This window comes from Cupressus sempervirens, chromosome 5 (genome assembly GCF_028749045.1).
Source record: "Cupressus sempervirens isolate cs-2001-9-10 chromosome 5, ASM2874904v1, whole genome shotgun sequence".
NCBI lineage: Eukaryota > Viridiplantae > Streptophyta > Pinopsida > Cupressales > Cupressaceae > Cupressus > Cupressus sempervirens.
The window spans coordinates 423,350,393-423,422,481 of NC_143122.1; the positions used below are offsets into that span (position 1 = coordinate 423,350,393).

Consider the following 72,089-nt stretch of genomic DNA (forward strand, 5'->3'; position numbering starts at 1 on the left):
GAATAATGAAATGCACAGCAAGAACAACCTCATTGCAAATTGACAAGAGGTTCTCATCAAGGATGTCTGCCTAAAAAGGCCTTTTCTTCCTCTTCCAATGTGCATGTCAGGTTGATTGGAGTGTCCATCTTGATTCAAAATTTATGAAATAATTAACTATAGAAAAATGACTACAGACTAGTGACTACAGAGCAATGACTACAGACTACAGACTAGGTTCAAAATTGGTAATTAGGTAAACCCATTGTATCCATTAGTCAATATATTATATTTTCATCTTAATCATCATTCATTGATACTGTTTGTACAATAATTGTCTTATAATATTTACATTATGTCAAGCTCTACTAAGTGAGCCTTTTCTAAATTGATAACAATTTATGCCTATAATTATTATTAGTACTCACAAGGGCGGGTGTTAATTCAACTTTCCACAATGGACTCCTAAAACAACTACCCTAATAGATCATAACATACTATGAATCCATCGACATAGTTTTCCGATAAAATTTTGAATACGATACTTATGACAATAATGACTAAAATGTATATTAGTATAATAAGATCTCAGGTCCAATATTAATAAGAAGGATGCCAATCATGATATACCTAAATCCCAGAACCTTCTTATCATCATCCTATCATAAGGTATATGGTAATAGTCTACAATTTGCATTCTATGCATGAGAAACAAAGTCATGACATCTCACCTCCTTATGCTTCCTAGTTCTGACCATATTCATGTTATTTAGGGTTTATAATATAGTACTAAGGAAAGGGCCTTACAATGTCAATGTCATCGCCTAGGTATTATGCTTTAAAAGTCTTCCTCAGGAGCAACAAAATTTCAACCCTTTCTTCTCTGAGGTCGACTAGAGATGCTAGAAAATGGGACATAATGTCTGCATTGACACAGTACTTGTTCTCGTTCTCCACAAACTCATCCCCAAAACCATTTTCATAGCATGAATAATGAAATGCATAGTAGGAATAACCTCATTGCAAATTGACAAGAGGTTTTCATCAAGGATGTCTGCCTAAAAAGGCCTTTTTTTCCTCTTCCAATTTGCATGTCAAGTGGATTGGAGTGTCCATCTTGATTCAAAAGTTAATGAAATAATTAACTATAGAACAATGACTACAGACTAGTGACTACAAAGCAATGACTACTAGTCTACCACACCAAGTGAACCAGCCCAAAATTTAATGAGCACTAAAAGTACACCTATTACTAGACCATTGACTACTAAAATCAGCAATGACAAAGGAAGAAGCTCAATTTCCTATAAATAAGTTGAGTGGCTGAGTGATGGTCCCGATACATTTCTCTATCTGACTTCTAGTTCAATTGTTTTAAATGATTAAATATTTACAAATCTTCAACATAAATGTGAGTTTGTGTCAAAAAAACTATAATGGAAGAGGGAATGTCACCGACAGTGAGAAGACATCTATTTAATGTCCACTGCAAGTGGTATAGGGTGGATGGAAATGTGTCACCATTTTGGAGACTTGAACAAGGTTAAGGCTTCGTTTGAGATGTTTGGCCTCAAATAAACCTTCAACCATTGATATATTCTCATCAGACAATAGTTTGTAGAGGGATGTTACCGGTTATGCATGTATGTTGGAGATATGACATGTTATTTGAAACATTTCCCAAAAAGTCATCACTTCAGACATCAATTTCTTCTAGCGTACATCATGTGTAGTATGTACTATGTACTACTACTAACCAGTAAGTACTTACTAGAATATGAAATTACGATTCACACAAATTTGGAAAGTAATAATTAAATACATCATCTGGTTGGAGAAAAATTACTAGAATATGAAATTACGATTCACACCTCAATTTTATGAAATTTTGTAATGGTTGGAGAAAAATCGCATCTCAAATTAAACTTGTCCTAACATCAAAAAAAAATTGCCAATAGAAATTAATTTTTTCCCTCTGAAACTAATGTTGGATTCCCCACGAATTTATATATTTTTAGAGGAGGGGGTTTCTTAAAGTTATCCTTGCCTTGCATAAATCCTCATGGACAAGTGTAGAAACCTCTCATACCAATGAAAGTGCGTGAATATTATTTTGAAATCCAAAGGGTTAACCTTGGAATGTTATATATAATCAAGGATCTTGTCACAGATGTATAGATCTATGAATATCACTCATAGATATTAAATGTATATATGCTTGAAAATTGCTCGCAATGAAGTAAAGAGAATGCATATGAAGTATCTTCTTTCTTGATTGAGAATTATGTCACTCGGCCTTCATGGTAGAGAAATTTTTTTCAATTGGATTAGATTTCCTTTGACTTGAATAGACCTAAATAATTAGAGACTTCGAGATTGTGATCTTATATACTTGTCTTTAAATCTTGAATCCAATTGCTCAATTTCTCTTGATTGTTTTAAAACCTTGATAGTAAATGCTTGCACTTGATAATGGGTATAACAATGAGGAAGAGGGGGTTTTTATACTTACCAGGATTCAAAATTAATCAAGGACGATGACAAAATCAAATCTCCCACTAACACACCGAGAATAGGCCCATGACACTATTGGAAACATATCCCATGAGAATGTGCCAAAATTCAAATAAGATACTAGTATAGGTGAGAAGGTGTAGGAAAGGGGGAATTAGGATGTTAAGATCAAGAAAAATAGAAACCAGGTCTTGAAATGACCAAAATAAGATCTAGTAAGTCCTAATAAAGCATCCAATCATGGATGCTAACATTTTTGGATGTTATATTAACAATGTGTGTGTAAATAGCCCAGACTCTCGATGGCTTCTGCCCACTCTCTTGCCCAGGTGCGTTTTCAAAATGCGTTGTTTGCATTTGCGACCATGGTGGAAGGCGCCTGCGATGGTTCTTTTGCATCTCCCTGTTTTCCTTCCTATTCCAGCGTTCATCCAGTGGCTGCTGGAGATGCTCCTGTTCTCTCGGTTCCATGTGTGGGTGGGGCTTCTTTTTTAGATGGGGGTAGGGTTTTGTCTGCCCCTTGTCCAGCTTCTACTACGAGTGGCAGTAGGGTTCTACCTGCCCCTCGTTTGGCTTCTAGATCTCCTGCTCCTGGTTTAGGTTCTCTTGGTTCTGAGGGAAGGACTTTTGCCGATGTGGCTGCCTTTAAAGTCGGGTTACATGGTGCTTTCCCTCATGCCATCTTATCTGGGCCCTCTCAAGTTTTGCCTGTAAGTGCTTTAAAGCCTATTAGGGTTTCTCTTGATCCAGAATCAGTTGAAGACATTTTCCATACGGTAGAAGAGCTTTCTTCTTTTGCTACAATTTTTTGCTTCCATGGCTATTGGCCCTCTCTTGCTGATCTACATGATTGGATCTCCAAGAACTGGATGCCACTGATAGATAATAATGTCCACATCTTCCCATGTGAAAAAGGTTTTTTTATAGCTAAGTTTCAAAGTACCAATGACAGGAAGATTATTTTATGTCACAATAATTTCTCTTGGCAGGGCAGATGTCCACTTATGGCCAAACCGTGGCATATGGATTTTAATCCACTCTCGGAATCCTTTAATAAGTTCCCTATCTGGGTCCGGCTCCCTAATCTTCCGATACATCTTTGGCATGATTCAATTTTTGAAATTATTGGGAATGCTATTGGGGATTTCTTATATGTGGATGCTGACACTTCGGATATTCTCCACTCGACCTGTGCACACTTCCTTGTTGACTTGGATGTTTCTAAGGGCCTTCCTTAGGTGATTTGCTTGGATTCCCCGAGGGGTTCTTGGACAAAAATGTTGGATTTCAAGGGTATCCCTTTTCGTTGCAGGGTATCCCTTTTCGTTGCAGGAAATGCCACTTGACGGGTCACATTGCTGCTTGTTGTGTTGCTGGGAAATCCAAATCTACATGGTCACCTTCTTGGTGGTTAGGGGCCTCCTCTGAGCACTACATGGTGAAACAATCCTTGGAAGCTCCTGTAGATTCTAAGGCTAAGGCTAGCGATCATTCTGAGCTGATGGTTGAGGAGGTTGCTTTGGTGAATCATTCCTTGGATGCTCCTACAGTTTCTGTGGCTGAGGATAGCGATCGTTGCGAGCCGGTGGTTGAGGAGGATGCTTTGGTCTCTTCCCCTACTTCGGATGATCCTCCTAGGGGCCAGACGTCGTATGATTCTCACAAGGAGTTTGTTACAGCTTCTGCGTCCCCTGGGTTCCACGGGTCTTTGTCCTCTGAGGCTTGGGTGGCTGAGGTAGCGAAGATTGAGGATGGTTGGATTACATTTAAAAGGAAGAAGACTAAGCCTTTTTCTCTCCTTTTAGATATGATCCTTCGATCGCGTAAGGGAAACTTCAAATCAAAAGGAAAATCTTATGTTCCCTTATGCTGACTGGTTTTTTTGTGATGGTGAACTGGTTGCGTTACTGGTTTGCTAGATACTAGTTTGGGAGGCTTTTCAGGTTGCTTTGCTCCAGTTTGTTGTCTTTCCATGTTCCATTGTTTTTATGGTTAATTTTTCTGGTCACATCTGTTGGTCTCAGGTCCCTGTAAAACCTGGTTTAATTGTTTAGCTGGTTTCAAGTCCTTTTAAAACCTGGTTGTGCTTAATGGTTTATCTTTCTTTTTGATGTAAAGGGTTTTGAGGCCCCTTCAAAACCTGCTTTTACCTTAATCTAAAACATTTTTGGATGTTATATATGGATGATCACCAAAACTATGTTGACTTCAAATTTCATAAGTATTCGTAATCATTAATAAGTAAGATTTAAAAGCACCAATTTGAGCAATTGATAAATGTGGGTGCTTAAGTATGCAAGCACATCATCACCCATAGAGGGAGGGGATGATGATACAACAATAATTTGTTTGGAATGAGAATTGTATTAGAAATAATAAAGTGCTAAAACAAAGGGCCAACAATAACTTATGTCAACTTCTAATAATAAAAATTGGCATACTCATCATAAGTGATTCAAGTGATACAACTAAGTATCATCAATAGTTAGAGTGTTGAGGATATAAATAATTGTTGTAGTCATCACCTAAAATTGGTCTTGTAAATCAAGATCTCCTAATCTCAAAGAATCAACCCAAACATAATACTAGACTTGATTATGTGAGTAATTCAATCATAAGATTTGCATAATTAATTCAACCATTAAAGTTAAATACCAATCATGAAACAATGGCTAAACCAAGTTATTTAATTAAAGGTTCTATCACTTCTAATTAAACGAGTGCATTCAAATACATGTGAACCAATTTCTAATTAGATAGAGAATTAAAAGACAAATTTGCTAATTTGTCCCATCCTCCAACAACCAATAAAGTAAAAATGCAACCAATCAAGGTTAATTGTATTAATTGTCACACGTGGATCAAGAAAGAGAGAATCTCAACCCTTCATCAAGTTTGGATCCACACCATCCAATTCCCATAGAGTTCCTATAAAATGTAGCCTTCCATAGCTCATTTTATATCTAGAATTGCATAGTAATGTTATAATGCTCATCTTCATCTAGGGTGTATCTTTTGCATCTAAGATAGCCTAATTTGAATAGCATTTCTTTTCTTAAATTACTTGTATTTGATTTGGCTTCATGCAACTTATCTCTTAGTTTCATTTATAGCATAGAATCTTCATTTCTAGCTTAATATGCAGAGTTTGATCAAATACTTTTAGTAGAGAATGCGTGATTGCATCATACTCTTTAAATCTTTTATTTTAAGAGAGTCAAGTCACTTATCTCCATGTTTAATCTAAGAGAAAACTCTATAGATTATACTCACTTAAACTAGGAAGAACCAGTTAGATTTTAATGGGTTTTTCTTTTGTTAAATTTGATGAACTATATATGATAACCTGCTAATGCAATGACCTATTGACATGTTTGTGTTGTAGGTACATTAACCACATTTCATACACATAGTTGCATGATTGGTTGTATAGTGTTTACAACAAAAGGTTTTATAATGTTGACTATTTATTTTTTGTTGATTACTATGAAGTAATCGTAACCAAAGATATCACTATCTACAAAAAATGATAAGAGATATTTAAAGGATGGATAAGTACATTTCAGAGAATATCATTGTCAAGAAGACACAATAATAAATAATAGATTACAAACTCAAGCCTACGATCTGAATATGGATATTATATGGCACATACAATACATTAGAAATGTATTTGTAGTTATATTTATTGAATTATATATGTAGTTTTAAATTTCTCATTTATTGATTTATGTATAACGTTGATTTAATCTATATCTCTTTTTTATCCAAAAATATTTTATTATAAGTTTTGTTGTGTGAAGTATTGTATGTGTTTTTTACTGGTGTAAAAGGCCCTTATAAGGAAAATCAAAGGATCATATATTGGAGGTAATGGTGATAATGTCATCTTTTAAGTATGTCACTTCATGTTATGTGACTACGGAGTGTCGTGGGGCCAACAGAATTGTCTTTGGGCTTAGGAAGGGGGAACTCTGGGACACCTTGTGAATATTCTTCATAGCCCCTGTCATGGTGAATAAGTAGATGGAGATGCTCAATCATTGGAGATAAGGTAGAAGTAACAAGATTAAGGGTAATTATGATACTTACATATTTGAAAGAGCATCATAATGTCGTAGATGTTGCAAGTCCGTTCTAGCGGTAATTTAATCACCTAAAAACTCAACAACACTTTTCCAGAAAAATCTTTGCAAGATTTGAATGAATAAATTTCTAAAATGTGTCTCATATTAGCCAAAGGCTCACTCAAATAGCAATTTAAAGTGCCAAAAAAAAAACCTAAGTCACTCAACACATGCAACTTTTCTTGCTTTCTTATATGGATCTTGAATGGAACAAAGACAAATTCAAAAGTTTACATAATTGGATAATCAAAGGTCTCAATTTTACCTATTGTGGTTCCTACTTAGGAGGTGGTTCTCTTTCATAGGTTGTCCTTTTCTCCTTACCACATTTGAAAATATTGCTCTTTGTAAAATATAATCATGTCTAGCCTATGGTAAAATTAAAATTAAAAATATTATAATATTATAATGGAACAAGAAGAAGAATATATCAAGATATGTGGCAAACTTCATAATTTTTAATATGATAAACCTTTCAATTATTACCATCTAATTAGGTGTAGTTATCTATCACAAATATTGGATATAAAATATAAGAAGGAATAAATTTATTTATTTTAATTTGTATTTTCAAATGTTTGATAAAAATTTCAAGTTAATGTTGAGTTTGTTGTGATGTGGAGCCTAATCAAACTCAGAGGTTTATTTAGCGCAGTTTCCCCCTAGATTATTTCTATGGGGTCAAGGGCCAGCACCCCTTGCAAGGTCCTAGGGCAACGCCCTAGGTGTGCTCCCTATGGCAGCACAGGGTGGGGTCGAAGGGCAACGCCCCTACAAAGATTTTTGGGGACAATGCCCCCGAAGCCAAAAATGACCCTACTATTGTAAAGGGCGTTGCCTGCTATTTTTTCTATTGGACGACTTATTGTAGCCCTAATTTTGTAAGCGGCGAAAGCTTTTATAAAATGGCTTAGGGTTAGAGATTTTATAAGGTATGATGATATTATAGCTTCTTACGATCATATTGTGTTGTAAGGGATTGTGGATTGTAATCACTAGATAATAATAATATTGGACTTGTTGTTGGTGGACATAGCCGAGGGATTGAGTGAACCACATTAAATCTGTGTGTTGTGTTCTCATCTGTGTACTTTATTATTTTCTGATATTGGTTATATTTGCATGTGACTATTATTTCTATTTGTGGTTGATCCTAACATAGTTTTTCACAAGGTTTTATTGAGTCTTGATATTTTAAAAAAAATTAGGCCTACAAGCTTTCTAATGATTGAGTTTTTTCATGATAGATCATTACACTAGGTATGCTACACCACATAGATGGCATGGCTCACATAAGGTAAGAGGGACAATGTATCCACTCTTGGGCCTAGGGTTGGGAGTCATTGGACACCTCATCAAGTCAACCTATCTTATTAATCCTATGATTAAAATGTCTCAAATATGATTGGAGAAATTTATTGATTTAATCTACATTTCTAATAAATGTTTATTTCTAACTCAAATATGTCCAATTATGAATTATGTTTATAAATGGTTTTTGAGTTGCTTGTAAGATCTTGATAAAAGCAAAAAAAGTATCTCTAAAACCCTACTAACTATAAATAGTTATAATTTAAGGAAATTTGGGTACTCATATATTGGGGATAATAAGTAGCATCTTAAAGATTGTCAAAATGTCAAATTGTGGATAAATTCTTACATTTCAAGAAGCTTTTGTTTTTCTAATATTGTTGTAATGGGAGTTTCTTCCTTGAATGCACACACGCGCCTATCATTGTTTAGGCTTTTAAGTAAAAGGTTGGCTATGTATTTAAAGATGTGCATTTAAATGCATGAAGTGTGCATCTTTTTTATAATGCCTCTCAACATAATAATACTTATTGATAGGATTTTGTAAAAGTTGATCTGAGTGCTTAAAAATTGAGTGGAATATTTGAGTATCTAGAAAGCTTAAAACTTGAGGTGGATAGGAGAAAAAGTAAATTATTCATTTAAAAGCCATTTTGTTTATCTCATCTAACCTCGTCACTCACTATAACTTAGAAGAACACCGTCAATAACTAGAATTTCTCTTGCAACTACTCTAAGAGGAATTTTTCACCAAAACATCATTGTTCATGCCAAGGATATAGGCTTGTGTGTCATTTCAAGAGTGGATGAGATAGTTCTTTGATTCACCATGAATGTGATGAATTCCAAATGCCGCTAAGGGAAAGGACCCAATATCTAAACATGTTCTAGTGGTTGTGATAGCAATTGTTGATTTAATACTTAAATTTGTTGAGTTAATACCCACACTTGTTGGTTTAAAAATATTTTTGACAACATTGCACTGATAGTTGTGACTTCATAGTTGTTATTGCATTGATGACAACCTATTATTGAATGAAATGTACCCTCAGTTCTAAAAAAAAAATCAATCATGGTATGCCACGTGAGCTTCACAAGTATGGGCATCCTTTCTACGTAATGATTGGTCTCACCTTTTCTTGGAATGTTTTGGACAAATTGGCAAAAAGCATGCTTATTTAGCATTATATTTAACGATATAGCCCTAACACCCTAGTTATAAAGAGTAGACTTGCCAAGTAAGAAGTTATAAAAAAATCATAAATTCAAAATTTACAAGTAGGATTTTGAGGAGTGCAAAGTTATGGTGCTCAACTATTGGGTTCTCTCCCCTGGTAGTCACACAACCTTCAAATCAATGAATTTCAAAGCATTTCACTTGCCTTGCATTCCACATGTAATGACTGTTTGATTTTAAAATATTCACAAATAACTAGTTGATTGTGTTTGTGTATACACACATACACTTGTGAAGTGCAAGTGCATGTGTGTGCACACGTAAGTGTACATGTGTATACACGTCTATACACAAATATATACATTTTTTTTTCTACAAATGGTCAATCGTTTCTACATTTCCATGCAAATGCAAGTGTTGAGGATGCCTTTTGGTGAATTCAACTTATGTAAAGTCCAATTACCTAAAATGCAACACATCTGGTAAATCATAGGGAGGTCATTGTACTATAAATGGCACTTGTAACTAAATGTCTCCTTGGCCATTTGTAAATCTTCAAGATAACTTCTATTTGGCAAATAGTTACAAAATCTAGCTTAGGTTGCCCTCTTGACACATTTATTATCATGATTGTAATAAATATTTGATTAATGTCATCGCGGGTGTTGTTTATAATGATCTCTTCCCTACTTTGTATAAAGTTCTACAATTTGGAAAGTGGTTATTTGAGTATGGTTGTTTGAAGTCATACTTGTGGTGGTCCATATAAACAACTTATATTCCATCATGATTTCATTGTGTTGTTTCTCCTAGTAAATTGTGACTTTGCAACCTTGTGGATTAGGCACCAACTTTGGAAGTTCTAATCAACTATTTCTCAAAACCAAAACATCTTTCACCAATAGTTCAGGAGTAGATTAGTTGTTTGTATGCACATCATGATTGAATAATTTATCAAAGAAAGTATCAATTGCAAGTCATAACAGTGCTTAACCCAACGAATCATGTTTTGCAATCCTATATCCTTAATTTATACAATGATGTTTATATTGGTTTAAGAGAGGTTTTATGTATAGTAGTTAGTCTTTGGCCTAGTGACAAATTATTGAGGCCAAACATACACTAGATACTACTAATACTTTCAACTTTTTATCTTCAGATGTGATTAATCAATTTTAAAGATGCCTCTTAGAACACCTTCCTCAATCTCCTAGTCTAGTTGAGATCAAAGTAGAGGAGGGAATATCCATTCATGATTCACATTATGCTGATGAGCTGATCAATAATACCCTTCAAGATGACATTTCCCTAACCCTAAAGCAAATTCCTCCTTCGAGTGCGATGCTGGGACCCACCACTATAAAAAAAAACAACCATGAAATAATCCAATGAATATGAGTCTGGAAAAAATATATATATGAATGTCCCAACCTTGAAACATTAATTGTTTGCAATGTACATTCCAAATAGTTCGCACCGTACTCCTTATCCTATTTAAAGAATTATCAAGAACTGATGCATATCATCAAACACTGTCAAATATAATAATCTGCAATCAGTTACGAACAATCAGGATTCATCCATCGGGAAAAGGGTAACAATATACACGTGTACACCAAAGAGATCAAAACCACATACTGTAAACCAAAAGGTTTTACCTTATCTGTTTCAAAATAAACTAAAATTCTGTGTAGGCAAAACTTTGCAATCATTTTATGGTAACTAGATATGGCCAAATAAAGTTGGCTCAATCTAGAAGCTGCAAAAAAAACTAAAGAACGAAAGATCAATCAAAAGAATCCATTTAAAGGAAAAAAATATTAATATGCCTAAAGCAAACACCACGAGTTCTCTTTTGCTCTCTCTTACCATACCACTCCAACATTCATCAACCATTACTCAACTCTATATATTCAAGGTCTCTATGATACACAGTCAAGGTCCATTTTCTGTTATTTTCTTAGTCCCATACTCACCATTTTACCCAATTACCCAGAGATTGGGTCAAATTTGCCTCACAAGATCCTAACTCTTAAGGGCACGTGCATTGACACGCATGTGTAGATGGAAAATTCTGTAAACGGTATTCATAGTATATTTTTAAATATCAATGTGTTATTAGTAGGGAAGGGAAAGTATTGCAACTCTAATTTAGATAGAAAATTTATTTAAACAATATTGGCACGACATTGTAGAAATCTAAATAAAATTCAATTACCCAAGTTTGAATTTTAAAAACCCGGCTAAAAATCAAGAACTAAGAGTGAATATTAATTCATGTCAAGTATAGTGCTTACTGCTAGGGATGTAAACAGAAAATGCTGACAATAAAATATGGCATGGAACATTTAAAAATTAAATTTTACATTCATCTACGAGGGCTTATATAACAAGCGTATGAAAGATTGTAAATTAGTAGGTAATTTTCTTTTGAAGCATGACCTACTATTTTAGGGGCCCTACTATTTTAGGGGCCAGCCTATCTTTTTAACCCTTGCTTTGTAAATTTGTCTCTAATTGTAAAGGTGGAGCTAAAAGATATATAATTGTGTGTGTGTGTGTGTGTGTGTGAGAACTGCTGTTTAAAAAACTTGACCAAAAATGTGGCAATTGGTAACTGCTCAGGATTAATTGCAATTTTATCGTGTGTATTGCTACTTTGCAATTTGAAAAATTTGAGCAAAAAATGTAGGACAGGTTATAAGTACTTGGTGTTGTTTAGTGCACTACTTCTCCTCAAAACTCTCATCAACACCAATCCCCTGTCAACCAACTTGAAGACAAAAAGGGACAAGTATTTGCCACTGCCATGAACAACCACCAGCCCAACTTGGATCAAACAGCGTTCTCCGACAACAAACCCCAGCCACTCCATATACATGGTCTTCTGTTTGTGGAAAAACCCTCTGAGGAAGAACATGAGAAAGGAAAACTACAAGATTTGTTTCAGCTAAAAAGAAGAAAAAGCTCCAATGCTTTGGTGATCGAGCCATTTTTTGGTATTTTTGGTTAACTTTAATACCTTGTTTCTATGGTTTCTCATCTACTATTTGTAGGCTTTCTTCTGAGACTATTATTTTGCTGGCCTCTACACTCTATCCTGGCATGCTATGTTATTGTCATTAGCTACGTTGTCTTATCCTTAGGGTGGTGGTTGTGTTATGCTTAACCACTTGTCCCCTTTGCCTCTACTTTATTACTCTATAGAGAGATATTTTTGCCATTCTAGGCTCCCTCTTGTGTACTTTTGTATCTGGATCCACTAATAGAACGAACTTCTATTCAAAAACACAAGAAATGGTCATTCATAAACTGACTCTCTTATCTTTTCTTCTCGAATGTGATAAGAGCATTCAAAAAAGGAAAGACTGCTAATTTGACCCTATGAAGAACAATTACTTGCATAAAACATGGAACTTTCTAATAATAGAAGATCTCGTTTTCTGTTCAAATGGAAGACACTTATCAAAATACGCTTAATCAGGGCAGTGCCCACAAAAAAAGGACAGGGTTAAGAGATATGTCTTTCAAACCAAAAATCCTAGCAGACCCAAGCTAAGTGCATAATTTGAAGCTTCAATGTCAATCTAGCTTCACTACATAACAATACAGTGGATATATTGTAAACAGTTAAGGTAGCCGAGAAATGAACATTAACCCCTGTAGAAAATGTCAAAATAGGATATTGTAATTAATCATTTTACTGATTATACCAAGAAATAAAACAAAAGCAAACCAAAAATGCAGGAGACACTTGAACCTGATTATATGTAAGCAGATCCACAAGAAAACTGCATTAGACAACATTTTCCCAAAGTTAATTGAGGCTTTATTTCTGAAATCGCCAAAATTGGATAAAACAGCCAAAAAGCATCCATCTTCAGATGCCTCCAAATTAAAAAAAAATATTAAAAAATAAATGTATGAGAAAAAATAATCTAATTCTTCAAAGAAATTAAACAATTCATAGTTTTTGAAAATGAAGACATTTATTGAGATCTCCTAATAAATCAGATCTCTCCGCCAGAATCACAGGGCCTTATAAAGTATCTCTTCCTTCCTTCTCAATCTTTTCTATCTCTAGCTGCATCTTTCTCTCTTGTTCGACAAGCTCCTTTTGCTTATCCTCCTCCTCTTCTTTCTGGTCCTGATCTTCAAACTCCTTTTCTGCAGCCATGGCCTTCACTATTGGATCTCTAAGCTGAGAAATCAGCCCACCTCCCACTTTGTATTCATCCTCATCTCCAATCAAGAATAACCTTTGATCAGGCCCACTTGCCATGGGAACATCCACCGCAAGCAACTTGAAGTCATACTGCAAAGAGATTTCATCTCACTTATGCAGGATTCAAACAAAATCTATCTTTAGGGAATTATTATCCCTTTAGAATATCAATACACAAATGTCTACTTGTAATATTAGATCCATAGAGTTCCTTACAAACAAAATTAATTAAATTTTAACAGAAAATAAATATTCTCTCATAAAGATAATTCATACAAAATTCTAGAGAGAGATTGAAGCAAACCTGTCCTTTCTTTTTCTTGACTTCTACACTAACAAGACCTCTCCTTTCTGAGCCTTGTATAGGGAATATCAGGAAACAGCGCTTGCTGTGCAAGCTGGGCTTGAAGTTTTTAAGTCGGATCCGTCCTCCAGACATAACATATGCACGCACATCTGTTCCTGAAAGAGGAGCTCCCATAACTTCCAAAATTCCAGCAGATGTATTCAATTTGCGCATTGCAATCCTATAAACTTTATCAGGGTTGATTGTATATTTTGCACGTGCATAAAGGCCCTACAAACCATCAGCACTACTTAATAAAAAAACACAAATATGGTAATGGTCATATTCTTTTCTTACATGGCAAAGATTGAGAATGAACAAGAAAACATCAGGAAGAAGAGAATAAAAAGAAAAAGGAATAGAGGACAAATTTAGATTTGTTGGAATACACCATTTTTCCCAAACCCTCTTTGTACTAAACTGCAAAGTTCTGAATGAAATGGCTGTGCAGCAATCCTGTTATTAAATTGGCAAGTCTAAATCAACTATAGTCTTTAATATTAAATGCATATTACAGTTGGAAAACTGAAGTAGGAGAAAGTAATGCTGAGTAATATACCAGATGTGTGTCAAATACAACAAACAATGAATACTGCTAAAACTAAAATAAAATTTGTTGATCAAGTATATAGATACTTGGAGCTTGAAATGGCAGTGTATTTCTTAATTTTTCATGGCATAAGCATCTCTGTAGTGTTTTGGATCACACATAGTAAACTTGAGATATGGACAAACACATGAATCATAAGTTTTGATCAATTCACTTTAGGAACAGGAAAAAGGGACAAAAGTCAGCCTGTTCATTCAATGGCAGAAAAATATAGTTGGATGATTTCTCTGACAAAAACACTGAGGAAACTGCACTGCACTTATCAGATAATATAATATATATGCATAAAGGAATGAAATGCATTCAGGAAGAGAAGCTTTTAATAGCTTAGTTCCTTTTTTTTTTAAACACAATAACTTGGCCAGATTCTGGCAAATCAAAATCCAGCTTTTGTCAGGAAACCCGTAGCTATAGCTAAAATTGGGGAAAGCTTTATTGATTACCAAATCCGGATATAATTTTAAAAATGCTAAGATTTATGATATTGGACCAAACTTCAAAGCATTAATACTAAACCTTTGCATTATAATGACTGTATTTCTTATTTTGGAAATGGAAAAATGAAAGTTACCTAACTCATCTTCAGCAACAAAGTTACACCCATAGTTCACAGATTCAGACTCAGAGAGTACTTGGCAAGCCCAAAATTTTCAACAGCAAAAACTCAGCAACTTAGCAACTCAGCACGTACTAAAAATTAAAATCTCTTAAAAATAATTTTAAAAAATTTCTAAAATTCAATTACAAAATATTTTTAAAAAAATTGATGTCTGAAAAGAGAAAATGCATGATTTCATAGCAAAAACATGTGAAAAGGGGTATTTTAACCACATTTTACCTGCATCAACATTTTTACCCATGTTTTTTGTATCTATAAAAATGCAAAAATTTAAACTTGTGAGAAATCATGCAGCAAAATAATTGGAGAGTATTTAATTTGGAGAATACTTAGAGAGTGTGCAAACTATGATTACACCCATAAGTAAAGAAAGAAACCAGAATATATTTAACACTTTCACCAAGAGGATATCTCTCACTCCATGAAAACCCCACTAAATAGGCATCAAAATGAAAAAAAGAAATATTTGCTAAGGGAGAGGACCCGATTGTTGGGCACTTATGTTGGCAGGTGCAAGGGAGTAGGTTCATTGCACTCAAATGAGCCTACATCAATAAACCAATTTATTATGGTAGGGAATTGTGTGTGTGCCTAAAATTGACCATGCCCTTTCATCAGCTAGCAGACCAGTCTTCTAACACCACTTAATGTCCCTTGTAACATATTTCTCCTATCTATCAATAAATAAATAAATAAATTGTTTAATTAATTTAAATACATGTCTTTGTGCATATAATCTAGCGGTTTAAACACATCATTAGTGAAGTGGCCACCAAAGTTCAAACTCTTGCTGGGCAAATTTTCTCACAAGCCTTGTACCTTCATTGGGCCATTGAGCTAATGGGTTTGAACAATTGCATTGTGGGGATGAGGCCTGTTGTTTGTGACCTTGCTAATTCATAGTAAAGCATTTCATGTGAAGCTGAAGAGCATGTCATGCCAGCATCACCAGTCATGTTAGAAATTTACCAGGGATTAATTTGAAAAACAATTTAATTAAAACCCAATTTCTCCATCACCCTTATTTAATTAATTTGTCATCCCAAGTCACTCTTCTCTCATAATTAATTGAATAATTTTATTATTATTTATTTAATTAACGAGTCACGAGACTAAGACATTGAAATCCATTGGATCTAGACACTTGCCACAAAAGTCAAAATATTTTGCATCTTAACCATTTATTTCATACTACATCTCCAAATCGTAACCAAGTCTTTCACACTACATTTCCCTAATCAAATCTTACACCTAGCCCTTATCCATCATGTGACATTTTTCATATAACTAAAACTTATGATCTAGATCCTAAACCTCATTCAATCCAACCATCCATCAAGTATTCCATCTTGGTTCTTGATTTTCCTCTTGGAATTTTTTAAACTAGAGGCCTCTTACCCCATTTGAGCCATCACTTTCATCTTAGCTTTATGGCACTAATTATTTTATCAATCTTCTATCATCCTTTTGTTACACAGATGCTATTGCATTTTATATCTAATCTTCTGTTACAATATCCTTATGCTGTCCATTTGATCTTTCATCATCTCAATCATTACATCATGTAGTTGGTTTCAGTTGGTTTCACAAGAAACCACAATCAAACATCTAAAGTGTAAATCAAGTGAAGCTAGAGTGCACTCTGCTTCAGCTCTTTACCAGGAGAAAGAAAGGTTTCAGGTGAAGGTATTGTTGTGTGATGCATTATTTTCTGTGTTATTTATCTTAAATTTTTTCTTGACATCAAAAAGCATACAATGAAGCTACAATTCTCATTTCAGAAATTAAATTTATTTGAAAAAAAAAAACTACCATATTTGAAATAAAAATGAGAAAAAGCTGGTTTATAACTAAGCTGACTTGTTTGGAGGAGTATTTTTATTTAAATAATAGTCATGAGAGCAACAGCAAAAGGCCATTTGGTTTTAAAAAAATCCTTGTTTCATTTATGTGCAGTACTCTCACAATTCACAAACTTTGGGTACCTGATGCAGGAGCATCCCTGGACTAGACAATCTTTCCATCAATCAAAAACATATTCTTTTAACATTTATTTGTTCGGTGGGCAATTTCAATTTTTTTAGTTGTTTTGCAATAAAGTGCAACAGGTTTGGAACATAATATCGCATCTCATTGTGATTTGTTTCTTTTCTTTTAGACAGTTTCCATTTTTTCATCATGGGCACAACCAGCATTTATTAAGTTATACAGCAATGTATTTTTAACATCTTTGATTGTGATTCAAAACATAAGCCCTACAAAACATTCCACATTTTCCCCTAAAACGTCAGAAGGATTAGACCACCACATACATGATTTCACTTTGAGCGCCTCAAACATAAGCCCTACAAAACATTCCCCATTTTCCCCTAAAACGTCAGAAGGATTAGACCACCACATACATGATTTCACTTTCAGCGCCTCAATTGGACTGAGCATTATACAATGGAATATTGTTTTAGACTTGCAGTAAGCTTTTGAATCTTATGTCAATTCCTAAGGCTCCATATTTGAGCTTGTGTTATCACAAAGGTCATGTAGGGAGTGCATTGCATTTGAAGGCGCACACCTCAAGGTGTGTGAGATAAGTTGCACATTACCATTGAGCAAACATGCCACAGAAGGTGATGCATCCAATTCAAAACACTAATGGTCAAATCATTTGATATTGGAAGCATTGATCCTTTCACATTTCCCTAGGATGATATTATTTGTTTTCATAAGACATAAATCATTTTAAATCTGCCTATATAAGGGAGAGCCTGATATCATTTGTATACAAGAAATGTATAAGATAGAACGAGTAAGTAAAGAGGTAAAATCTAGAGGCACCCAAGTTAAAGTACATAAAAATTGATCATCGATTTGAGTTTTTAGATTTTGAGGATCATATTTGATCTATTTTGTAATCAAACAGCTAAGGCCTGGTATGACGCAAGTTCATTGAAGCTCTTGAAGATTTGTACTCATTTTTTTTATATCAATAAATCAATTCTGTGTTACATTTTGTTATTTTTCTATGTGTTTTTTGAGTTGTTTACTTTAGTTTCATTGGAAAGTAGTCCTTCATTGAACACACCAACCACGACTATGTCAAATGTTATCAAAGCTTAGTTCCTGAATACTAAGAAACAATTTATCTAATTGTACTTGATATTGTAAATCTCTAGAAGGAGAGATTGAAACAGAGTAATCCAGCATTATATTGTTAGGCAAAAAACTTATTGGTGAACTGTGAGCTAGTTGTGAATGGATTGTTGATGGTGACGCAATTTGCACTACGCATCTTGAATCCAAAATTCAAAATTCCTCCTAGAAGGGTGGATCAATGGTGGGGTGTACTCCATGTTATCAAATGCATTGAATGTGTTTAATATGAAAAGAAATGTTCAAATAAGATTGGATGTTGTTGAAGAAGACCACAAAAGAGGTCCTAACTTTACAGCTGAGGGTGATAACAAACAAGAAGTTGACAGATCAGAACCAATTAAACATGTTAAAGAAGAAGATAGAGTAGGAACAAAATGCTATAAGAGATCTCTACTATTGACAAGAAAATACAGTTGGAATTCGTAATCAACACATCATCGGTGCCTTTAACCTTGCCAAAACCTCTCCTAGCCCAATCCTCAACCTAGTCTTCCTATCACCCCTTGTGTTGTGACCTTCCCTTATATTGAAGGCCTTTCAAACAAAATTACAGCGCCTCCTTTCTTCCTTCAAAATCCTCTCTACTACAAAAAAGTGCATCCCTTCTACAAGGGCCCGTTTGGTTGCTAGAATAGGAATAGGAAATTAAGAATATGTTTTCTATTTTCCGTTTGGTGCACCAATTGGAATAGGGAATAGGAATACATATTCCCATTTTGCCCCTCAAATGAGCTTATATCCATTCCAAAAAAATAGTTGTTATTGGGATAGTCATTCCTATTCTCAATAAGCATTCCTATTCTCAATTCCTAGGCCTGCAACCAAACAAGCCCCAAATGATCCCACTTAAGCCACCTCTAATTCAGGTCTTTATAAGGTCATTTGCTCCTATGACAATCAACGTATTAGGGAAACAAATAGAGCCATTAGCACCAAGGTTAGATAACAGTGCAAACATTAGACACGGCTGTGTAACCAACTCTGCCCTGTCTGAACACTCTCACCACTCCAAGCATCACATTTGTCTTGAGAACACCCAAGTGTTTGTCAAAGAAGACAATTTCTTCAAGAGGAAACTCCAAGAAGTCATTCTCATTAACTGCATAAAGGTTGGCAACTTAGCCCTACTTGGTTAACTTTGGTTTAATCACTACATAGAGTTTATACCACCCTTCATCATCCTTGATCCCTCCTTTTCTTCTTTCCTTGTTTGCCTTTTTGAACTTTCTTCCTTGTATTTGGCATTTCTAAGTTTCTATCCTTAGCTTTATTTCGTCCCTTGTTAACATTTTTATCATTTTTGTTTATTTCTTATATTTTCATTTCTCTCTATTTAATTGGTACCTCCCCTTGTTCACCGCCTTTTTCCCCTTGCTTCCCCTTTTCATTTTCTTTCTTTACTTGGTTTTCATCTATTCCTTATTTGATATTCTTTCCCACCTAGCTGTTTTACCTTTAATTTCTTTTTATGTTATTTTTTCTTTTATTATTTGTTATGGTATTATTCTTTATTTTAATTTGCTTTTATGTTCACATTTCTCTTTATCATATAGAATATAAGTTGTTTGCATATTATTGATTTATATTTTGTATTCTTTTGTGTACATTTTTGTTATACTCTAATTGTTCTCGTCGTTTATATTACATAATTCATTATGTGTTGCTTCAGATTTTCAACTCGTGACATGAGTTACTTCTTTCCATTATTTAATTTATTCTGATTGTTCTAGTTTTTTATATTACATAATTCATTGTGTGGTGCTTCAGATTGTCAACTCGTGACTTGAGTTGCTTCTTTCCATTATTTAATTTGTTAATTTACTAGTTTTGTTTTATTTTTAATTGTGTTTTCTTGTTCATTTATTGCTATCTTTTTATACTTTTTATTTATCTTTTTCTTTTACATGTATTTATTTTGTTCTCTTTTCTTTTTATTTTTTCCTTCCTTCTTAATAGTCACATTTTTTCATTTACTATGATAGATTTTTATTATTGTTATTCTTTTTTTATTATTTTTGTTTATGTAAAAATATTTTAACTTATTATTGCCAATAGGCATTCTACAATGGCAGAGAGGGTAGAGTAGGATGGTACGAGTGTGTTAATGTTAACTTTTATTTTTCCAGGTTAAATTTGACAACCATCTACATGTCCAAATTTTATATTTTATTATAAACAAAATATACTATTAAAAATAATTTATTAAACACCGCATAAAATATTTGTTAAAATTATAATCTTTGGAGATATAAATCATCAATATTTTTTAGAAATTAAAATAAAAAGTTTTAAGTTAGTGCAAAAATATTAAAATGGAGATAAAGGAAATATAAATAATTCTGGGTGTAGTAAATTAAATTTTAATCATTTTGTAGTGGATGTATTGGCATTTCTTTAGCTCGATTTATTTAAGATATCTATACTAGTATAGTATATTAGGCTAGCTTATCTTTTCCAATTCTTTATATCTTATATTATTTTTTAGTTCTATATGTACAAGTTCAATAATTTACAGCTATGCTTAATTTATTAGATGTCTATTATCATAGTTTGTTTGAAATATAATTTGAGCTCCTTGTTTACATTAGTGATATGTATATGTCCTATATATATTTCTCAACCTAAAGTTCTTTTCTTGGTGACTTATTATTGCATGTTAAATATGTGTAAATTATTATTTCATATTATTTTCTTTTATCCTCCTTTCACCTCACCCATGTTTATTATGCTCCGCTTCCAACCTCCCCGACTCTTCTTGTAAATCTTTGCCTCAATCAATTTCATACTTTTTGTCTTCTAAATGATGGATTGCTGAAGGCAATCCGAAACATCAATGCAAAACAGATATATTATTTTCAAAAACTCATGCACATACATGGACTATGGAAAGCCCATGCCTACTATTCCTAATCATGTCAGTACCTTGTATCCTAAAGAAAAGAGTTGATTGATTGGATAACTGACATATAAGAGCCTTTTGAGGATGGTGATTTTGTTGAATTCAATAAAGTAAAATGTGCTAAGAATAAGTTGAAAACTCATACTGCTATTCAGCGAGAAAAAAATCAACTAGGAAAAAATAGAAAAGGAAAGGCTAATATTGAGAGATGGGATAAAATGGTACATATATTGAAATTTATGTTTATTCCTACAAATTATCAATTAAAGTTATTGAAAAAATAAACAAAATTGAGGCAGGAAAATATGGCTTTAAAACATTATAGGCTAACAAAAAGAGGAACTCATTGTGAAGAGAATCTGGAGTAAGTGGCTAGATATATCAATAGCCTAAGAAGATCTACTCAAAAAGGGTAGAGTATTAAATTACCACCAATTGTCATTAGTCATCATATGGATCTTTTCTTTAAAGCCATTTTACCTAATAAAGCAACTCAGAATTGTTAAATAGGCAAGTGGAAGACTTGTTGAAAAAAAGATTGATAAGAAATCATTTAAGCCCATGCGCAACAACAGATGTTTTAACACCTAAGAGAGAGAGTAACAAACAACAAGCAATGTAAACCTATAATTGAATGGCTTGCACTTCTGGGTCCTTTTGAAAATACATATTTTTATGTTCTGGCAAGTTTTTACAAAAGTTCATAAAAAATTTCAATGGGATATATGCACCAATTAATTTGAAACTATGGGAAGAGATGGAAGAAATCAAGTGGATCATTGCAGTTTATAAATAATACTGAACAAACCGTTTAAGTTTTAATAGACCTTGACAATTAATTTCAAGTTAATTGTGATGCAAACAACACTGTGATTGGTGCTATTTTGAGTCAAGTAGGGAAACCAATTGCAGACTTTAATGAGAAATTGGATGGTGCCAAGATGAATTTCTTGTCTATGATCATTATTTGTTGTTAAAGGAATGTGTTTTGTATTGTCATCCCCAAGCACTACAATATCTGAAATTGAATATTCAAATTATATGTAAAAGAATCTCAGGTTTCTAGTTATTGTAATCAGATCTGATTATGTACAACTCAGATCTAATGCTCTAAATAAGTAATTACGAAGAAAATGCACATCAATGCTGAATCATCACTGAATGTTTAGCATTTTTCAGCAACAAATAAAAACACATTTTTTGCAAAACCCACTCCTGTTTGCAAGGACAAATATAGACAAGACCATTTCAAAACTTAACCGAAGTTCTGAGCCATAAAAAGTACAGACATACTAGTTATTGACTGTGAAAGGGTGGCCAGATTAGGGCCTATTCTCTGGGTTCTGATCTATAACAAGCACCCTAGGAAACTGAGATCATACTCCACAATCACCCTGGATTGAGGCATGAACGACTCAATCAGATCTCTTCAGATTGCAAACTCTCAAGCTCTCAGAGCTATGCTCATTTGCTCATGCTCAGTCTGGTACACCACACAATTACCCCAAGGCCTAGCCGAACACCATCAAAATGCTTGGAAAACTAGTGATTTGGTCCACCCAAGTTTTCCCTGGATCTGCAGATGAGTCTTGACAACAGTCCGCCACAGTTTTCTGAATCTGCACCTTGATATTGCTCAGAGTATGCTCTCAATCGCTCAGACATGGCAAGAATGTAATGTGATAAAAAAGAGATACAGATTTGGGAGCAAAGGATGGAAATGGTGGGCAAGGGTTTCACCTAACCATCTTGCCACAAACGGGGTTTTTGTCTTGAGAATGGACAGATTTTGTGAAAAAAGCTTCCAAAATTACTCCATAATGACCAGCTATCAGCAAAACTTTTTTAAATACCTGGTCTTGTTCGAGGCAGGTAAAAAGTAAAACCAATGAGTCTAGGCCAACCCATATCCTTGGGTGCCAATCCTGCTATTTTTAACATTTATTTTATTTTTAAATTTCATGGACAGGTCAGCCCACATACAGAAGGAATTGTTAATATTAATATCATAGAATAATTATTATTATCAATATTATAGTGTTAAAAAACACTGCTATCACTAGATTCACTAAGCTCAATATGCTTAATTGTTGGGGGCATGACACTCCTCCCCACCAAAATGCCGTTTGTCCTCAAGCAACTTCAGGTTTGGGTGCTTAAAAATCTCCACCCTCCCAAGTGGCATTCTTAACTGGAAGGTTCTTCCATGATTGCTTCAAGTTGTAGAATCAAATTGGCCTCATCATCAATTGGTGGCAGTTTTAATGAAGGGGTGACCTGTTGTCCAAGAGCCTCCTTCAAGCATGAAACATGAAAAATGGTGCAAATTCTACTGTTTGTAGGAAGTTCCGACTCTTGTACAATCCGTAAAATCATGGCTTAAACTTCTCAGTTCCATTCCCTTTAAGTAGATATTGTCAATAGGGCTGCAATCTTAATACCATGCCCCCCATATCAAATACCCTCTGGGTTTGGTGGTGATCAGCATTCAACTTTTGCTGGTTTTGGAACTGCTGTAGGTTTTCTCTGAGTGTTTTCACAATTTCCATGAATCAAATTTTTAGTTCTTGGTACTCTACTATCCGAAAGAATTAAATTCATAAATAAAACAGCATCACACCATAAAGTACTTTGAAAGATATCATACCTATTGATATGTGATGGGTGTTATTGAAATAATAGTCCCCAAGGTGCATTCATTTAACTCAAGTTGTTTTCTGCCCCATAACATTATTTCGCAAGTAATCTTCTATCCGTTCATTTGCAATTTGTGTTTGTCAATTGGTTTTAGGATGATAGATAGTGCTCGGGGTCAATTCCATGCCTACCAAACAAAAGAGGTCTTTCCAAAACAAGCTGATGAACCTGATATCCTTGTCACTCACAATTTGTAACCCATGCAGTCCAAAAAACCTCCCTAAAAAAGATCAGCAATTTGTGGAGCTGTGTATTATAAAGAAATAGCAGGAAAACGAACATATTTATTAAGCCTATAAACAACCATGTAGCTAAAATACTTACCTTGCAGTTTTGGGACCATAATGAAATCCATGGAAATACTCTCCCATTTCTGATTTGGAATGTGTAGGGGCTGTGAGTTGTAACAAACCAGCTAGAAATACATGCTCTATTTGTCTTCATTGGCAACTCATACACTCCCTTACATGGTTCATCACATCCCCTTTGAGCACTGCTCATGCAAAATGCTCCCTTGCTTGCATGTCTTTATATAACACGGGTGATGAGTCAGTGGTGTGTCGCAAGTTATAACACGTCCTCAAAATCTTCTCTTTCATCTCCAATTTTGGCACAAGTTACACGTGATCCTTATAGAGAATGAGTCCATCCACCACTTTGTCCCTATTGTTTGGTAACTTGCCATCCAAAATCTCAATGGAAAAAGTGTTTTTGGCATATTTGGCTACTATAAGGACCTTCCAGTTAGCAGATATATCAGCCATAGAGCAGAAAGAAGACTTTCTAGAGAGTGCATCAGCCACCTTCCCTAAACATAATATCAATCATAAGCTTGTAACTTACCCATTTATGTTGTCTATCATTCTACTCCTGATTGAGAAAGAATTTCAAGCTGCTGTAATTCATTTTCACCACAAACTTCCCACAAATGAAGTGTTATCCTATGTTACTTCAGGTTTCCAGAACGGAGGAACAAGGGGATAGGGAAACGAGTTTCCAAGGCGGATTATTTTCCTGCAGCAGGGGACGGTAGGCGATGACAATAGGGACAGCTATATTTAAAAAGGGGAAATGTTTAAATATACAGGGAAATTTTATATATTCATATGAGAACATGGATAAAACATGCTTTTATAGAGCTAGGGGGCAGGTTTCCAGAAGTTTCCAAGTTTTCAGGACATCCCTGTTTGCAGGATGGATCAAATTATGCCAGAAACACATCCCTGGGTAACAATGGTATTCTCTAAATTCAGCAAGTAAATGCATAACCAGCATTTTCTTGTCATAAATAGAAAAGCTCTCCTCTATCTCTTTGAGTTTCTTTCTCTCAAATGCTATGGAATACTTATTCTGCGTCAAAATTGCCCCAGTCCCCTCTCCTAAAGCATCATATTTTAGAACAAAAGGAAGTGAGAAATCGGGAATAGCCAAAACATGACACAAACTCATTAACTCCTAAGTTTGTCAAAAGCTCATTGTGATGCTTCACTACAAGAGAAAGCTCCTTTCTTCATCAAATATGTCAAATAGGCTGCAAGTCCAAACCTCCTATAATAGCTGCAAAGTGCCACAAATCCTTCTTACACACCTTGTTTCCCTGTCACTCTGCCCCTCCTCCTGAGTATTACGAGGTAATTGGTAAATACTTGCTTATTAATAACAGAAACCGAAAGGTCAATTTATACAAAAGGAAGAGACAATGTTTCCTTAGGAAACGATCGTAAAGAATAGAAACATTCTATTCCAAAGAAAGCAAAAAACGAAAGCAAACTAAAGCTAAAGATATTTACAAGATAACCATTAACTAATAATAGACGTCTTATCTATTATTGTAATACCCTCCCTTAATGGTTAATCTATCTAACACACCAAGCTGTCCTCTGAATTTGACAAACTTATCAGGACCAAGAGGCTTGGTGAGAATGTCTGCAGTCTGATCTGAGGTAGGAACATACTGCAGATCTATAGTCCCGTCTTCAACCAGCTGTCGTATGTAATGACAATGAACATCCACATGCTTGGTTCGTTCATGGAAGACTGGATTCCGTGCTAACTTGATAACGCCTTCGTTATCAACAAACAGAGTAGTCGATCCTGCTGGTGACATCTGTATATCCCCAAGCATCCGACGAAGCCAGACAGCTTCACATCCTGCCTTAATAGTCCCTCTATATTCAGCCTCTGTAGAAGAGAGAGAAACTGCCTGCTGCTTCTTGCTGGTCCATGTGACTGCACCGGATCCCAAACTGAACACATATCCAGATGTTGACTTTTTATCATCAACAGAGCCTGCCCAATCTGAATCTGTGAACCCATTGAGTTTAGGATTAGAACTCCAAGAATACAGAAGTCCATAATCAGAAGTGCCCTTCACATAACGAAGCACACGCTTTGCTGCCATCCAATGATCAGCCTTAGGAGCTGTCATAAAGCGTGAAATATAGCTAACTGCGAAGCTGATATCAGGCCTAGTAGCAGATAGGTAGATGAGGCTACCTACTAGTTGTCTATACGTAGTATCATCAACGGAAGGAGAATCAGACTTCGCTGATAACTTGAGACCTTTCTCCATAGGTGTAGATGCAGGTTTGCAATCCTGCATTCGGAATTTGTCTAACAAGGCTCTGGCATATTTGGACTGAGAGATGAATATACCAGAAGACTGTTGCCAAACTTCAACACCTAAGCAATAATGCATGAGCCCAAGGTCAGTCATATCAAAAGACTGGCATAAGTGTTGTTTGATTCCCTGAATCAAAGATGCCGAACTGCCAGTGATGATCAGATCATCCACATAGATAACCTGAAGGATGATGTCACTGTCAGTAGTCTTGATGTAGAGATTTGAGTCTGAAGAACTCCTCTTGAAGCCTTGATCACTGAGGTACGTATCAATCTTGATGTACCATGCCTGAGGGGCTTGCTTCAAACCATAGAGAGCTTTTACCAATCTGAGAACCTGATGCTCTTTACCAGCAACCTTGAAACCAGGAGGCTGCGTCATGTAGACCTCTTCATGGAGATCACCATTCAGGAAAGCACTCTTTACGTCCATCTGATGGACCTTCCAGCCAAACTGTGCTGCCATGGCTAAGACTAATCTGATGGTGCTCATCTTTGCAGTAGGAGCAAAGGTCTCCTCATAATCAATGCCCTGACGCTGAGAAAAGCCCTTTGCCACTAAACGAGCTTTGTACTTATCCAAAGTACCATCTGATTTGTATTTGATTTTGTAGACCCATTTGCAGCTAATGGGTTTCTTCCCTGGGGGAAGATCAGAAAGGACCCAAGTGTTGTTCTTCAGCAGGCTCTGGTGTTCAGATTGCATGGCCTGTTCCCACTCTGGAATTCCTTTAGCCTCGGAATATGTTTGAGGTTCAAACACACTGTGAATGTTGGCCATAAGAGCAAAGTTAACAGAATCTATAGTTTTGCTCTTTTTCCGAGTAGTTCTCCCATCAATGAGCTCATCATCATGAAGATCAGCAAGTGTCTTAGCCCACCACTTAGGTCGGAGAGGAGAATGACCAACAGTAGTACTAGGAGATACTTGATCAGCAGGATCCTGATCAGAAGAATCTAGATCAAACTCAGGTGAAGCATCTTCAAAACGAGGTGATCCTGCAAGAGAAGCCGGAGGTGGCTGTACAGGTATCACTGGCAGGACTGGAGTTGTAGGAGCTACTGGAGCCCTCCCATCAGGTGGACCTAATGGAAGCCGAACTCCCAAATCATGAACCTGCATAGGCTGGTCTGCTGGATCAGGAACAAGAGAAACAGGCATGAATGGTCCTCGCTGCTCATCAAAGACTACATCGCGGCTGTATATGAGACGAGATGTCTCAACATCAATAAGGCGGTAGGCTTTGTGAAGACTGCTATATCCAACAAGCATCAGTTTCTGACTCTTGGCATCCAACTTGGTGCGTGAAGCATTAGGGATCCAAACAAAAGCAAGAGAGCCAAAAACCTTCAGGTGACTGATTCTGGGCTTGCGACTTGACCAGGCCTCTTCCGGAGTTTTACCTTTGACCGCCACTGTGGGTGACCGGTTCAACAGATAAACTGCAGTGTTAACTGCTTCTGCCCAAAAACACTTCAGAACATGTCTGTGTTCGAGCATGGAACGAGCCATCTCGGTGATTGTCCTGTTCCGACGTTCAACTACACTGTTCTGTTGTGGCGTGTGGGGTGTGGTGAACTGGCGTTGGATGCCATGTGTATCCAAGAAGTTGAAGAAAACATTAGAACAAAATTCCCCCCCATTGTCTGATCTAAGAGTAATAATAGATTTCCCAGACTCTTTTTCAACTAAGGGTTTAAACTTCTGAAATACAATAAATGCATCGGATTTCTTTTTAAGGAAATACACCCACATTTTTCTACTGAAATCATCTACAAACAACAGAAAATACCTGTACCCAAGAACAGAAGGAGTGGCCATAGGGCCGCAGATATCAGCATGAACAAGCTGAAGTACTTGAGAAGCTCGCCAAGAATCGCCACTGGGGAAAGGTGTGCGATGTTGCTTCCCAGCCTGACATGCGTCACAAACTCCAAGGTGTTGGGTTTGAATCTCTGGCAAACCAAGAACAAGCTCATCCCGAGCAAGTTGTGAGAGATAATGCACATTTAAGTGCCCATATCGCTGATGCCAAAGTGTGCTGATGGAAGATCGCCGAGCAGCCATAGCTAAGTCCTGAGAATCACCAGAATCAGTAAGTCTGAAAAGACCATGATCCTCAAGACCAACTGCAATAGTAGACTTAGTCGCCCGATCAGTGATGGTGCACTAATGTGAACTGAAGGTGATTGCCAAGTGTGGAGAATGTCGCAGCAACTGACTGACCGAGAGTAGATTTAGTTCCATCCCTGGAACGTAGTACACATCAAGGAATATGAGCTTCCTCCCAACAGACTGAATTTGAATGTTGCCTTTACCAACAACCGTGTACTCTTCTCCACCACCAAAGATAACAGAATCTGAATAAGGCTGGTAGTCAGTAAACCAGTCTTTGCGGTGAGTAAAATGTCAAGAGGCACCTCAATCAATGTACCAAGCAGATGACTGTACATGATCTGCCGGTCTTTTAGCCATGAAGGCATAAAAGGCAGATTCCGCTTGCTCAGTGTGCTCTGCACTGTTCGCTTTGGGTTGCGAACCTGATTGCTTAGACTGGGCAGCTAAGCGTTTCCGACTTGCAACCTTCATGTGACCATACTTGTGGCAATAGTTGCATTGAATGTTCTTCTTTTTGGTACCATCGGATGCTGGAGCAGAAGACTTCTGCTAAGATGGTTGCTGAAACTTGCCCTTATCCTTCTGAAAGGATTTCGCAGCAAAGGCTTGCTCAGTGGAGGTGGAACTGGAGCTGCTACCGAACTGTTGTTTCCACCGATCTTGCTGAAATAGCAGGGTGCAGAGATCAATGAACTTTAGATCAACACCAGTAGATGTGATGTTGAGAGTCTCGATAAAATGCTCATAGGAATTTGGTAAACTCCGAAGAGTGATTACCACAATATCCTCTTCATCTTGCGACCGATGGCAAGTAACTGATCACGGATTTCCTGAATCCGATTCAGGTGTGCCTGGAGCGAGGTGCGCTCATCCATGACAATAGAAAACAGAGTGTTTTTCAGAAAGAAGGCTCTACTCTTGTCGGAAGTCTCATGAAGACCTTTTAGATGTGTCCAGATTTCAGCCGTTGTCTTGCTGGATGGAATCTGAGAAAGCTGGTCATCAACTACGGATAGTTTGAGAAGCATTACTGCCTCTCGATTATTCAGATCCCATGTATCTTGATCAAGACCCGGAGAAGTCGGACGCTGCGTAACACACAGAACAAGTTGATCAGTGTTTCGATATTCGAAGATTGCAATGATGCGTTGCTTCTAGGTTCCATAATTGTGACCATTGAATTTGGAATTATGCTTGAGCAGAATATTTGTCAGAGATGCCATGGCACGTTTTTCAATGAAAAACTGTGAAAATCTGTGAAGGCACGTTCTTCGAAGCAAAAATACGGAAGACCCAGAAGAATCAGAGAATGACCCAGAAGAGAGCTCGAAAAACCCAGAAGGAATCTGCTGTCATTTTTTGAATCCGCTGGCTCGTAAATCGAGGCACCCAGAAAAACGGACAACAACCCAATTGAGCTCTCGAAAAACCCACCAAGAATCTGCAAACTAAATTTTTTTTTGACCCCAAAAATTAGGGTTTCAAAAAAAACGGTCCTAGCTGAAAAAACTTGAAAAAACTTCAGATTTCTTGATGAAAAATGGTCGAATCTGCTTCCCAGAGCACGATGACAGACTGAGACGGCTAAGAGCATGAAGATTTGATACAGAAACATGCAGATTTTCACCCCAAAAACGTGAGTCTTCAAAAAATGGCCACGATTTCCACGCGATTTGTAGACCCGTGATTCGGGAATTTCTCCAAGCAGAAAAACCCTAGGTGGGTTTTGGAGAAATTAGCTGAAATAATTTTGGAAAAATTTAAACAAATAATTTCAAGAAGAAATTATAAATTTTTCCGAAAAAATTTAAGTATTTAGCTCTGATACCATATTACGAGGTAATTGGTAAATACTTGCTTATTAATAACAGAGACCGAAAGGTCAATTTATACAAAAGGAAGAGACGATGTTTCCTTAGGAAACGATCGTAAAGAATAGAAACATTCTATTCCAGAGAAAGCAAAAAACGAAAGCAAACTAAAGCTAAAGATATTTACAAGATAACCATTAACTAATAATAGACGTCTTATCTATTATTGTAATACTGAGCTCGTGCAAAACACCTTTTTCTCCCACATATCCTCATTGTAAGATATCATCGGCTAGCCCTGCGTCCAGCCCACACCTCATCTTCTTGCCATCTCTTCACCTGCTCAACTATTTTGAAAGCTATCAAATACATGAGTACTAGCAGAGGTGCAGATGAGGAGGGATTTTAGGATGAGCTCTTCAAGTTTGGTTTCACTGTGATGGGTTGTCATCTCTCACAGCTCTTCAATCGGGTGATTGCTCGGCATGCCCTCCTTCCTAGTCCCATCATATCATCCATTTGATCCATAAAGTGCGCACTGCCTTTGATCCAGTAACTACAGCGCTATTATGAGTGGCCACACTTCCCCAGAGTTATATGCTACAACCCTTAATATCCTTCTTTCGAGAGAGCTTGACTAACACCAAGCCAAAACTAGAGGATAGGCAAGTTTCAAACAAGAGTATCAAATTGTAGACCACATCTTGACAATCTGCACTATCATTGAGGACGCCCGCTTGTGCCCCTCAAGTTCTATTGTTGCTTTGTTGACTTTCAAAGCCTATGACATGGTCTTGCATTGGGCACTCTTTCAAAGACTTCACAACATCAGCATCTCAAACAAACTTATCACTGTTATCATGAGACTCTATCAATGGTCCTTGATTGCCTCAGGACTCCTTCCAACTTCTCTAGCTTCATTAGTAGCACGTTGGGGTAAAGTAGGTATGTCCACTCTCCCCTACTCTAGGATTTATATTGATGAGCTCGAGGACTTTCTTTGTGATCACCTTCCTTTGGGTGAACGTTACTTCCTTCACCAGGTACTGATTTGAATTTTGCTCTGAGGACAATGTGATTCATTCAACTTTCTTCCCCGAGGGCTTAACGATACTGTTGGACTACTTGGCCTCTTTTTGTGATGTAAGACAGCTTTTCGTGAACATGGGTAAGAGTAAAGAAATGGTCTTTAATTGCCACAAGACTTCCCATTTTCACTTTGCCTTCACTGTTTCTAAAATCGAGATTGTTACAGCTTACACCTACTTGGGTATCATGTTCTTTGGTCCCCTTTTCAGTCTAAGGTCTATTATCCAGCCGTGTGTTTGCAAAGGGTTTGGCTCCCTTACTCTTCTTGAGAGACAGTGCTTCAAGCATCACTTCCAGGACATCTCATCCAAGATGACACTTCTTGACACTCTTGTGCTTCCCACAGTTCTTTTTGGGTTTGTGGTTTGGGGACCTTCTCTCCTAGTGTCCAATTGGAACTCTATTGAGCAAATGCAAATCCTTCTTCAACGGTTTATCAGGTGCAAATGGTCCACACCTCATAGTATTGTTCTTGTTGAGTTTGGTACACATCCCTTCATGCTTGAGACCATCTTCAACCTTCTGTGGTTCCTCCATTGTCTCGGGGGCTTTGTTGATTCTAGGGAGGGTCATTGAAGATGCCTCTACCTCGCCTACTGTTCTTTGGAGTCATTGCCCCTATCTCATGGTTGCTTTGCTAGGGCCAACTCTCTTCTGAGTACTATTGGGATCTTGATTAACCATCTTCCCCCATTCTAGTACTCTTTGGATGCCCCTCCCCACCTTCTCCCCTCCAGGCAGGACCTGGAAGGATGTGTCATGAATGATATTTATAAGCAGTACATTTAGACCACTTGGGTCAATCCTTATTAGGGGCTTTGACTAAATATAGGGTTCTATGCTAACCACTTTTTAGAGATTCATAATAGTAGCATTGTTTGTCATTCCTACACTTCTCATCACTAGTAGCACTCCCTCAAGATTCCTCTTGGGTCTTTCAGAGTTGGCTACCATTAGCTCTGTGTGGAGACTAACCATGGGCTAGATAGATATGACAGGATTTGTCAGTTATGTTCTCTTCTTGATTGGAGTCCATAGAGCACTTTATCTTCCGTTGTCCTATTTATTATGAGATTGGAAATAGGTTCTACTACCTTTTCAGAGAGTCTCACTCCATCTTGTCCTTCTTCAGATACACAAATCAGCGATATGTGGCCTTCTTTCTCCAAAGGCTACCTGCTTGCATGGTCACTCTCTCTAGTGCCCCAACGCCCTCTTTTGGATCAGCTCTTCCCAGAGATGGGTTGTAGCACCAAAAGACACTTGGATCCTCCTTCTCAACCTAGATCTGTGAGACCTTAGAGAACCTACTCATAGAGATCCAATTGCAGTTATACCACCTCTTCCAATTTGAGGCACCTCTACCGATAGAGACAGCAGCACCGCTGACATCGCTCCACTACCACTTCTACGAACTAAACCTTTGTTCGATAGGGCTGTTCTCGATGTCCTCAGCTCCTTAGTTGTGGTTGGCGCGGCAGAGTTATTGTCTTGCCCCTTCCACCCTCTTGGCCTATCAGGGTCCTAGTTTGTTGCTTGTTCTTGGCTCCCTCCTTTTCTCCCGTCTTGCTGGTCTTAGGGCACCGTTTGGCGCTCCTGTTGTTTAGCTTTTTACTTCTTGTCCCCTCAGTCCCATTGACCCGTTTATGGTCACTCGTTGGACATTAATAAAAGTATCTTTATATTATCTCAAATGTGACAAATTCCTTGGTTTAGCCAATCTTTGAATTGCTTTGGTCTTCTCCTCATCCATTCTAACTCCTTGGGTACTAATCTTGTGCCCCAATTTTGAATAGCCAAGAACTTGAAGATGATTTGATTCAATTTTGGAAATTGTTGATTAAGAACATTTAAATGACACATTTTATTGCTTGCATCAAAACTAAGGATGTTTACATGTGGCTGATATATTTTTCAATAAGTTGTGAGATTACAAGGGTTATCTAAAAGTGCTATGTTAAATACAGCTGTGAAATTTGTTGGTCGGTTTTGGATAATATTGCAAAAGAGGACGAATAAAGAAGTGAATTTTAGTTCAGCATATCATTCACTAACTAATAAACTGACAAAACATGCAAGCAGGTCTTTCAATAAAATATTGAGCTGTTTGAAAAGTCAAGTAACTAGGACGTAGCATTACTCAAAGTTAAATTCTCATATAATAATTAAGTTGAATTCTCATATAATAATCTAATTTACCAATTCTAATTCTAGTTCTGATGCTGGTGTGGGGTTCTGATGCATGGATGCGTTTGGATGCGTGTGTGTGTGTGTGTGTGTGTGTGTGTAATAAAACATTATTTCTAGAAATCAGCCACACTCGCAATGTTTATTCAGATAACTAGCTCAGTTATCACACTCAGATTGTTTTTTAAACTTGCTCACTGGTATTTATCTGCAAGCTCTAGCGTAGCAATACATGTGTCCTCCCCAATGACTTGTTATTATTTCTGAAATTTAAACCAAACTGCTGGATTTTGTGAGTCTGAGCACTGCAGAGTTATCTAGGAGCTCAGACATTTATAAGCAATGTAGTTTCCATTATTAAATTTCAATTTGGACTCATGCGTTAGCACCTAGAAACACCCAGTAAATATTATGAAAGGAACGACTTGAATTCCGCATATTGAAAGCATTTGGATCCCAGTAAAATAGTATGAAAGGAACGAGAGAGAATCGGTGCAGAATTCAGGTGCATCCGTGCGCACCAGCACCTGCATCCAGGGCAAACCTGAGCACACCGGTATCTAAGATAATAATTGAGTAAACACAAAAACACGTAAGCACCAATTGAGATTGTGTATGGACAGAACCTTTAAAATGTTTCAGATTAATTCAAAATGAAGAGGTTTCATTGCAATTCATAAAAAGGGTTTTGTGGCAAAAGTTATGTAGAATATATGAAAAATACATAAGGAGGTAAGAGCTAGATAGAAAAAGCCAAATCTAAAGCATATGGAATATGCAGACTTCAAGAGGAGACATAAGAAAATTAGAAATATGAGATAGGGGATGCAATAATGGTATTTTTGAGAAAGGAGAAGTTTCCTACTAAAACATATGACAAGTTAAAATTGAAAAATTTGAGGCCTTTTAAAATCATTAGAAAGTTTGATTCTGGAAATGCATATGAAGTTGAGTTATAAAATCTCAGTAACATCACCGATGTTTAACATTGCAGATTTGCATAGGTATCATGAAGAATCAAAAGAAAACAGGATAGAAACAGATAGGATAAAATCAGTACTTTTTAACATTGCAGATTTGTATAAGTACCATGAGGAGTCAAAAGAAAACAGGATAGAAACATATAGGAAAAAATCAGTACTGTGACTGCAAGCAGAAGAAATTGAAGAAATATTAATCAGCAAAATTGGATTAAGTGCAATTACCTTCAGCTAAGATGATCTACATCAGTTCCCTCTATTAAAGAATTATACTGTTTCTTTAATGGTCATCTTAGTTCCTTACAGAATTTTCTTTTTTTTTTTTTTTAGTTGACGATTGTTTCATTTGAAAACATCATCTTTCTAAATCTATTTAAGAACCTTTGTCTCCTTTGTTTAATACATTGATTTATCATAACATGAGATCAAAATGGGTTGATGGGGTTTTATAAAATTTGGCAATTTTTTTTAAAATGAAAATTCATAGCCTCTTCGTGTCTGAAATTTTTACAGAAATTTGTTTTTTTTTTATGAAAATAAAAATCGTTGGAGCTTTGTTTCAATTTTTAAGGGTTTGAACTTTGTTTTGAGCAGGAAGTGTTGAGTTATTTTGTGAGGGTTTCCATCTCAAATTTGGGCACTCTTTGTTTTGTGGTTATTGTGAGGTTTAGCCTGCGCTTGTAAAGCTCACATTCGAAGTTTTCTCAGGAATTTTTAATAATTTTTGCTTGCAGTAAACATCACGAGCAAAGGGTTGCAACTTTCCTAAAGCTGAACTCTGAATTTTTTTGGCTTGGGTTTTGCAGTTTGCAAAACCTTATTGTGTCAAAAATACAGCCTGTGTTTTCCTCACTTGCCATTTCCAAGCTCACAACCTATTTTAGCACCATTTGTTTTGTTTGGCTTTGTTTGTGTTAGCTGGAAGATTTTAATTTGCCCATATTTTTCCAGGTTATTTTTGCTCGTGACAGGATTATTGTGTCTTTCCACTCATTGGCTGGGGCTGTTTGTGGATTTTCAGCATTTTCCTTATGTATAGTCGCAAGACCTTTGTGTTTCACAACCTTTTTGTCTGGCCGGCATCCAGTTTTTGGGTTTTTTGATTGTGGGAGGGTTTGGCCAATCAAAGCACCCACAGACAGTGCCAAAAAGCAATCAGAAACCCCTTGGACAGGTCTCCCATTCAGTGTATTTCATGGGCGCCATTTTGTTCTAATGGGTGCCATTTTCTGGTAGCAACAACTCCTTGCAATTTTTAAATGATGCCTGTGTTTTTGAAATATAAAGCGACCAAAACTAGGGGGTCCGCCCTTACAAGCAAAAAGCTGGTAACCAGCGCAGTACCAGCAATGTCCAACAGCAAGCAAAAAAACTAACTAAAACTTCAAAAAACCAAAGAGTCTTCAACTAGAAACTAAACAGCATAATACTAGGAACAACTAAACTAAAAAGTCCAGAAGATCTAATACTACGGAAGTTCATCCAGATAACTGTTGGCATAACTGGCCAACACCAAGTCTTAATTACAGCTGGATACCAGCAAAACCAAAAACAGCAGATAAATATAAAAGTCTTGGATCCGAGGATCCTCTTAAATTAAAAAACTCAAATTTATTTTTTCTTCTTCCCCTTCACAGCCAGCAGAATCCGAGACCAGTCATCAGCAAGGAATTTGAAGAGCAACTTATGGTCCTCCATATTCATTCCAGTATCCTCCTTTTCCTGCGCCAGCAGCTGGAGGGTGGTGGCCGCGGCGTGGGTGACTATGAGGTTAAATTTAGAGAAGGTAAAGAACCCTTCCTCTAAAACTTTAACCCTCTTTTCCAGCTTGGCATACTGCTCCACCTACTCCTCGGTCTCTTCCTTGGTTTCCATTTCCACCTTCCTTGTTTCCTCCTTGGTTTTCTGGACCTGGATTTTATCCTGCAAAATCTTTGGATTAGTAAAAACCTTAGAATTTTCCTTGGCCGGGGATGAAATGGTTATGGGGGAGGTATCCATTTTACTGCTTTCTTCACAGAAGGTTATGGGCTGGAGGGAAAAGCTTGCGGACACATGTGTAACCTCCGTGGTATCAGCATTACCAGCAGAAACCTGAGTCTGTGCATTATTAACAAAATTATCTTCCGAGTTTATACTTCTTTCCACCTCCTCCTTACCTTCTTCTTCCTCCTCCTCCCTTTCTTCTTTATTATTTTCTGAGTTTTCCTCCTCAACCTCCTCCACCCTGAACCTATTGGATTTCTGTTTATGCCTTGCCTGGGATTGGGCAAGTCTACCAAATCTCCTCCTTGCCTTATCTCTGGCCTCCTCCTCCGAATCCTCTTCATCCACCTCTACGGGTTTTTCAACTTTTATCTTCTTATTACCCTTTTGCTCCACAACCGTATCAGTTTTTTTCTTTTTCTTGTTTTCCCGGCAAGGGGAGGGGCGGGGGGTGTGAATTTTAGTACCAGTATTAGTGCTTGGGGGTGAATTCTAGCGGTGGCGCTGGTTGTCAACCACCACCACCCTCGGGGTACACAGGGCAAGGTGAAACTATTAGAGGCGGAAAATTAGGCCTTGATGGATAATGATGCCTGTGTTGCTTTTTGGGTTTTTGCACATTATTCTGTTGTAGATCTGCCCTTTATCAGTCCAACAGGAAGTTTTGCAGGGTTTTATTTTAGTTTATTATTTGGTATCTAGAGTTCCTACAGATGTTTCTGCTTATGGTTTTTCTAATTTTTATCCCAAAAAAATTAATGTTGTGTTTTAATACTTTTTCTCCTTCAGAAATTATGTTGGGTTCTATTGTTGTGGGTTTTATTATTTTTCCTCATAAAAATTATTCTAGGGTTTTTTTTTTTTCCTAAAAAAATTATTGTAGATCTTGTACGATTTTTCCCTTGGAGAGTGAAGCTTTGTATGTTGATCCATGTCTTGGTTTTTGTGCCACCTACTTACTGATATTTCAGCATCTGGTTTTGATCGATTTTTCTCCTCAAAAAACATTTATGGGTTTTCTATTTTTTCCCCCAAAAAATGATGACCGGCATCACTGGTCTCAAGTTTTTTATTTTTTCTGGAAAAAAGCATTGGAGGATTCTGTCAGTTGTTTCCACAAAAACTGTGCTCCTTTGCAAAGGTTTTAGGTGAATCATGTTATCTCAAAATTTGCTTTTTAGTTGCAGTGTTCATCTGTAAAAGTGTTTGCGGTTTTTTCTCAAAATCACGGTTTCAAGTTCAAGAGCCGAACTTGGTGTCTCTAGCTACAGGGAAGGACAGTTTTGCTTTTGGTTACCTAGATCATTTCCAAAAGTCTTGCAGAATCAGGGAGGGTCTTAGTAGTAGTCTCATCTTGCAGAGAAATCTGACGAGAAGTGGGCAGCCTTCTATGCATCCATGACCAGAAGGAGGCAGCCTACTATGCAGATTGTCTTCTATATGGTTGGTAGAATGATGACCATTAAAGGAGGGCATTATAATATTGTAATGTTTCTTTAATGGTCATGTTAATTATTTTAGGAAGTTTCCTTTTCTGTTTTCAGTTCAAAACTGTTTCATTTAGAAACATCGTCTTCATAAATCTACTTTAGGAGCCTTCATCTCCTTTTTTAAATACATTGATTTACCATAACACCCTCTAGCTGTCCCAAATTAAGGAACTGACTTGCAAGTGTCCCAAAAGTTTGATGTAAAAGCATCCCTGGCCAAAAGCATCCTACATCAACGAAACTATTTTATTTTAATGCATGTTGATTTTGTAAGCATTTTCAATGTTTCCTAATTGTTTTCCAAGAAAGTGAGACAGAATTGGGGTTGAAGTTAGAGTCAAGAGCTAGCTTTCTTTCCTAAATTTGAAATATTTAAATATTATATCTTTTATTGAAGATAACAAAGGGACCTCATTTTAAAGGGATGAGACATTGAAGAGTCAAGATATTGAAAGGTCAAGGCAACAAAGGGGTCTTCACTTTGAGACAGCAAGATAATGAAGGGTCAAGGCAATTTTATATATTCTTCGGGAGGAATTCATATGGGATATATATTGATATATTGTATTTCTAAATATCACTTCAGTTGCAGCATTGTATTTGGACATATTGTATTTCAGACTTCTGCTTATTCATCAATAAAGTGATTTATTTGGGGCTGGCTTTTTCTCCCTCAAGCTGGAGGGTCTTCCCAATTTAATTTGTCGTGTCTTACTGTTCATTATTTTGTTTATGCCATTTATCTTCAATTTCTGGGATGCAACGTGAACAATTGGGACACCACACCTTGTTGCAATTGCATTTCTTTGTTTCCTTCCAATCAAAATTGTCATCATAGACACAGTCAACATTCAGCAGTTTATATAGGAAAAAATTTAAAATATCGTTGATTATCATTGGATGGTCTTCCGAACATTTTACATGTTGCATTCATATTTCATGAGTATCATCTGAACCACATCCAAGCTTTTATCTTAAAAACCTAAAATTGGAATAAACCTTTTATAAAAGGAACTTTTTTGGACTTTGTAACGAACTTTTGAAACTCACGCCAATGTCTGAGGTTTCAAATTTGAACTTGTCTTAATTGTCATTTGATGGTTCTAGCTCAATGTGCATCATTGAAGGCAATTTATACATCACCATTAAGTACATGCTACAAAAGTTGATGCATCCAATTCCAAAGCAAACTAATGATCACATCAATAAATATTGACAGATCTACAGGATTAGAGACAATAACACAGACCTTGCTTTGTATGGGATCTACAGGATCGAAACCTTGCTTTGACCCTCCAGGATTTCCAATCTTGGTATCAGAAATGAAAACCCCTATTTCCAATCTTGGCTGATTCTATCCAAGAATCATGATTATGCTGATTTGTTGAGGAATTGAAGACATCTTCAGTTTGCTACAGTACTTCTAGGTGGCACTATGCTGCTGCTATAGCATTGTTGCTGATACTGAAGGTTTTAACCAAGATTCCAGCAATAGGTATGCAATAAAATTTCCAATATTTTGTTGCCATGTAATATTTGAAGATTCCAGTATTGATTTTGGTCTTTTTTGTGAATTTTTTAGCATCTTATAGAGTTGGATCTGAGTTATTTTAGTCAATCCTAGCTGAGCACCATGTTTGGAGAGAGAAATTCAGTCATTCTAAGTATTAGATCAGTCACACCAGCTGCTATTTACCTTATTTAGTTAACAGACTATTAGCAGTGAAGCTCCATCATTTCAAGAAGGATATCAATCAGATTTGGGCATTTAGTATGTGTTTCCCAGCCTATTCTTTGCTCAAGTCCACACATGCAGCCATGTAATTAAAATCAACATCATTTAGATGGCAAACATAGCAACATTGGTTGATATTGCAAACTTGTCATCGGCAAATTTGTATGTTTTTATCCTGTCCTTCGGAGGAAAAAAGTTGACAATAAATTGATGTTCCAGCCTAACACCGCCATTGACAGAACGCCTTGGATAATGTACTGGTGTTGCAGCCCTGTTTTCAGCAGATGTTCATCTCTTCCAGCTGATTACTGCTTTTTCCCAGTACTGTATGGCCAACCATACACCTCTAAGCAGGCAGCTGCACCATTGATACCTTAGTGACCAACCTCTAATTGCTGTTTACAAACATTCCAGCATAGATAGAAAGTCCTACGAGATTCTGAGTACTCACAGGTTTAACTTGTGACTTTTTATGCCAATTTTCGCCTGAAAACTTACCAGTATTTTGCTAAAAACTCACAGGGTTTTAGCTGAGCCGGTGGAAACAAATCACAGTACAGATAAAACTTGTTAATAGGGTAAAAACGCACCAACAACAAAAAATATGTGTTAAATGTGGGTTGAAAATTGAAATGTATCAGACAAGTTTAAAACATGTGTTTGGATGCGTTTATAAAAAAAATCATCTAATAAACCCTGTGTTTGCAGCCAACACTGTCCAGAATTTGAAATGAGATATTTCTTTTAAAATCTAGTCTCTTTGTGAATGGCTAAGATATTTAGTAATAGTAGGGAAGTAAAGAAATTCTGGATATTGATTGGAAGGACCTTTGTCCTCACCTTGTATCCGCAAATTAAAGCAGGATTTGTTTCTTGATTTTAGTTTTCTTTCTGGACTGAAAAGTCCCAGGCAAGACCGGAGGTTTTTTTCTCCAGTCTTTTCTACTGGTGCCCGCATTGAACGGAAAGGTATATTTTCTTAAATTTTAATTAAAAAATTCGGTTATGGCCCATTACCCACCTAAAAAAAATCTGCAATTGCCCCTTCCTGAAACACAGACAGCAGCAAGCATGATTCTGATAGAAGATTGGGAAGATATTTTAACCCATATGCAATCAATATAAAACGCTTCCTCATGGTCTCTAAACTCATTTCCTAGATTTTGAAAGTGGATTTTGCCAAAAAAAGAGATACTTTTAAAGATATATTACTGTTCTTTTAGTTGCTAAGTCAAAAAAATTGGCCTTGCTAAGTACTTCCTGTGTCCGAGTCTGCAAGCGATGCCTCGCAGGGTCTGATCTAAACCTGACATACAGATTTCCGGCAGGGTACAGCATTCTGTAAGGTGCTAAATATTTTATAAATTCGGATTTATACTTTCTAGTTTTCTCATTCATTGTTGTAACAAATTTTCAGTGGCTGTACTATTCAATTAAATAATATTTGGCTGTCCTTAGTCAAAATTGGCTTCATTGAACATTCTAGGGTTTTATTACAGAAAAAGCAAGGTTTCAGATTGTTTAATGCTATTGTAGATTGACATCAGCAATTTAAGGTTTTGAAAAGTATGATCAGAATCTTAACTTGCTGTTGGTCTTATTGCATTTTAGTTTCAAGAAAAATCAAGAAACAAAACAGTTCATGTTCCCAGTTGGAAGTGTCGAACCTTCCTATATCATCCTTACCATATAATTTTGTAGAGTGAACAAATCAGTTGGGAATTCATGCCTTCTCCCTCACTTTGCCCTGCAACATTCAAAGGAAATCCTTCCGCAGCCTGGGATCGGTGCCTGGGATGTTCTTGGAAAAAATTCTATCAGTTGTTAAGAGTTTGTTTTCTATATATTAAGAGCGTTGTGATGATTTCTCGTAAAATTTGCTTTTATAAACTCAAGCTCAACAAGCTGTGTACAATTTTATTTCTCAGTTTCCTTGTTTTTAAGATTCAGCTGAATTTCTATTTCTGTGTCCAAAAATTGATCGGTTTTCCATCATATGTATCAACACAAATATTTTGATATATTTCAATACACAAACTCTGAATTCTCGTTATCCTAATTCTGAAAGTTGTCTATGCATAAGTTGTCTTTTACATTTTCATGATCATGCTCTAATTTAGTTTATGTATGCTATTATTTGGTATGTTAAAAGCACCATGAGAGATTAACAAAGAAACATTTGTTCTAGCATATTGCCTCATTTGATTTTCAGTCATTTCCTCTCTGCATTTTCGCTTTGACAAAATTAGGCTTAGGCTGGAACGTATAAGGAGCTGACCTCTTAATCTTGAAGACTTTCTTACAGATCAATCGCATATCTATATAAACCTTCCATGCTTGTTGCCCGAAATGGTGCAGGTTGCAAAATAAATGTAGACATCAACACTTTGCACTGACAAATCCTGTCTTGCAGCCAAAAAACTTTCCAAATCATCATCAATATGATTTTAGAACTCCCTACCACGCAACAAGCACACAATGTAGGTCGAACAAATCGAACTCTTGCTATCTCTTGTGGATAGTAGAGGACTGTTCCATGGATTGCAAATTTTATGCTTCTCGGTCTTTGTCTTAACATTGATTTCAGGCAATATTGATGTCCCAGTTAACAATTTCCATTTTTGCCTTCTTAAACCCATGTGTAACACCTTTGGGCTGTTTTCGATGTAATTAAATTATTAATGACCTTTTTAATTAAAACATATTCATATTATTAAGTATAATAAAGCATAAAATCTCAGTCAAACCAAGGGCAGAAATGTGAAACACTTACCCCAAAGGCCACCATTGCAGTTGCCAGGGCAAGGAATCCATACTTTGCCATTCCCTCAGACAGTTCCACAAAAGTGCTTGCGACTCCAAACATTAGTCTCCACAGAATAAAACATAAAACAACTCCCACGGCCCCTACTAGCACCCAGTAATTCCTCTTAAAGAATGCCTCCACCTGAAGTCCGACAGCTTCTCTGTAACTATTGAAACTGGCCTTAATAGCATTAAGTGGCTTAACAAACAGTCCCTTCGGAACCCGAACCTTCTGAGCAACAGTGCCAATGTTAGAATTCGCTGCTGATGTGTTCTTTTTCAATGCCTGCTTCATGTTCATCGCCGCAGATTTCCATTTCTCTGTCAAGGCCTCTGTAGACAACAGCCTACGATTATTTTGAGGGAATATTTTTTGCAGGGAGGATGATGGAAAATGAACCTCCACGGTTCTTCGAATTAAGGGTTTAGTATAATTTGGCACCAGATTTCCATATAAACGTGAGTGTAAATGGAATGGATGATTATTTCCGGATTGAAGAAGGTGATGGGTGTACTTGTTTGTGATATTGGTGTGCATCCATAGGGTTTGTAGGCCTCTAACGAAGGTTTTACATGATTTTTCTGCCATTTTTAGCTGAATATCAGCTCCAACATTTCATAATATTACCATGGAGATTTCTGTATATTGATATTTACACGACATCTGTCTATTGTCTGTCTCGATCTCGTCGAAATCTTACATTTCAGAGTCTACAACAACTCAGATCTTCATATTTATGCTGTCATTTTTATTTCAAAAGCGTAGTCCTGCAAATATTGTGTTTTCTTTTGGAATATGGCGAACACCGAGCGGGCCCATTTTGTTCCTGGAATAGGAATACAAAATTTGGAATACGTTTTCTATTTTTCTTTCGGTTTGTCAATTGGAATAGGGAAAAGGAATACATTTTTCCTTTTTTCTTCTAAAATGTGCTTATACCCATTCCAAAAAATAAGCGTACTTGAAATAGTCATTCCAATTTCTAATATGCATTCTTATTTTCCATTTTTATGCTTGTAACCAAATAGGATAAATTTAACGACAACTGGCAATAGAAGAGATAAAATTTAATAGGGGTGAAAAAAACTATCAAGCATATCTTGAAATGGCTTGAAAATATAAATTTATGTATTTCATTAATTAATTTAAAATATACTATAGTTGTATTTTAATTTTTTATTTAATTATTAAATGAAACAAATTGTCTTATTTAGGTATATTTAATTGTTTGTATAGACATTACTAGCATTGTTGTCAAGGGTGGTTTTATTTGGGTTTTTCAATAGGTCTATCTAGGAGTTGTTGAAAGTTATTTAATAGAAAAATTGGTTTATTTTTTAAATAAAATAAATGAATCAAGATATTTTAATGATGTTTATAAGACTTGTCAATCTAAGAGACGAAGATGTTGGAAATATAAGAGGAGTAACTAAGAGGGGAGAGGTGAATCAGTTACTACAAAAATAAATCTCAAATCTCTTAGATGTTAGTACAAAACATAAACTATGTTGAAATTGTTGTCACTCAATTAACACACAGGCACTTGATTAACACTAACAATATGTTGTAACTCAGCAAGCACTATAATAACAACTTACTATTACTCGGCAAATGTTGAGCATGCAGATCTTAAGATATTAAGTGTGATTAACCTTAATTAACTTAATTGCATACACATAAAAGAAATAGCATTAACACAAGTGACACCAAGATTTAATGTGGAAACATAATTTCGAAAAAATCACTAATTGCAACTAGTTATTATTTTTCACTCTTATGAAGTAAGCCTTGTTAGGAATCAACCCTGTTAAAGGTTACAAAACACATTGTTATGTGTGACCGAGTTAGAGGATTTAATCACCCTGTTAGGAGTGGCCTTGTTAGAGGTCTTTAGATACTTCAATCTAGAAATGTCACCTTGTTAAAGGATTTATAAATAGTTGTTAGGCTAACTCTGTTAAGAGATTTGATACACTGCTACAATGGTTAGAAAGTAACAATGATATGACCTAATTGATGATGCACTTGTATTGCTGATTTCATATCTCAATTTTGGCTCGAATACTTGATCCTTCCTGATCAGATTAATCTATGCTGCCCAACAAGGATATTTTGTCCTTCCAATTCTCTTCCTCTAAACATCTTCTTATCTTCCACACATTCTCGCTCACTTTCAATCCTCAACTTGACCTTATACTTATATCGTAAACATTTCCAAGTCAGCTTGAATGCAACTTAAAATAATAATTCTTCATCTCCTCAGTCGGCTTGAACCATCAAACAAATTCATTAAACTCAATATGCCAAAACAAGAAAATCCTTCATTAGTCGACCCAGCTCAGTAGACACTAACTTTGAAATGATTTTCCTGTGTTAACCAAGTGAACTCGGTTAACACTACAACTTTGCAAACTTTCTTTGGTAACCGAGTGAGCTCGGTTAACATTGGTTCCATGGAAACTTTCCTTTGCTAACTGAGTGAGCTTAGTTAACATTAAACTTCTGCAAACCTTTCTGTGGTGCCTGAGTGAACTCAATAGACACTGACTTCTGAACTTGGTAAACACCGGAATGCTCAACAGACACAAAAACTGTCTTCATCACTTGAGTGAGCTCGACACACACTGACTGGTAAAGATATGACATTTTGTGTAACATCAAAGAGAATATACAATTGATCAATTATTTTGAATAGTCTCCCTCTTTGGCATTGATGGCAACATAACATGTCATAAGACAATGAAATTTTAGAGAAAAATAAAAGTAAGGAAAATATCCTTAGTTTCATTCTAATTCTCATCCATGAGAACTCCCTCTATCAGTGTGAACTCCCTCTAACATCAATCTCTCCTTCTGGTTTTAGTTTCTCCCTCTATCAACAAACTCTCCTTGATTACTATGTCTTCAACATCTTCTTCTGATAGAAAAATCTCCCTCTTTGATATCAGACTAAGTTCTCCTTTTTTGACATCTTCAAAAAAAATATTATGTGATATGACAGTATTCTCTCCCTCTTTGACATCTTATGCCAAAGACAATATACAATTAAAATCAATGTACCTGATGTACTAATTCATATGCAATAGGTCCTGTCATTACTACATCAACTTGACTGATCTTCAACATGCTCTGGTTGATGCATCACTAAACTTCATTTAGTGGGCTTCAAATAGGGGAATAACCCATAGCTTACTTCTTAGATACAAAAATGCATTCTTAGGTAATGGCTTTGTGAATATGTCTGCAATTTGTTCTTTAGTATTCACATATTTCAATCTTACCTCTTTGTCTTGCACCAATTCTCTCATAAAATGGTATTTCATTGCAATGTGCTTGGTTTTGGCATGCATCACATGATTCTTTGATATATTAATTACACTGGTGTTATCATAAAAGATAAGCATTAGATCCTTTATTTCTATCTTCATACCTGCCAACAATTGCTTGAAGAAAACAATATTGGAACAACTAATTGTTGTTGCAACATATTCTGCCTCTGTTGTAGACTAAGAGATGCAATTATGCTTCTTACTTGTCCAAGACACTAGTCTCTTACTAAAAAATAATGCTTCACCACTGGTGCTCTTCCTGTCATCAACATTTCCTGCCCAATCTACATTAGTGAAGGCTTTCAAATCTAAATTGTCTCCTTTCTTGTACCATAATCCATACTTTTCAATACCTTTCAGATACCTCATGATTCTCTTTATTGTCATTATATAATTTTCTTTAGGATTAGCTGAAAATCTTGCCACCATACCAACTGCAAGAGCAATATCAAGCCTAGCATGTACTACATACTACAACTTTACAATCATTGATCTATATGTGGTATGATCTATCTCCTTGGAACCATCATTTTTGGAAAGCTTATGTCTAGTAGACATAGGTGTTCCAAATGCTCTTGAATCCTCCATTCCAAACTTCTTCAGTATCTCCTTGATATATTTAGATTGAGTAATGTAGATACCATCTTTCTTCTATTGAATCTACAAGCCTACAAAGAATTTGATTTCTCCAAATGTATTGGAATATCAAATTTCTTACTCATTTCCTCTAAAAAATATTTGCACAAATCATCATTTCTAGTACACAATGTATTATCTACAAAGATTTCTGCCAACACAATCTTCTTATCTGGTCTTTCTTTGATGTATAGGTTGTTATCATTTATCCTTTGGAAACCAATCTTTAGTAAATAATTATGAAGTCTTTCATACCAAGCTCTAGGAGCTTGTTGAGACCATACAATACTTTGTGTAGTTTACAAACCATATCCTTTTTGCTAGGATTTACAAAACCTTCAGGTTGCTCTATGTAGACTTCCTCTTCTAGAATTCCATTCAAGAATGCAAATTTTAGATCCATCTAATATACTTTAAATCTTTTATGTGCAGCATAAGCAAGTAAAGTCCTAACACCTTCTAATCTTGCAACATGAGCAAAATTTTCACCATAATCAAAACCTTCCTCTTGACAATAAACTTTGCATACTAACCTTGCTTTGTTTCTTGAAACTTCTTCATCTTCATTCAACTTATTTCTAAACACCCACTTGCCAATTACATTCTTATCCTTGGGTCTAGGAACAGAAGTCCAGGTCTTATTCCTTTCTATCTATTATATCTCTTCATTCATTGCTTCAATCCAACTTTTATTATCCAAAGCATCTTTAATCGTTCGAGGTTCAAATTCAGTAAGCAAACATGTACCTTTCAATTTATTCCTTGTCATTGTACCATTTGACTTGTCTCCAATGATTTTCTTAGGTGCATGGTAACTTCTGACATATCTTGCAAGTATAGATACTTTGGGATTTAGAGCTTGTTCCACTTGCCTTGCCATGATCTTCTGCATCATGCTCAGGTCCCATTGTCTATGAATTAGGTCCTTCAGACTCAGACTTGAGTTACATTGGTTGTAACTCAATAGCTTCTGACTACTACTCAGATCCTTCAGACTATGACTCAGGTTGCATTGGCTACAACTCGAGTGCTTTTGGAGATTTTGGAGACTCGGGAGGTGAAGTTTGTTGACTTCTAATTGGATTAGGCAATGTATTAGGTTCAAAGTAGATAAACTTTATGTAGTCTTCAGGTTCTTTGTTGCTCTCTTCTTCACTCTTTTCTACAAGCTCATCAATCTTCCCATGTGCACTTTCTATAATCTTACGGGTAGTTAGATTCAAACATTTGTATGTTTTACTCCTATTGGAGTATCCTAGGAATTACCTTCATCATTTTTGACATCAAATTTACCTTTCCTAGTCTCCCTCAAGATATAGCATTTGCTACTAAATACCTTAAAGTAACTTACATTAGATTTTTGGCCATTATATAGTTCACAATGTGTCTGATTTGAGTATTTCCTTAACTATACTCTATTAGGTATGAATTGTTGTACTAATTGATTTCTTCCAGTATTTGATTACAACACCCTTTTTTATCATCAGGGTCCTTGCACAATCCATGATTTATCTGTTCCTTCTTTCTGCTATATTGTTCTGCTGAGGTGTACCAAGAGCTAACACTTGTCTTTTGATTCCTTTCTCATTGTAGAATTCATTAAATTCATTAGAAATGAATTCACCTCCTCTATTTGACCTTAAACACTTTAGTTTCTTTCCTATTTCTTTTTCAACTCTAGCTAGATACCACTTAAACTTTTGAAAAGCTTCAGACTTATCTTTTAGATACATTATTGTCATCATCCTAAAATAATCATCAAAAAATAAAATAAAATACTTATCTCCAATGTAGCTCTCAAAGCCAATAGGTCCACAAAGGTTTGTATGAACCAGCTCCAAGACTTCTTCAGAATGATAGTTCTTTCTCTTGAAACTTGTCTTGCCCATCTTACCAATTTGATAATTTTTGCATAGGCCCATATTAGGTTTCCTCAAACTAGGAATACCTCTCACTCTTTTGTTTTTTCTTATCTTGATCAGGCTATCAAAGTTCACATGACATAATCTTTTATGTCATAACCAGCTTTCTTCTACTTGAGCAATGAAACATGAACTTTCACTAAGATCTAGGTTGATTACCAGACCCAACTAGATTTCATTTTCTATCTAGCAGCTTGGCCTTCCCATTCATGAATTCTACCTTGAATCCAATGTTATTCAACTGTGCCAACTCAGTAGATTATGCTTTAGTCCTTCAACCCAATAAGCATTATCACATCTAAGTTCATTAGTTAGAGAAATGCAACCTTTTCCTTTCATGCAACATGGTTTATTGTTTCCAAATCTGACACTCCCTTCATCATAATCACCAGTCATATGATGAGAACAACCACTATCAATAATCCATGTATCATTTTTGCTAACATGAGAAATAAATGTCATTTTATCTTCATCATCATTAGATTCATCTTTTATAGCAATATAATTCATTTCATTATCATCACTACTATCTGAATCTTTAACCATGAAATAAGACTTCTTACCTTTATCCTTGTAGTCCTTGTAGTTTTTGAAATCCTTCTTGCCTTTGTATTTGTTGTTCTTCTTTTCATCTTTGTCTTCTATGTTTGGACACCTTGCATCAATGTGACCAACTTCTTCACAAGAGAAACAGATTAGAGTGATTTTACCTTAATACTTTCCTTTGCCTTTGGGATATCTTCTTGCAAGTGGGGCTTCAATGGCTTCAAGATTACTATCAAAAATGTCTTCCTCTTCAGTTTTAGATATTTTTTCTTTAGACTTTACAAAAAAATTCTCGAGTGACAATTTGTCTTGAAATGCATATTCAAGATTGCTAGAACTAGGAACATAATTATCATAGTTATCTAACTCAAAAGTTGTCAATCTTCCCACCAGAGCATCCAAATTTATCTTATTATTGGGATCACATCTCATCTCTTGAATAGCTAAAGCTCTAATTGCATAGATAGGAAGAAGGGTTCTAAGTACCTTGCTTATATGACATCATCAAATTTCCCTCCAGAGGCTTTGATTGCACTTACACTAGCTTTGATTCTCTCAACATATTTTGCAATGTTTTCATCTCTCTCATCTTCATCTGATCAAATTGACTTCTCAAGCTTTCTGCCTTGGCTCTCCTCACATTATCATCACCTCCATAGATATCTTTCAATTTGGTGTAGATCTCATGAGCAGTAGCACACCCTTTGACTTCATCAAATTCGACATAGTTAAGAGTGGATGCAATGTTAATCATCATAATGTTATGATTCTTCTTTTCGGCAATCTCCTCCACGATCATAGTTCCAATAGGAGCTTTATACTGGGTATTCAAATATTTTAGCCCTGAACAACTAGTGGTTACCAGATGTAGCTTCATAAGTTCCTGCCATTCTTCAAAGTTATCTTTGTTCAACTTGAGAATCTCTCTCTTGTAAGACATCTTGATCTTTAGCTTAGGTCCTTGAAACCTTTTCTGCAAGCACCAAAAGATTTGATACCAATTGTTGGAAATATAAGAGGAGTAAATGAGAGGGGAGGGGTGAGTTAGTTACTACAAAAATAAATCTTAGATCCCTTAGATGTTAGTACAAAACATAAACTCTATGGAAACTATTGTCACTCGTTTAACACATAGGCACTCAGTTAATACTAACAATATGTTGTAACTCGACATGCACTATAATAACAATTGTTACTCAAAAAAATACTGAACATACAAATATTAAGATATTAAGTTTGATTAACCTTAATTAACTTATTTTCATACACATAAAATAAATAGCATGAACACAAGTGACACTAAGATTTAATGTGGAAACCCAATTTGGGGAAAACCACCAATTGCAACTAGTTACTATTTTCACTCTTCTGAAGTGAGCCCTATTAGGAGCTAACCCTGTTAAAGGTTACAAAACACACTATTAGGTGTGACCCTATTAGAGGATTTAATCACCTTGTTAGGAGTTGTTAGAGGTCTTTAGATACTTCAATCTAGAAATGTCACCTTGTTAGAGGATTTACAAATAGTTGTTAGGCTAACTCTATCAAGAGATTTGATACACTACTACAATAGTTAGAGAGTAACAATAATATGACCTAATTGTTGATGTAACTATATTTCTAACTTTGGATCTCAATTTTGGTTTGAATACTTGTTCTTTCTTGATCAGATTAATCTTTGTCACCCAACAAGTATATTTTGCTAATCCTTCCAATTCACTTCCTCTAAGAATCTTCTTATCTTCCACACATTCTCACTCATTGTCAATCCTTAACTTGACCTTATATCGTATACATTTCCAAGTCGGATTGAATACAAATTAAAACAATAATTTTCCATCTCCTCAATCGGCTTGAACCATCAAACAAATTCATTAAACTCAATATGCTAAAACAAGAAAATCCTTCGTTAGTCAACCCATCTTGGTAGATAGTAACTCTAAAATGATTTTCTTGTATTAACCAAGTGAACTTGGTTAACACTACAACTTCACAAACTTCTTTTGGTAACCAAGTGATCTCGGTTAACATTGGTTCCATGTCAACTTTCCTTTGTTAACCGAGTGAGCTCAATTAACATTGAACTTCTGTGAACTTTTCTTTGGTGCCCGAACAAACTTGGTAGACATTGTCTTATGAACTTGGTAAACACTGCAATGCTCGATAGACACAAGAAACTATCTTCATCGCTCGAGTGAGCTCGTCATACACTGACTACTAAAGATATGACATTTTATGTAACATCAAAGACAATATACAATTGATCAATTATTTTCAACAGAAGATACATTAAATTAATTGTAAATGTTTGTATATTTTGCACGCTCTTTGATAAAATGTGAGATAAAATGTCATGTCTCTTCCCCCATCCTCTTGCTATAGTAAATGCAATTTCTTTCTTCTCATTCTTCTTCACCTTCCATCTACCAATTTCACATCCTAGATGATGAGAGCTAGTCGTCAACTATGCAATTGAATTTTTTAACATTTCCCTCAATCCTAGATGTCAAATAAACTTTTTCATCATGGTGCCACATTGGGTTAAATTATTTGATATAGTATTCTTTTCTCATGCCTATTGTTTTGTCCAAATGGTATTCATGAAATTTTTTATCACCCAATTTTTTTTTCTCTACATTAGTGTTAGGAAAATTATGTGGATTTGTTTCTCACATATTCATGTACTTTCTATTTTGTTACTTCCAAGTCTTATTATTACAACTCATCTTATGTCCAATAATCATTTTTAAGTAGCAATATAGAACCTCCCATGGTTGCATTTTATATTACTCTATTTTGATTCGAGATAGACTCATTTATGTGATTTTGTGACTATTTGTTTGTTATTAATGTTGTGAGATGTGCCTCATTAGAATACATTCGTTTGTTCATATTGGTATCATTGTTTATGTAGATGATAGGTTGTACATGTTCTTTTAGTGATGATCATATATGCATGATGGCTCTACTATAATGTGACGTGATATTATATAATGATGTCTAGTTTATCTTATATCTAAGGATATTTAAATTATGTTTTTTTGGACGTGATTTTGTGAGATTCATTGATGCATGTAGTAGTGGTTATTGAAATGTTATGATTCATTTACTAATGTATATGTTAGTAGAAACTGAGATATTATGCATTACCATACATGGTTATTATCTATCTTGGGGGTTTATTTGACATATGTTCTTAATGTTCATAAAATGTTATTTTTAAATGCTTAGATTAAATGAAATGGTTATTTATGATGCTTGTTGAGAACTAAATATGAAAGGAATATTTTCATAACATTTTACCTATGAATGATTGCAATTGTTCATTAGTTTCATTTTTGGATTATAATATATTTGCTTCAAGTATTTATCATATGAGTAGCAACACATGATATGTCTATGTTATAGTGATGACAAGTACCAAACATCAACTCCACTTGGATGCATAGGTTTGAGCATGTCTTATCTCATATAGTAGCAATAGAGATAGTTGCATTAGTCATTCATAACATTTACCTAATATAGAGATAGTTGCATTAATCTATAATTTCATTCTCATGTATCTGATTATTTTATGGGTAAAGTCCAAATCTTAATTGCATATTGTAGTAAACTAGTAAGTGCTTGTGCATTGTTAGTATTTTCAATTCTCGCAATTTAGTCATTTATAATAAATGTTGATTTTAAATGTTTTGTGGTTTTTTTTGTTGATTATTTTTTTATAGTGGTATTCTATTTAATTGGAACTGGGAAGTTTAATCCCTTGGGATCTTTGGGTTATTCAATGTGCATTTGATTTAATTTAAAAGTGTTCTATTTTAGCCTTCATGATTTGGAGGAAAGGCTAACTTTATGTTGTTAAAAAGAGTTCATTTACTGTAAATGGTAATTTTGAAATCCAAGTTTGGTTCCAAATCCTATTAGAGGAAATTAGTCTTTTGCATGTTAGGTTTGATCAATTTGTTAGAATTTTGTGGGTATTGGCTCTTTGGATTCATGTTTAAATTAGGTTTCTTTGTTGATAGGCTTATTTCTATAGGATCAAGAAACACTAAGAGGGGGAATGAATCAATGTTGTGACACTTTCACACTAATTAACAACTTTGAAACTTAACCATGAACATCCACCTATAATAATACACAAAACCAAAGCATGAAGTAATAAATAACTCATATCACCATGATTTATTTTCAAGGAAACCCTAGCCAAGGGAAACCCCAATGGGAATTATACCTACAACTATATTCTAATCTAAAAAAAATTATTGTTAAGAGTCATTACATGCATTTATTACATTAGTCCTTGTTAGAGGACTTGAGCTTGTTAAAGGTCTTAACCGTATTGGGAGTTGTATTACAAAAATAATAACCCATTACTTAATGAGGACTCGTTGTCCAATTACAAAGATAGCAATTACAATATCAAAATGACTATGTTGACATCATAATGTAACATTAGTCTGCAACGTAGCTCAAATCTAATATGATCCAGTATCAAGGCTCACACATAACCATCACAATATCATTGTTGCATTATCATGCATGCTCACATGTGGAATCCATCTTTCTTTTACACTCGTCGTGATTATTTATCATGTTGGCTAGCAAAAACTCTTAACAAATTGTGTGTCACAAAATAAAAAATAAATATTACACAATGATATCCAAGAGGTAACATCTAAGATGTCATCCCTTTAATGCCAAGCAATTAAATTGGTAAAATAATTCAATTACTTAGGCCAATTTGTCTAATCTCCAAAAGTTGTCCCTAAATAACTATGTACTTTGCCAATTTCACTTTAATCCATCAAAACATGTTCCAAATGACATCTTAACATCGATGACCTTATCTAAAGTATATATACACTTTATATTATCATAATCCAAAATTATAACCATGTTTGATCAATATCAGGTGCTCATTATCGAAAACTGTCTAACTATACATTATTTTCCTCATTATACTTAGGCATTTTTGTTGAATACACTTCATCAAAATTGATCATCAAGTCAAGTGTTTCCTACTTATTATTTTTCTATCGATGATAACATGTTTTCCTTCATTATTGATCATTTTACAACAATCCCCCCCTTTGGCATTGATGACAACACTTAGTGAAAAATGACTTAAGTGTTAATGCCGAAGTGAAAAAATGACTTAAGTGTTAATGCAACAAAAATGTCTAATTGCACTTTCTCTTAACAATACTCCCTCTTTATACCATCACATTCAATTCCTCATGTTTTACTATACTACTCCCCATTTGACATCAAGGGTGAAGGTGAGGTACAAAATGCTATATACAAGTCAAAACTTTGCATCAAAACATTCAATATACTACACAAATTCTAATACATCCACAAAATTTACCTTCAAGGCTTCAGAATTTGTATCCCATGACTTGTTGAGGTTCTTATTCACTTCAATTTCATCTCATAAGGCACAAGCTACTATCTCAGTTGCCTCCAAATCTATTGGTCTGAATAATGCATAGAATTGGTTATACTACTCCAACAATTCTAACCCTTTTGTGTGATTTCTATCTTGGGAGTCAACAAACTTATCAAAAGTGAAAATCTCTTAATAACCCTATCATTTTCTCTCTATAGAATATTTATTTTATCAATCACTTTGCTCACAATATTGTCAAATTTTGTAACAATCTCATTGTACTTTTCAAAAAATATTTCTATCATGTCTAAGCTCTCTTCTTCTTCTTCTTCTTCTTCTTTGATACATGTATCTACATCATTTATGTCTAGCTAACCTTATATAGTGAATATACACTTCCTTGCCTTCAGAAATACATTATTTTATGTCCTTAATGTGCTCTTGTTATATATTAAAAACTTGCACTCTTTAATATGAAACTAAATAATAGACACCTGAAACTACATAGTAGACATCTGAGCTAGAATTCTAATGAGAAGATATAATATATTAAATAATTAATGAAAAAAATAGAAAATCTTTAATATGAAACTACCAATCTACTTTTAATCTATCTCTACCTGATCTTTATCAACTTTCTCAAGTGATGAAAAGTGGGCATCAAACTCATTAAGTATTATTCCCAAGTTATCCACAACACCACTACCCTAAAAATCCAGACCATTTTGAACATATCTAAGGCTTGGCTAAGTACTTGTTGAGCTGTCATTTTTCACAATGCTTAATGGTAGGAATCCTTTTGAACTCCTCTCTTGGAAAGTTGATCTAGGATCAACTCCAAGGTTTCGGGCAATCTTGCGACCTACTAGAATCCACCCAGTTGAAGATAAATATTTTTTTCCACGAAGAGGCCTTTACCGGTTCAAACCAATTTCAAATAAGATGATCAATTTTCTTGTTGTTTCAAAATTGACCACAAAAAGAGATATGTTTTTGGTATTTTCTATTTTTAAATGAATGCAATCTAACAATGCAACTTTATGAATTCCTAATTTAAGAAAGCGTTAGCAAAGCAAATAATGAAGATAAGGTAATGAGAGATGAAAGTAAATAGCATGAAAGGGAAATTCCTAATGGACATAAACTATGGTACCAACACGTCTACAAGTTAAATTGTTGAAAATATCGGGTAGGAAACCAATGAAAGTAGGAGTAGTGCTTCCTCAAATCCATTAATTCAATCATCGATGAGAATTTAGTAAAAAAAATGAAAGATGTTTCACTTCTTATCAAATCGCAAGGCCACAAAAAGTGTGTTAATGCGAGACAAGAAGCTATGTAGGAACAATAGGGTGATCTCTTCTCCAACTCTATATGTCAACGAAATTCATCAACACGAGGCAAACACCAAAACTAAAATATCACACGATCAAATCAATACAAAAAAACTATTGGCTCCATTATTATCATGACCAATAATCCACAAAAATAACACACTCCAGAAAGAATAACTGCACTCAGAATGAGAGCACCAAAAGCATATATTATTGCATCAAAATAATGATTGGGATGCATGCTACATTCCTAAATTTATAAGAAATCATCTCCTCAATTTGTGTTGAGAGTGAGAGATATTTTAATGCAAACATATGCTTCTAAACTAATAAAACAAATCTATTTATGTACAAACTGACTATCTAAATGGTGCTAAGTAGGACTCCACCCTTGTTTATATCAATTTATGGGTGTGTGAGCCTTTACATGTCTTAAAACAAATAAAAAAGCAATAGATAAGAAGAAGGAAGCTGTAAGAGGATCTGGGAGTCACTAGAAGCTCTAAAAATGGAAGCTTGGCCTTCTCTAAACATTTTTAGGAGTTAAATTGTCTTCCAAATGCGTTTTCAGAGCATGGAAAACTCTAAATTTGGAACTAGTAGTTAGCTGTCAGTACATCTCTAACTTCTTCAAAATTTCCAGTGCAACTTTGGAATAGCACACCTCTAGAGCAACACACCTCCATGGAATTTGTGCAAGGTGCTCAATTCATCAAAAAATCAAAGTTCTCAATTTTGAAAATGGTTTTTGGGTTTTTCTCAGATGAGTTGGGAGCACTCTAGTGTACTTATTTTGCCCATTTTTTGATGATTTATACCATCTTTATAACCAAACATTTTCATACATTTGAACTCCTTCTGCTTCTTCTATCTGAAATCCCAAGGCACTTATGTTGAATCTTCCCATTAATATTTGCATAAGACGAGGAACCTGTTCTAGTTCATGCGTCCAACCTCTATATCTTTGATCTTTAGTATAAATTGCTTGATTTTTTTCTTCTCTCTGTTTGCTCAATCCTTCTTGGTCAGATACCAAGTGATCCAAATTATCCAAAATGATCAAATTTTTGAAATTTTTTCATATATTTTTTAACAAGCTTTTCTAGGCATTTTTAACTAGCCTTTTTAGAGGTTTTTTGCTCAAAATTTGAAGTTCAAATTTTTGTTGTTCCCTAAAATTGGGCAGTTGAAGGCTTGCTATTTTAGGGACTGAAATTAGATTTTTAGTTCTTCTTTCCAACAATGTAAATGATTTTGAATTTTGAGCTCTAGGTCAAAAGTTATGACCCTGACAAGTTAAGGATGCATTTTTATCAGCACAAAGAAGTAAACATTAGTTCACGCATTTAGCGCACCTGCACACCTTGGATAGGTGTGCATGTGCGCTAGTGCGTAAGTGTACAATTATGCACTAAAACACTTAAAATATTCCAATTTTTCACAGTCCTGACACCCCGTACTTGTCCAATCAAAGACTAGGACTTGATCCAGACTTGGGAAGAGTTCCAAAAATGACCCAAGCCCTAGACTAAGGGGTTTGGGAAACAAATTTTTTACTAAGCGGTCCCCATTTCTAAGAGAAATGGGAGGTACATTGTAAAACCACAACAAATATCCCCAGCAAAAAGGAAGAAATAACAAAGGCATTTCTTCATCAACAAGCATTCATCTAACATGAGTCAAATAACAACTAAATTCCAAACACTTCAAATAGTTTTCAAGTTCCTTGATAGTCAAAATTTTAGAATCTCGAATCTTCAAGCTCAGTGTGTGCATAGTGTATTTGTTTCCTTTGATGCTTCAAGGTGTAGTCTATCATGATCTTCTAGCAACTTGGAAACAATCTTCCACTCCACTAGTTCATTTATCAAGAATTCTCACAAATCATGTGTATCAATCACTATCTGACCAGATGAGAGAATCTGTTCTGAGGGCTCTTAACAGGTTATCATTTTTGCATTTGGGGTCCTAAGTAATCTTTTGAATTCTGCTTCACGAAGCTTGCATTATCCATTTGATTCTTATATGAAAGTGATTTATAGATGTTGGATAGCCATTTTGGAGGACAAATCCCTATTGTCAAATTACCCTTTTTAGACCTTTTGGAATCTTTCATTCTTAACACCAACTTTGTTTTTTGTGTTTTCTTTTTGTACCCTGACCATGCTTAGACTGTGTGGCCAAGGCATTGGTGTCATTTCTTAGATTCTTTCTTTAGTTTGATAACCTCTATTTTCCTCTTTATGAACTTTAGGAAACTCTCAAGCCAAACAATAATCTTAGCAGTTCTTTGAAAAGATCCTTTTGTCTAAACAAGTAAGTTTGAACTATCCCTTTTCTACTGTCAACCTTGATTAAAAAAATACTAAGATAGTTAATCTTTAGATTTGTAAAGTGTTGAGAACTATTGATCTACAATTCTGATTTCAAGACTAAAAGTCCTTTACACCTATAAGTAGCATCCATTTTTAGTTGGTACAATAAACAATTTTATCTGAATGCTTTGACAAAGAAATACCTCTTCCCTAAAGTCAAGACTAGTTAGGATGGACCACATGTTGGAAACAACCCCAACAAAACATAGTGACTCCCTGACTCAAAGACTAAAAAAGAAAAAGAAGAAAAAATATACAAAACCCAAACAAAAACAATCAACTCAAAGAAAAAACTAACACCTAACTAAAAAGACTAAAAAAACAAAAAACAAAAATTATATACAAAAAACCTTGAATAATAAGAATGTGGGGTGGTTGTTAGTAGATTTATCATTATGTGCAGTAGAAATGAACCACCCCATATAGTTCTAAAAAATGTTGACTTGTCTTTGTAATTAGAAAAATAAAATTTGGACAATCTTGGTTCAAATTCTGGGTACAAATCACACAAAATAAGAAGTTGTGGTAACTCTTTATACCCATGATTAACCACAAACATGTTCTCTTACCTTCAACATCATATTCAAATTGGAAATCATCAAACTAAAAGGGATAATGGGAAGATATCACCTAATCTAGTGAGTCCCCCACTATAGGGGTACACTCACACATTGTAATTTCTCCTTCTGGTGGTCTTATCTCATGGTACACAACTCAACATGCCCATGGAAACACTAGCATCGATGATGTAACATAGCTATCAAAACAAGACCCAAAAGATAGAACATTGTGTTTATGGTCCTTATTACCACCATTATTTTCCTTAAACCATGAATTGTCACCTTTTGGCTCGTCGGGACTAGAAAACTCAAACATCAACCTTCCTTTTGAATTATAGGATTCATTAATGTCATTAATCATGGTGTTTCCTCCCTCATTTACCAAAGAAGCATGTTCAAAATTATACTTACCCTCCATTGCAATCTCCCAAGCTAACAAGAAATCAGGGCAACTTATTTTTGAATGGAACCCAAATGGATGGATTCTACATGATTCGGTTATTGCATGGTCTAATATATGTGTAGAATACCCACAAATAGACATTTCCTCATTCAAGCTTGAGACCAAATTAAGCACTCTATCCATCTCTTCTAATGACATATCTTGTTTTGAGGGAGGTATCTTATCATTATCCAATGGGGAAACAATATCACAGTAGAAAGCATTGGTATCTTCATCTTGATGACTTTCAAAGTCAAAAATCTCAGCAACCTCAGGAACTTCTACATTTCCATATTTTTTGCAACTTTGAGAATTTTTGCAACTCCATGGAGTTTTGGAACTTCAAAATTTCTTGCATCCTCAAAATTTCTTGGCATATCCACACTTATTGCAACATCAACACTTGGAAGAATTTCTTCATTGAATGGGAACACAAACTCATCTTCATCATCTTCATCATTTTTTCCTCCTACAGATTTATCACATGATTCGAACACCATTGCACTAAACTGCAAAGGTTGTTCCTCCATGATCTGGGGAGGCTAGTTTGAAACATCATTATGCCTGTATCTATTTTCACTTGGTCTCATACCTTAATACCATTATTCTCATTATTGATGTTATTGTAGAGGCCAATATTTTTGCTCAAATTTTGAGAATAATTGCTCTGGGCAGCAAGTTTTCTTGGATGATTGCCTTGGTTTCTTGAGGAATTCAACTTTATTTGATGTGTTCATTGGATAAAAGAGACATCATCTTCTTTATGGCCTTAACCTCTCTAACCATATTGTTCTTGAGTTTAGTAGGTGGAGAAGTCTTTTGCTCAAAGAATACAATCTTTTGGGACTCATACCCTGAATATGTAATTGTTGGCATTAGAGCAGCTGTAACCAACTTCGTGAATGTAATAGCCTCTTTGAAGACCTTTTTAATGGTATCAATGTCTCTAGGTGGGAGCCTTCTTAGAAAAATAGAAGTTAATTAATCCATTGTTCTAAAATAGATCTAGATGACAACCTCTTGTGGTATAGTATATGGAAACTCCATTCTTTGATACATCCTATAGAAGTGATGATTAAACTATGAAATAGTCTCGTGGGGATCCCTCTTAATTGAGATGAACTGATGATGTAGGATAGTTGTATCAATATAGATCTTGAATTGTTCTAGAAACTTGCTCTCAAAAGAGTTCCAATCCCTTATTGATGATGGTGGTAGATTGAAGTACCACTTGAATGCCATTTCCCCCAAAGTGTAAGGAAAAAGGTGGCATGCCACATCCATATGCTGAATCTGGTTTCGATTACAGATCTCCTTGAAAATTCTAATATGATCTTCTATTGTTCGTGATTCTCCATAGATGAACTGTGGGCAAAAATTTTCAAGATTTTTGGGCAAGTCATGTAATGGGCCAGTTAGATTCAAAGGTGAAGTTTGGGTATTGAAGAAAGACATGGTGCATAATGATGGGAATGTTTCAAGTAGAATGTAGAGTGGATGATGATGATGGAATTTTTAATGTGAATGGGTAGATTTCTTGGTATCCCTTTATCATTGTGATGCTTGTGAAAGTGATTGAGTTCTAGGAACTTATGTTTATTCTAGAAAAGTGCACCTCAAAAAAGCACACCTTCAAAAAGAGCACCTGCACACCAACACACCTTCTGATAGTTCACAGACTTGGACTTTTTTTTTTTTTTTTTGAACTTCAAAAAATTGTAGAATTTTCAAACAACAACTTGGGTTTTTGAGTTGAATGGTTTTCATGCCCTCCTTCTAGTGCTAATTTTATTGAGTTGTCATTTTGCATGATGCTTAAAGACAAGAATCCTTTCGAACTCCTACCTTGAAAAGATGATTTGGGATCAACTCCAATGTTTTCGATAATCTTGCGACCTATTGGAATCCGCTCAGTTAAAGATAAATGTTTTTGTTCATAAAGAGCCCTTTGTTGGTTTGAACCAATTTCATATAAGATGATCAATCTGTGTATGAGCAATGTTAGTATGCTAATAGAAACCAAATTTAAATAAAGCTTCTACAAACTAAACAAAATTCATAAACTTCAAGATAGACTAAGATGAGCTCTCAATTGAGAATATGAGCCATTAATGGACTCTCTCAATAAGAAGCTCTCTTGTTGAGTGGCTTTGTCTAAATAGATAGGATGTATGCTCAAGCTTATGCTTCAAAAAGGGCTTCAAATGGAGTTGGAATTTGGGTGTGAGTGTATGGTTTTGATGTAAAATGGCTTCTTAAAATGGCATTATGACTTTACTTCATGGATTGTGTTGTTTTGCAAAGGGGAAGGATTCAATTTATAGGAATGAGGCTTGAGGGATTGAGGGCTAAGATGCAAGGATGGGAAAAAGCTCATGGAGGGCTCAGATGGCACGAGAGGAGAGCACATGGATTGTGCTTCCTTACAGCCAATCAAGGAGTGACACATGTCACAGGGTGAGAGGATGGAGGAAAGGGGAAGTATGAGTCAAAAAAGGAGGCTCAAGGGATAAAATCTTCATAAAGGCCCTCATAATGGCTTGTAAGAGCAATAAAAGGGCTTGGAAGAGTCATTTATGGCCTAGTGAACTTCATAAAGTTTTATGGTTGGGATATTCTGAAGGAGATGAGAGGAATTTCGACTTGGGCTTGATTAGGAGGGTTTTAAGCTTGCTTAGGGTTGTGCAAATGATTAGACGATGGATTAGGATGGTTTAGGATTAGCTTAGGGATAGGCAAGTGGATGGCATTTAATGAGGGTGGGTGAAGGAGGAGATATTTATTAACTTTGGCTTGGGTTAGTAAGTCTTAACCCATTTTTTAGGGAATGTGACAAGGTTAGGAGGGGATTAGGATTAGGTTTAAAGACATCTTCTAGAAGAGTCTAGACTTTGGATGAGGATAAAGACTTTCTAGAATAGTCTAGAATTTCCTAGGATGAGGATGAAGACTTTCTAGAAGAATCTAGAACTTCTTAGGATGAGGATAAATTAGATTTTTAGGAAATAAATAAAGTTTTATTTATTTCAAGGGTTTGGGTTGAGGAGATATTTATTAAAACTTTTTAAATAAACATGAGGATTAATATTTAATCTTAATTAAATATTTTGAGTTGGGATTAGGGGTAGGAAATGATGGGATTAGCCTTTAATCAAAATTAAAGAAGGATTAGAAGATTTTGGAAGAGGTTAGTGGTCTTAAGGAAATTGGCCAAGTTTTGGGCAAAAAATAATTTTTTTATTTATTTTGGTTTTTTTGGTCAATTTATTAATTAAATAATTAATAAATAAGGAAATAATGTTTAAATAAGATTTAAACATTTTTGGGAGGGATTCCTTAATTAAATATTTTTAATTAAGATAAAGGGATTTAATGGCATAAAAATAAATAAATAAATAAATTAATTAATAAATGATGATGTCATCAGGAATTTTTCAGAAAATAAAAATACTTTATTTTCTAAAGGTTTTTAGGTGTCTACACAATCTACTTGTTGTTTCAAAATTAACCACAAAAGAGATATGTTTTTGGTATTTTTTGTTTTTAAGTGAATGCAATCTAACAATGAAACTATATGAATTCCTAATTTAACCAAGGGTTAGCAAAGAAAACAACGAGGATAAGGTAATGAGAGATGAAAGTAAATAGCATGAAGGGGAAATTCCTAATAGACATAAACCATGGTAACAACACATCTGCATGTTAAATTGTTGAAAAGATTAGGTAGCAAACCAATGAAAGTAGGAGCAGTGCTTCCTCAAATCCACTGATGCAATCATCGATGGGAATTTAGTAAAAACAACTAAAAGATGTTTCATTTCTTATCAAATCCCAAGGCCACAAAAAGTGTGCTCATGCGAGATGAGAAGCTATGTAGGAACAATAGGGTGATCTCTTCTCCAACTCTATATGTCAACAAGATTCGTCAGCACGTGGCAATCACCAAAACTAAAATATCACATGATCAAATCAACACAACAAAACTATTGGCTCCATTATTATCATGAACAAGAATCCAAAAAAATAACACACTCTGACAAGAATGACTACACTCAGAATGAGAGCACCAAAAGCATATATTATTGCATTAAGATAATGGCCTAGAATACATGTTACATTCCTGAATTTATAAGAAATCATCTCCTCAATTTGTGTTGAGAGTGAGAGATCTCTTAATGCAAACATATGTTTCTAAACTAATAAAACAAATCTAATTGTGTACAAACTAACTCTCTAAATGGTGCTAAGTAGGACTCCACCCTTGTTTATATCAATTAATGGGTGCATGAGCCTTTACGTGTCTCAAAACAAAGAAAGAAGTAATAGATAAGAAGAAGGAAGTTGTAAGAGGATCTGGAAGTCACTAGAAGCTCTAAAAATTGAAGCTTGGTCTTCTCTAAACTTTTTAGAAGTTAAACTACCATCAGAATGTGTTTCTGGTGCATAGAAAACTTTAAAAAATTGGCAGTTAACTATCAGCACATCTCTGACTTCTTCAAAATTTCTAGTGCACCTTTGGAATAGCGCACCTCTAGAGAAGCTCACCTGTATGAAATTTGTGCAAGGTGCTCAATTCACCAAAAATTAAAAGTTCTTAATTTTGAAAATGGTTTTTGGGTTTTTCTCATACGAGGTCTAGGAGCACTCTAATGTACTTATTTTGCCCTTTTTGATGATTTATGCCCTCTCAATAGCCAAACATTTTCATAGATTTGAACTCTTGCTTGTTTTATTTGAAATCTCAAGGCACCTATGTTGAATCTTGTCATTAATAGTTGCATAAGATGAGGAACCTATTATGGTTCATGTGTCCAACCTCTGTATCTTTGATCTTTAGTGTAAATTGTTTGATTTTTTCTTCTCTCTGTCTGCCTGATCCTTCCTAGTCAGAGACCAAGTGATCCATATTATCCAAAATAACCAAATATATGAAACTTTTTCATATATTTTTAAAAAAGCTTTTCTAGGCATTTTTAACTAGCCTTTTCAGAGGTCTTCTACTCAAGATTTCAAGTTGAAACTTTAGTCGATCCCTAAAACTGGGCAACTAAAGGCTTATTGTTTTAGGGTTTGAAATTAGATTTTAAATTCTTCTTTCCAACAGTGTAAACACTTTCAAATTCTGAGCTCTAGGTCAAAATTTATGACCCTGACAAGTTGAGGATGCCTTTTTATCTGCACAAAGAAGTAAACATTAGTTTAGAGAGTTGAAAACCTAACCCAAATCATACCCTAATTGACAAAAAAACCTAGCCCAAATGCTTTAAAATAATAAAAAAACAAGTTAATCCCCCTTTTACCCCTGATATGAAAAATAACACACCTAGCTCACCTTTAGAGGTGCGCTAGGTGCGTTGAAAAGGTATATCAAGGGTCTTTTGGTGCAGTTGCACACCTATGCACTTGTGCACCTGTGTGAGGTGTGCACACACATGTACTTAGTGAAAGTGCTATGTGGGGGAGAGGGGGATTAACTTTTAAATGTTCAAAAAAGGGTGTACAAGTATGTTGGTTTTAAGTCTCCTTTGAAAGGTGTGCATGTGTGCACTTTCCTTAGGTGTTTCTTAGCTTTTAGACCTAGTGCGCACCCTTTGGAGGTGTGCACCTACACATGTGCATAGGTGTGCATCTCCAAAGGGAGATAAGTGCACACTCATGCATTCAACACTCCTGCACACCTTGGATAGGTGTGCATGTGTCCTAGTGTGAAAGTGTGCATTTATGCACTAAAACACTTAAAATCTTCCAATTTTTCACAGTTCTAAAACCCCGTACTTGTCCAATCAAATACTAGGACTTGATCTAGACTCAAAAAGAGTTCCAAAAATGACCCAGGCCCTAGACTAAGGGGTTTGGGAAATAAAAAATTTACTAAGGGGTCCCCATTTCTAGGAGAAGTGGGACATGCGTTGTGAAACCACAACAGTACCCTTGCCTTCTTTTTAGTTTTTTTCTTTGATATTTCCTTTTCCTTGTAATAGGCCATTATGGATATTTTAATTAATTCATCTGCATCATAAGTCTCTATGTCTCCTTCCTTGTCCATGTCAGCAAGCACATTGTTCAAATCACTTGCCAACAATGTTGTTGCCTCTGATGTAGTAGGAGTCTACTTTCATCATTGTTCTGAACCCATAGAAATATTATCATTAGTAGTAGGATCAATATTACTATCTTCTACCTATAGAGAATATATTTAGACTAAACTATACTTTTCTTAACTAAATCAATAGTGATTAATGAAGGTTTCCCTTCATTAATCACCTTTCTAATTTCCTCTTATGTTATAATATCTTCTTTTTATTTCGTCTCTTTCTCCTTCTCCTAAATCTCTTCTTCAATTATTTCCCCAACTTCATCTTGAGCTTCAAGCATAATCTCATGAATTTTATCATTGGAGATAAAGTCTCCCATGAAGTCATGTTCTCTTTCTCCTTTTCCTTGTATGATGAATCTAATGAAATAGGTATACATGATACAAAGAAATTAGGTTTTCAAACCATGATAGAGAATTAGCTCACATATTTTGCTTCTTCTAATGGTGTAACTATTTTCTCCTTAATTGTTATGCTTTTATGTCTTGGTGCATGTACACTCTTGTAGTCAATTTCATCTAATACCTCTGCAATATCCCTCTATGTTTCCTCAATTATATCCTTATACAATTCTACCATAATCTTTATTGAACCTAATCTTTTTTCTCATCTCACTTCTAGCCTTATCCAGAATATTCTTCATTTCATTAGTTATAACTAGAGTACATAGATTAGGTAATTTTGTTTCACTTATTCTTTGGTCTTCCTCTAGTGCTTATTGTCTTCTTATATGTATTTTTTCATACAAATCATCTAATATAATGCTTTTAATCTCTACAAAATTTCTTTTAAAGTTTATAAGATACTTAATGATTGAATCCTCTAACAATTTCTTATTAGACTCTTCATACTTGTTATAATATTTCTCCAACTAATCTATCTTACCTTCCTTCTCAATTCTATTAATTTACCTCTTCATTTATGGCTTTCATTTCTTCTTCTCATCATATTTATTTTTCTTTGGTGTTGGTTTATCAATTGTTATTGGTTTATCTTTCTCTTTCTTTGTTGTCTTGGAATTTGTAACTTTAGACTTCTTAGGACTAGGCCCTTGAGCTTTTTCCTTATGTTTGGTAGCCCTAAACTCTTTGTTACATTATCTTCACTTGGTTTCTCTATTTTAACTTGTGGAGTAATCCTAAAGGATTTTATTGTATCCCTCTAAGGTACAAGTGTAACCTTAGCCTTAGTGGTGTCTTTAGATGGTACATCTAGTATCTCAAGTGGTTGTACAACATCATGAATGTCTTCCACTATTGCTTTGTACTAGGCCTACCAATTTGAGTCTTCTTTTCTTCTTCGCTTTCCTTTCTAAGAGAGGTAATCTCATTAGAGATATATTGTTTCTTTTTAACTCTATCAACCATTTTCTTAATTATCCTTTTTATAGAGCCTCTGCTAATCTCTTCTCTCACCTTACTAAACTTTTATTTTTACATACCCCATCTCTTTACATTAGGGTCTCTATAAGATGCTATAATTACTTCAGAAAATTATTCTACCATATCATAATTAACCTCATAACCCATAGGATGAACTCATTGAACCCTTGGTTCAACTACCTCCACGCTTGTATAATATATTTCCACCATAAAGTGCATAGGTTTTATATATTTATTAACTATTCCCTTAATGATTATCACTTTGTGTCTCATTTCCCTCTAAAAGTCTTTGAATTAACCAAATAGATCACTATCAATCGTAGATCTATGTTGCATCCTATAATGTCTATGATTAAAGCTATAATTAGAATATCATATCTCCATGCATGTGTGTACATGTTAGGAAATATGTGAATGGTGTGAAAGGATAGGTGAAAAATTAGAGATAAAAATCTGAAAGCTTGAGATTTATCATGTTTGATTCTCCTTATGTTTTCCAATAGTTGTTGTCTTAGGATTTCACATATGTCATAATTTTCATGTTCAACTACAATTTTTTAGGTTTTTAGTATTACTCTAGCTGAAATTGAATTGTTTTTTATATTGTAGTGCATCTTATAACCAAGAATATTAGCTATCAACCTTACATCATATTGTCTGAAATATGTGAGGGTTGTAGTTTACTTGTCCCACTTTAAACCAATATTTCTCAACTTGCTTCTTAACCATATTGGTTGAAATAGGTATCAAACCAACATTATCTAACCTAATTACTAAATGAATAATCTCCTTAGTAATTTTGATTGGTTTATCACCAAACCAAAGGAACTGATCATGTATTCTGCTAAGTTCAATCTTGATCCATTCAACTTCCTTAAACTCTTCAAAGTCCATCACATGCACTATATCTAGGTTTTCTAGGTGTTTAAAATTTTCTATGAATGACCTATCATCATTATAGATTTTTCCCAAGTCTTCTCAAATGTATGAATTCCCAATAACTTTGTATTTATAGTGAATATATGCTCTTATGTATTTATGCCCTTTATAATTATTTATCCAGTCAGCTAGCAAAAACTCTTTAGAAAACATGTGGCACAAACTCCAAAATAAAATATTATAGGATGTAATAAAAGGATTAACATCTAGGATGTCTTCCCTTCAATTCCAAGAAATTTAATTGGTAAAAAAACTCAACTACTTAGGCCAATTTGTTTGATCTCCAAAAAACATTCTTGAATAACTATATATTATCATAACTTGAAATTGTGACCATGTTTGATCAATATCATGTGCTCATTGTCCAAAACTATCTGACTGTACATTATTTTATTGCATTATGCTTAGGCATTTTTCTTGAATACTTTCCATCAAAACTGATCATCAAGACAAGTGACCTTACCAATTGATTATGTTTCCATAAATGATATCATTTGTTCCTTCAGTGTTGATCACTTGCCAATAGCTTGATTTCATGGCGTTATGTGTTTCTTCCTCCACTTTGGTCTTTTCTTCTTGTTAGAGGTATGAATCCTCATATCATACTTGATTCCTCATTGTTTTAATTTATACTTGTTGATTAGCTTGTGGGATGATAGTTTAGTCATCTCCACTTATTTGATTTATTTTGGTGCATGTTTGAGCCTATGTTTATTTTGGTATCTAAGTTTCCATATTATTGTGTTTCTTGTGTTTCCATTTGATATATTGGATGGTTGTGGTGTTGTTCAAAAAGCTACCAATTGGTTCCATTTGTCTTTATTCCAAGTTTGAAATTTTAGTCTTGTTGGGGGTCTATCAATGTAGGCAACCTCCATCAGTGAATCTTGATTTTCATTAGATTTTAAAATGAGGATCATTATATTTTAACATAATATGCAATGTTTGATGACCAAAGATGCATATAAAGTTCAATCTATAAAGAATAACATGAATTCAAAAGGACAATACTGACTAATTTTCTTTATTATATCGAAATTGAGTAATAAAGAAAAGTATCTTCATATTGCTATCTAAAATAAGGAACAACAACAAAATGGTGTAGATTGTATAAACCTTGAAATTGCATCAACCTTTAAAGTTCAATCTATCTTATAATATTATATAAAAGAAGAAAAATATATCCAAGATAAAATATTGTATCTGTATCATTGATAATTTGTATCTTATATCTTATATCGAAATGAGATCTTGGTACCCCTTCTTATACAAAATGAAGGGATGCAAGAAGAGCTTCAAACATCTCCAGAATAAAACTATTAATAACTAACTAATTATTCATATAAACTAAAAACTATTTAAAAAACTCCACGTTTATCATTCTCCAATTGCATCTTCCTCCTCCTCGTTGGTTGTTGTTCCCACCTCCACTAGGTCATGAGTTGACATGTACTCAATGATCCATTTTGAAATATGTGGGTGTGTTGGCCATACAGATTGGGAAACTTTAGGAATGAACCTCTATATATCTTGTCATTTTTTCCCTGTTGCAATATGTACAAGAGTCTAGAACTTGACAAATTTTCTTTCCAAAGTGATGATTTTATCCAATAAGGTTTGAAAATCATTTATCTGAAAAATCTTATTTTCCTTGATATGTGTCTTGGCTCTCTGAGGTAATCTCATCATTTCATTTCTCCATTGCTCTAAAAAAAAATTATTTCCCTCATTGTTCCTTAAAGTAGGTATGACACAATGTTTAATAGAAGTAATGACCTATATCTTTTGCTCAATCTTTTGTTGCTCTTATTCCATTTATGCCAGGTTTCTTGATATGGCTTCCATAATATCAATTGTATTTATAATTTGTTGAGGATCTTATGGATCTCTTTTGTTTATCTCATAGAGTTGGCTCAATTCAAAATAGGAGGGTTTCTATTTTCTCTCCAATTTTAGCAATACAATTTTGTTTTTCTTGAAGAAATCAAGCATGTTACTTACATTTTGGGAACCTTCATGTACTTCATTGCATATTCCCAAAATTATTTTCATCCCAAATTATAGGATATCATCAAGGTTTATATAAGTACACTCTTTATGTATGTCTTCTTCTTTGACTTCTTTAAGTTGTTTGTCCTGGATTGCAATAACAAGGGATTCCTAATGAACAATAATGACACTTGGTGCAATAAGGGCTTTCAAACTATGGAGACCACTTTCTAGCCATCTAGTTTTTGTATGTAGTTTTTTGAATATTAAATTCATATCCATCTCCCTTATGTGAAACTCTTCAATTCTCTATTTCATATGCTTCATCTAAGCCCTATTAAATATTTCTCTATGCATCAACTCAGTAGTAGAAACAAGAGGATTGGTGTTGTCCATTGTTTGAACCACTACCTTTTCTTGTGTTTCCTTGGAAATATCAATCAGCTTGGGCTTATCACCTTTGAATATGACCAAAGTATCCAAGGTCTTTATTTTTGGATCAAACCCAGACCCCTTTATCTTCTCTAATGTCTCAACTCAAATGGAAAATGTTGAATCCTCTTGTCTCATAACCTAGTTTAACAAGAATAACCCTTTGAGTGTCAACCTAGGCATAATAAGGATACACTTTAATGTATAATTTCTCTAGCTTCTTCTTTTGTATAGCTTATTTCATCTAGACACGACTCATTTATCATCTGTTACACTATAGCAACATGTTGTGATTCATCAACTCCCTCCAAACTTCTATTTTTCTTTCATCAAAACCCTTCATTCTATACTTAATCTAGAAGTCTTCAAACTCATGAATCTTAGTAAATTCCTATTTCTCAATGAATCTCTAAGAGATAGCCTCTCTCTCTTATCTTCAATATCAATGGGGCAATCACTCTCCATGGCTAATACATGATAACCATGTATCTGCTGCCAAAATGCTAGAGTAGGTTGTGACTCTTTAGCTATAGTGCCTTCCTTTAAGCTCCTTAGAATATGTGAAACTTCCTCTAACCATTATTCTTTATCTCATTCATTGTAAGTGACCAAGGGGGTGTTGTCTTCTTTAGACATACTAGCCTTTGGTTCAAAGGCAAGATCTCTTGTTGGCAATTTTCTTTTCTTTTGGGTTGGTGAGCGTTGGGTTTTCTCAATTTATTTTCCTTTCTTATTCTTAACATGCTCTTGATATAATTTATCAAGGTCTTTTATACACTTATCAACCCTTATTTCCTCCAACTCTGTTTCATCATAGAAATGAGAGAGTCCCTTACTTAGGCTTTGGATTTTGATATTCAACAGAATTCTCCACTTCTTTACTCTTTTGATTATTTTAGGGATATGATAATGATTTATTATGATATCTTATTCAATGTTAAACTGATGGTCATATCTTGCAATAAGAGACTTTATGTGCCCCTCGGGATCATATTGCCTCATGTTGTCACTTAGGAATCCAAAGTTGTTTAAAATATATTCATGCACCTCTTTTATGTTTGAATGTCTTATTGTGAAACCATCAAATTTGGTGTAATGGGGCATGTGATTCCCCTTTCTCCTAGTATTTAAAATATCCCTTTAGATCCACAATAGTTTGCAAATGAATTCAAGAAAACCTACTTAAAGATAAATTGGGGTAATCTATGAGGTTGTTTCCTAAACCTACATAGCCTAATTAGTGTAAAATCAAGCTTGCATGTCCAATCCCCAAAATTGAACTCATACTTCTTATCAAACACATATTTTTTAGGTCTCAACATAATCTTTATCTACTTGGGTTTTCTAGTAATTGAACCTCCTAGCAACTTAGTAATCTATACAAAAAATACATCTCTAAACACTTTATAATAAAAATCTCTATAATGTTTATCCCAAGTCCTACACCACATCTAAATTGGAAATGGGTTACCTTGATCATTAGTTCTAGTTAGCTTCAAAGAAATGGTTAGTATTTTAAAATAGTAAAAAATGACATAGCAGACAATAATTTTTGGAATATTTGGTGGTCTTCCATCTTGCTAGTTCTGTATGAAGCATTCTCTCAATTTTGCTAGCAAAGTCAAACTCTAGATAAGAGTGAGGGTTTTGAATCCTCATAGACATATACATGTAATCAAAGGGAACCTTCTCTTTCAAATATTCTCCAAAAAAATTGGGCCCAACCATAATAGGTTGTTTTGGACAAGCCCATAAATGTATCAATAAAATAAGGACCCATAATCTCGACTAGTATTAACCTGTTATTTTGACCCCTCTTCTTGAAATGTACAATTTCTATGACCCTAAATTTCATTGTCCTTTCATAATCAATTTTGAACTTATCCCTATCTATTTTAGTTAGGGCTTGATTGTGTAAACCAAAACATTGTTTAATACAAGACCTTGTTATAACCAATAAGAGCATCCCATCTGGTTTCTAAATTGTTCTTGTTGCTGGTTAATAATGTTTAGCTAAAATATTGATCAAATCAATATCTACATATACAATTGGAATTATGATTTTTCCTAGGTCTAATTTCGAGGTATTATTCCTAGGTTTCTTTTCATCCTTATTCGCATAAAAGCACCAAAATATGGACCTACCATAAATAGGGAGATTTGCATCCTTAAACCCATTAAAATCATCATAAAAAATGGACATAGTTCTAGTGGTAGAGGAATCAGGAAATAATTCA

The 72,089-nt window shown here is 35.0% G+C and overlaps 1 protein-coding gene across 1 annotated transcript; it reads right to left on the reverse strand.

Moving 5' to 3' along the window:
• Positions 1-12,914: 12,914 nt before the first annotated feature.
• On the reverse strand, positions 12,915-43,318 carry LOC149556590 (uncharacterized). Its single transcript, XM_089830988.1, has 3 exons — positions 42,447-43,318; positions 13,638-13,910; positions 12,915-13,423 (listed from the first exon to the last, which is right to left on the reverse strand). Exons 1-3 carry the CDS (start codon positions 43,065-43,067, stop codon positions 13,148-13,150), a joined length of 1,170 nt encoding a protein of 389 aa, XP_089687114.1. The 5' UTR covers positions 43,068-43,318; the 3' UTR covers positions 12,915-13,147.
• Between the last annotated feature and the right edge of the window lie 28,771 nt (positions 43,319-72,089).

Coding starts and splice junctions, on each gene's coding strand:
- LOC149556590 (XM_089830988.1), bottom strand. CDS start 43,067: ATGGCAGAAAAATCATGTAAAACCTTCGTTAGAGGCCTACAAACCCTA. Junction 13,911..42,446: donor CTGCAATGGTGGCCTTTGGG/GTAAGTGTTTCA, acceptor GATGGTTTGTAG/GGCCTTTATGCACGTGCAAA. Junction 13,424..13,637: donor TCAAGAAAAAGAAAGGACAG/GTTTGCTTCAAT, acceptor ATCTCTTTGCAG/TATGACTTCAAGTTGCTTGC.